At 39.6% G+C, this 72,089-nt stretch overlaps 1 protein-coding gene across 1 annotated transcript; it reads right to left on the bottom strand.

Annotated features, from left to right (window-relative positions):
• Positions 1–642: 642 nt before the first annotated feature.
• Positions 643–45,783, bottom strand: LOC126236850 (28S ribosomal protein S22, mitochondrial). The gene is made up of 7 exons (XM_049946460.1): positions 45,551–45,783; positions 45,247–45,404; positions 44,280–44,444; positions 26,950–27,093; positions 16,261–16,490; positions 5,105–5,213; positions 643–1,387 (listed from the first exon to the last, which is right to left on the bottom strand). The coding sequence occupies exons 1-7, from the start codon at positions 45,678–45,680 to the stop codon at positions 1,256–1,258; spliced, it is 1,068 nt and encodes a 355-aa protein (XP_049802417.1). The 5' UTR covers positions 45,681–45,783; the 3' UTR covers positions 643–1,255.
• Positions 45,784–72,089: the final 26,306 nt, after the last annotated feature.

The raw sequence follows: 72,089 nt of genomic DNA on the forward strand, positions 1-72,089 counted from the left end.
AGGAATAATGATGCACATAATTACAACACTAGAAGCAAAAATACCATTCATTACTGCACAATGAGGTTTCCTTTAGCACAAAAACGGGTGCACAATGCTGCAACTAAAGTTTTGATCACTTACCAAACAATATAAAATGTCTGACAGACAGCAAAATAACATTTGGAAACAAACTGAAAAAGTTTCTTTTTGAAAATTCCTTCTATTCTGTAGAAGAATTTCCACTATTGCACTGTTAAAAGGGGGTGGGTGCAGCTTAGTACGTGATCACAATAATACAGACAGAGTAAGGCTCTTCTTGACAACATGAAGTGCTTTGGTTCATAAAACAAGCAATGACTGTGGATTCTGCAACGATGCAGCATTGATTTCTTTTTGGCATCATACCATTGGGTGCCCCATCTTTACATTCTTATTGCCACTGTAAACTGTTCTTGAGTCTCTTTGTATTAATGATATATTTAAGTTGCTGATGTTACTAATTCTGAGGATGATATCAGCTACTTCTCACTGTTAAGCCACGTCAAATTCCTGTAATAGGACACTTGCCACCAGCGTGATGAATGGTGGAAGGCAGTGTCCACAATCATCTACAGATGAAAAGAAATATACAAACATAAATTTAGTAAAGAAGAATAGTAATTGTCTAAGTTACTACACGTTTTATTTCTGCATTGTCTGTTACAACTTATCCTTTTGACCTTAGAAGAACAGATGTTTTTACACATGGCAAACATTACTGCATTCGTTTCATCCATATCTCATCCACGTATTTATTTTAATTACTTTCCTCAGATTATCATTATAGAGTTACAGAAAATGTAACACACTCACAGAGACCACCTTTCACATGTTCCCATACATAACATAAGTTTTTAACAGTACTGCAGCTCACTTTTTCCAATTAACATTATTAATTTAAATAAATTTTTTCATCATAAAATAAAAACATATAACAAATGAATTTACTACTGATAATTGTTGGTGAAACAGATAGAATTTTTAATGTAACAAAGAGCAGCATCCTCAACTGTAAGCCAAATAAACCGAAGAGGGAGAGAGAGTGAGGGAGGGAGGGAGGGAGGGAGGGGGAAGGAATGGTTTATTTCATTTTTGAAATCTTCTGCTTATTATTCTTTCCACACAACAGTACAACATTCTTCAGCCAACAAACAACCAGTGTTTTAGTACAAAATTTCACACACATTTGTGTCCAGATCACAACATTTACACATACTGGAAATGTTGAATTGTTCTAGCTACCAGTGCCATGTGCATGTTGAATTCCTTCTGCCACTAGTTCTTGTTGTTTCTGGAGCTCAAGCAAAGTCTGTATTGCCAATTCCAATTGCCCTCGCCGCCTGCAGTCACTTGATGAGATATATAGCTATCAACAACAATAATTTTAATTAAAGATCACTCGGCATCACTACAAGATACTAATTGGAAGTAAATTAATTCTGTCCTCAGAGAACACTTCTGGTGATTTTTAAACACTTAACCAATATCACTTGACTGCCATACAATAGTCTAGGCTTTGAAATAACTAAAACAAGACTGAAACAAAAATATACTGAAACAAAAATATACTGAAACATTTTTTTTTTGTTTCTAACTTGTGATACAAAATCAGTCATCTCAACCAAATACACTGAAACATCAAAGAAAATTGATACTAAGCACAAATGGCTCTGAGCACTATGGGACTTAACTGCTAAGGTCATCAGTCCCCTAGAACTTAGAACTACTTAAACCTTGCTAACCTAAGGACATTACACACATCCATGCCCGAGGCAGGATTTGAACCTGCGACTGTAGTGGTCGCGCGGTTCCAGACTGAAGTGCCTAGGACCGCTCGGCCAGTCCGGCCTGCTACTAAGCACACCAAATGACATTTTAGTATGTGAAAAGCTGATCATTGTTTATATTGAAAAGAAAGAAACAAAGAAAAATATCTTCCTTTTTTATCCTTTGAGGAAAACACTATCAAGATCAACTGAATAACAGATGTCTTAGATGTGTACTGATGACGGCATCAAGTGCAGAAATACAATATCGTATTTTATGCAAGAAATATACTGGAATGGAAACTTAGTAAGAATGAATGCTGAAAACATTATAGTGAGTGTGTTTTTGTGTGTGGGGGAGGGGGGCAGGCACTTGTGTTCATTTCATGACTGTGTAGAAACTGCCACCTGATAAAAGGAATTTGAGTAATTTGCCATGTACATTAAAAAAAATTTTTTTTTGTGTTACTTATGTAATGCAAAATGGGCTACACACATGGTGTAGTAGAATCACACACAATCATTACTTAAAGTACACTAGATACTGCAACGAATAAACGAATAAGAAGTCTGTAGATTCCTAAGAGCACAACAGCACCCTTAAATAACGCCCCCCCCCCCCCCCCCCACCTCTCCTTTCATCTACAAATGCCTACGGCTCTTTAACTCTTGTTGTTATGGGTGGAACACTACACCAAAAATTTCTCCCCCATTTTCTAAATTTGCATTCAGATAATTTGTGCAGCATGGTAATATGACCATAGAGCTTCATCTAGCCCACCCAAACTTCTTCCAAACAATTTGTATCCTAACAAATATAAAATATGTATTTCTTTCCAACTGCTTCCATTCATAGCAACTTTTTATGTACACTGTGAAATCCAAAAGAAACTGGAAGGCCAGAAAAGTCATACCATCAACTAACTGTGCTGTCATTAGTTGTATGACACATAGGTGTGACTACCAGTAATACATCTATAGGGAAGTGCCAAAGACTCATTCACCAAAGTAGCATAAAGTACTGGTATTTGAAGGTATTATTATTAATATTATTAACATTATTCTTTTGCTCTCAATCTATGTGCAAGAGTCAGAATGAATGGTAACTTATGAACACGTACTATAGTCAGTCAAATCTATCTTCTCACAAAACATACTGCTAAATATTATTCTTGTCTCATTCAGTAATCTTACTTTGTATGTAGAAAATATTATTCCCTCGAGTAATACAGGTCATTGTAACAGCGAATGATGTGTGTGTCCACTGTAAGTATTGTTTAAGTGCAATACAATGAAGGAAAATTCTGTTATTCAAAGAAACAATTCAGTAAAGAAACAACAACTGCTCAAATTGTGTACACTTTTGCCTTGGCAGAATTTTTTAGTCTCTTACTTGAACAGTGGTTGCCCTGTTACTATACTAACTTCTGTTTAACTCCTTATAGTTTGACAATATGAAATGACATCCTAGATGACAATTTAGTAAAAAGTTCTAATTCCTAAAAGTCTCAGAAACAAGGAAAAATAAACGCACATAATACATAAGAGAACCACTTGTATGAACATCAAGAGATCAGATGGAAACCCAGTTCTAATCAAAGAAGGGAAAGCAGAAAGGTGGAAGGAGTATATAGAGGGTCTATACAAGGGCGATGTACTTGAGGACAATATTATGGAAATGGAAGAGGATGTAGATGAAGATGAAATGGGAGATACGATACTGCGTGAGGAGTTTGACGGAGCACTGGAAGACCTGAGCCGAAACGAGGCCCCCGGAGTAGACAACATTCCATTGGAACTACTGACGGCCTTGGGAGAGCCAGTCCTGACAAAACTCTACCATCTGGTGAGCAAGATGTATGAAACAGGCGAAATACCCTCAGACTTCAAGAAGAATATAATAATTCCAATCCCAAAGAAAGCAGGTGTTGACAGATGTGAGAATTACCGAACGATCAGTTTAATAAGCCACAGCTGCAAAATACTAACACGAATTCTTTACACACGAATGGAAAAACTAGTAGAAGCCGACCTTGAGCAAGATCAGTTTGGATTCCGTAGAAATACTGGAACACGTGAGGCAATACTGACCTTACGACTTATCTTGACTGGAATACTCTCTTTCAAATTATAAAGGTGGCAGGGGTAAAATACAGGAAGCGAAAGGCTATTTACAGTTTGTACAGAAACCAGATGGCAGTTATAAGAGTCGAGGGACATGAAAGGGAAGCAGTGGTTGGGAAGGGAGTAAGACAGGGTTGTAGCCTCTCCCCGATGTTATTCAATCTGTATACTGAGCAAGCAGTAAAGGAAACAAAAGAAAAATTCGGAGTAGGTATTAAAATCCATGGAGAAGAAATAAAAATTTTGAGGTTCGCCGATGACATTGTAATTCTGTCAGAGACAGCAAAGGACTTGGAAGAGCAGTTGAACGGAATGGATGGTGTCTTGAAGGGAGGATATAAGATGAACATCAACAAAAGCAAAACGAGGATAATGGAATGTAGTCGAATTAAGTCGGGTGATGTTGAGGGTATTAGATTAGGAAATGAGACACTTAAAGTAGTAAAGGAGTTTTGCTATTTGGGGAGCAAAATAACTGATGATGGTCGAAGTAGAGAGGATATAAAATGTAGACTGGCAATGGCAAGGAAAGCATTTCTGAAGAAGAGAAATTGGTTAACATCGAGTATAGATTTAAGTGTCAGGAAGTCATTTCTGAAAGTATTTGTATGGAGTGTAGCCATGTATGGAAGTGAAACATGGACGGTAAATAGTTTGGACAAGAAGAGAATAGAAGCTTTCGAAATGTGGTGCTACAGAAGAATGCTGAAGATTAGATGGGTAGATCACATAACTAATGAGGAGGTACTGAATAGGATTGGGGAGAAGAGGAGTTTGTGGCACAACTTGACCAGAAGAAGGGATCGGTTGGTAGGACATGTTCTGAGGCATCAAGGGATCACCAATTTAGTATTGGAGGGCAGCGTGGAGGGTAAAAATCGTAGGGGGAGACCAAGAGATGAATACACTAAGCAGATTCAGAAGGATGTAGGTTGCAGTAGGTACTGGGAGATGAAGAAGCTCACACAGGATAGAGTAGCATGGAAAGCTGCATCAAACCAGTCTCAGGACTGAAGACCACAACAACAACAACAACATAATACATCAAAAACATTTAAGAAGATCACAATAACAATTTATTACACAGTGCACAAAGGATAAAAATCTGTTATCCACATTATCTCCTGAGGAGTTATCCATTCTTTGCAAACAGTTTATAGAATACTGAATGTTTTCAATAAAATAAGACTTACCCTTATCAAGCCAAGGTCATCTCCTTCATATTCAGCAGCAGCTATTGCAGACTCTGAACTTGGATTCAGTTTATGAAACAGATTAATCAAAGCTGTGGCTTCATCTAACCTGTTAAAAAAGAATGCCAATGTCAATGAAAATGAACAAATTGTATGCAAAACGAAATAGAAAACCAATCATGTAAGTAAGGTTGCAGAATTCTATTAATAATTTAACCTGCACTGAAGTCTATATTGGAAATGCCAAAGTCTTATTTCGAATTTTTTATTTAAATTAATAGACACACATTACTTTTACCACAGAGAAAATAACGTACTGATACCTGAAGGTATTATTATTAAATTTATGTTTACGAATAATTCAAAATTCTGTGGCTTTTCTAATCAATGCATTACATTTATTTACCTCTTCTTGGTCTGTACACTGCTTTTTCTATCAGATTATTTCTGTCACTGGTCTAGTTATTTGATGCCATATTTTCTTTATTTTATGAGGTATCAATCATTGATGCAGACATATTTCAAAATGTACAGTAGTTCAGAAACATCTTACTTTCAATTCTTACCAGTTACATTAATGTGAATACTGCCTATGTTCAACATCAACATGTAATAACCACTTACAGACAGCAGGTAGCAGCACTAGCAGTGGAAAGTACATAAAGCATGTCGGAGGGAGGCGGAAACAGTACAGTCATTGTTGTAATGCTGAAACCGAGTGATTTACCTGACTTCCAAAAGGGAGTCATCATTGGCTTTTGAGTGAAGGGTGAAGCATTTCCAAAACAACAAAGTTTATAAACTGTTTGCATACGGCTGTGGTTAAAGTATACCATGAATGGCAAAACAGTGCTATCTAAAACCGGCTCTGAAGCATCTGTGATGCACTGTGAGCCATAGATGAGGGAGTGAATGACAGCTGTGCAGATGCATATGGGCGACTAGATGTCCAATTGTTGAGCACGTCACCACCCAAATGAACCAAGAGGCTACCAACAATTTCTCTTCAATAACTGTTCAGCAAACATTGTTGCCTGTGGGCCTCTGCAGCAGGTGCATGGTTCATGCACCCATGCTGACTGCTGTTCACTGGCAATGCTGAAGGCTGGAATTTACATGCCAATACCACACTGAATGTCCACAGAATGGTGGCATGTAGCCTTTACAGACGAATCATTTTTATGCTCTATTGGACAGATGGCCATTGGATCTTAGGAAGGGAGAGAGAGTTACGGTCTGTGGAATGTTTTCATGGCATACTCTGGGAGATCTCATCATTCTGGAGGGCGCAATGGATCAACATACCGTATTTACTCGAATCAACGCCGCACTCGAATCTAAGCCGCACCTGAAAAATGAGACTCGAAATCAAGGAAAAAAAAAAAATTCCCGAATCTAAGCCGCACCTGAAATTTAAGACTCGAAATTCAAGGGGAGAGAAAAATTTTAGACCACCCCTCCAAATAGAAACAAAGTTGGTCTATTGTAACATGAGACACAATTGAGGTCGAATGGATGAAGATACAGCTACAGTAGTTTGGTTCGAATCGTAAGCTTAACAGTTAAGCTTTACAAAGTAGCCATTGCTATGTGTCAGGCGCTCCGTCCGTATTTATGTGGGTACCCTTCCTTTTTCACGTGCTTCGTCTGGTTTGAATCAATTGTTTATTTTGCTTTGATCTGATAAGTGCTGTTCTATTTGTTATTGGTGTTTACGTCACTCTAAGCTGAAAATGCATTATTGTACTGTGTCATGCATTGTTTGTCGCATTCTGATAATGAGTGTTTACAACCTGTCGCCGCTCGCGGCATGGCTTGCTTTTGTGCACGCTACTGCGGCTTACGATAAAAAAAAAAAAAAAAAAAAAAAAAAAAAGAGAGGAATTGTCTCATAACTGAAACAACAGCAAGAGACTGCTATTTGTTGTTACTTACACTGCTGCTTTATTTGATAATGATCAGCAAGAACCAAATAATAGACTGTGTATGATAGAATTTGTTCCAAACGACAGTTTAGTGAAAATTTTTCTCCATTTGAAAATCTTTGCAGACGCCTCTTTAGTACATTACATTCCACACAGAAATTAGAGTCATTTTAGATTTGTGCTTCATTTCTGACTGTATCACTATTCAGCATAAGAATAATATGAATATAAACATGACATTATATGTATATTCTTCCGCCTTTGCTGTTGTCTCACTCTAGTTTCGTAGTTTATTAGGCAGACAGGATTTAAATCAGATAGCAGCAAACACGAAAGAATACATGGCATAATGTTTACATTCTTCAAACTTTTCTTTTAATTTATTTACTGACGCATAGGTTTTGGTGCCAGTATTTATCTTTGTGCCTGCGAAGCATGCCTGTGTAGTGCTACATATATTAGACGGCAGAAGTTAGTTGTGGCGGCACCTACCAACATTTTTCAGAACTTCGGCTTACTTTGCACTCGATTCTAAGCTGCACACGGTTTTTTGGATTACAAAAACTGGAAAAAAAAGTGCGGCTTAGATTCGAGTAAATACGGTAGGTATGCATCTATCCTTGGGGACCATGTCGACTCCTACATGCAGTTTGTCTTTCCTCAACATGATGGCATCTAGTAGCAGGACAATGCAGTGAGTCACACAGCTCACAGTGTATGTGCATGGTTTGAAGAGCACCAGGATGAATTTACCGTACTCTCCTGGCCACCAAACCTCTCAGTTTTAAACCCAATCGAGAATCTGTGGGACAACCGCAATCAGGCTGTTCGCGCCTTGGATCCTCAACTGAGAAACCTAGAGCAGCTAGCCATGTCACTGGAGTTGGCATGGCACCGCATCATTGTTGGTACCTTCCAGAACATCATTAACTCTCTTCCTGCTTGTCTTATAGTGGTCTGCACTGCAAAAGGTAATTATTCAGTCTTTTGACAGGTGGTCACAGTAATGTGACTGGACAGTGTATAATGTTCCAAACTTTAAATGGCTTGATTTATGAGATATAATTAATTTTTATCTATTAAACTGTGCATGTTTTGTGCAATAATCTTAACTGACAATTCTTAGGCTTATTTCAAGTAAAAGTTCAGGTAACAGTCATCACAAGACAAGTAAACTCAGATGCATCAAAGCACTAGGAACAATGGTGCCCAAGTCCTTTGATGTCCTGACAATAAAAAGCCTTTCTATTTTACTCCGAGTTCTCAACTTTAACTGAGCAAGAGACGGGAGGAAGGAAGATCGGGGTTTAATGTCCTGTTAATATTGAGGTCATTAGAAATGGATGAGCAAGACACTACAACAACACTGCCACATAGCAGTGAAAAGTTCTACCAATAGCACAATTATGGATAATATAATAGCAACAAATAAGTCCCAATGTTTACCACTATTTATATGTCTCATCCAGCTATCTGGGCCCTGTTACGCTAGTGTACCATTGCCAGAGATGAGACCAGGGCTTCATGTCATAGGGAAAGCTCTGCTACTTTTGCACTCACACCTTGCTACACAAAGATTGGCTTAACAGACAATAATGTTGACTACTACTTCTTCCTCTTGAGAAGCAATAATTTATAGGTTAAAAGGGATATTAAGTAACAACAAGTGAATTACCGTATAGGTATCAGAAATATGGGGACAAAAGTAATGGCCAAATACAAGGCACATTTCATACTGATTTACATATTTTTATATATAAATACACACACTAAGAACCTTTATGCCTCAGCAGATACATGCACTTTTTCAATATAATCTCCATTGAACTGTACACACTTGCACCACCACCACGGCAACTTCTATAGACCCTCCTAGAGCCACATTTTTGTTGAAATCTATCATATCCACTGCAGAACAGCTGCTTGCTGTTCCTGGAATTCTGCAAAATGATGATCACACAGAGGTTTCTTCACAGCCTGAACAGGTGATAATCAGAAGAGGCCAAGTCAGAATAATATGGTCAGTGTGGCAGTACCTGGAACCTAATGTCACCTGATGGAAGCCATGGTTGTCCTACTTATACGGGAGTGAGTGGTGTTGTGTTACAAGAGCACTCATTTTGTCCATTTAATTGGCAGTTTCTTTTGAATTGCACAGTGCAACCTCTGAGTCTCCTTATATGCTGTGCTATTAATGGTGGTCCCTGGTTCCACTTGGTCAATGAAGAGGATGCCATCCTTGTCCCAAAAGACTGTGGCAATTTGTTTTCCTATTACAGGTGTGTACAGAACTATTTCTGTGGGAGCTGCCTGTATGCTTCCACTGCATTGATTGGACTTTGGTTTCCGACTCTTGGTAACAGAGCCACATCTCATGGCCAGTCACAAGTTTGGACATGAAACCCACTGGGTCATGGCTGTGGCGTTGAAGGAGGTCACAGTACATGTCCTTGCGCTGTTGTGTTTGTGCTACATTCTGGGATTTGGGAACTAACCTAACAGACACCATCCCAAGCTTAAGGTGTTCATGCACTATGTGCTGTAGGGTGCTTCTGGAAAGTCTTGTGGCCACCTCCATCTCTGTGAATGTGATGCATATATTCTCCCAAATACGCTTTTCCACTCTCGAAATGTCAACTGGTATTACCTGTAATTTTCCTTTCAGAACTTGTTCTTTTCTCCATTGATGTGCATCCAATTTTCCAGCCATCAAATCAGTTGTACATGATTTTTCATGACAGTGCACATTCTTTACACATTGCCACCAACTGCATGTGAATATCCACAGTGTTTACACTGCCTTTCTACAGAAACCATGGTATACAGCACTGTCCTTGATGGTTGGAGTCCATATTGTCCACTATGACAGCAATTGGAAAAATGGGCTGCACTGTGCAAGGATTACACTTATAGTGATTGTCCTGTCACATACAGGTATGAGTAGGCCTTGCAACTGCATGATGCGTTAGATGGCACACAATGAGAAATGAAAATAAATAAAGTGTAAATCAATATGGAACACTCCTCATAGAATTAACATCAGGGTATATGCTGCACTACAGAGAAACTGACCAGTGAGGAAATTAAGGTCAGCACTTCACTGCAAACAGGAAAATTATTTTAAAAAAATTGTTGTGCACATTAAATGGATCTCATCCAAAATAGCAAGACTTGTTTTACAACCAAAGAAAAAATGTAGAAAACAATATTGTTCACCCCCTAAACAATACTGTTCACCCCCTAAACAATACTGTTCACCCCCTATCCACCAACATTCTCACAAACTGAGGAGGAGGTGGTAGAAGACATATGACTGTGAGGGACATGACTGTGAAAATGAAATGAAGAATAGAATGAGATTTTCACTCTGCAGTGGAGTGTGCACTGATAAGCAACTTCCTGGCAGATTAATACTGTGTGTCAGATCGAGACTCGAACTCGGGACCATTGTCTTTCAACTGAGCTACCCAAGTACGACTCACAACCCGTTCCCAAAGCTTCAATTCTATCAGTATCTCATCTCCTAACTTCCAAACTTCACAGAAGCTCTTCTGCGAACCTTGCAGAACTGTCAATCCTGGAAGAAAGAATAATGCAGAGACATGCTTAGCCACAGGTGGGGGACGTTCCAAAATGAGATTTTTCGCTCTGCAATGGAGTGTGGGCTGATATAAAACCTCTTGGTAGATTAAAACTGTGTGCTGGACCAACAGTCTAACTCAGGACCTTTGCCTTTCGTGTGCAAGTGCTCTACCGACCAGAAGTTTCGAAGGTAGGAGACGAGGTTCCGGCAGAATTGAAGCTGCAGGAATGGGTTGTGAGTCGTGCTTGGGTAGCTCAGTCAGTACAGCACTTGCCCGCGAAAGGCAAAGGTCCTTAGTTTGAGTCTTGGTCCAGCACACAGTTTCAATCTGTCAGGAAGTTTCAAAATGAAGACTAGTTAACGATACTTCATTAGCAAGTTTTGGGTATGACATCAGTAGTGACAGATGATTTGTTAGTAGAATTTACTGAGAGAACAAGTTTGTCGTAAATATACTCATCCAGAATCATCTTAATTTTCAAGGCCTCTACCATATATCTTAAGAGTTGGCATTTTAATTATTGGATTTGGCAATGTTAGTGGTAGAATGTGGCTGGATGCCCTCTCCCTCACCACCCTCCTCCAGATAGAATTTGTGAACCCCCAACTGTTTGCTTCTAGTGTTATTTGTTACGAAATTATGCACATCTTTTCTAAATGTGTTACTGAGGTGCAATATCAGTATTCAGCTAGTTATATGTGGGAAAGCGCCTAAAAACCACATCCAGACTGACTGGCAGACTGGTTCTCATAGTTAATCCACCAGTGCACCTTCCTCAATCCTGGAAGTGGAATGCTAATGAGCATGGAATCTGGACGGATCAATAGAGTCCTTCAGAATAAAACTTGAAAAATGAGTTACCAAGGACTAAATGGAGCTAAAAATGAAGTGAATATTTATTTTGTATTAAAAGCAAAATTCAATGAGAAAATCACAACATTATGGAGACAAAACAGCTAGTACTGGTGATAGACACAAAAGTAGAAACAATTTCTGTACTTGGTACTTGGAATTTTGTGTCCTCGTGGTAGCTGCTGGCCAGCCAACTGGTTTCCTTGTTTCAAGCTGCATTTTTATTAAAGAATGAAGATATTGTAGAGGCTGGGGGTAATTTTGAACCACTTGGAAATTTTCAAAAGGAAAAAGGGAAATTATTAAAAAAACAGATAAGAGTGTAATGCACTCCGTTAAGAGTGATAAATGCATTTCAGGTATACATTGCATTTCATTAGTCACAATGACAAACAGTGAAGTAACTCAACAATTTTACAAAGCTTTGGACATTACCTTCCATGTTGGCGCAGCTCAAGAGATAACTCAGAAACACAGGCAATTCATAATGTCCAATGTGAAATTTCGGACAAAGTGTGTAAAGTAATTCAAGATATGGAAAAAGGAATGGAAACTAGAGGTGATGGTGTTTTAATGAAAAAGATAATACATCTGAAGGCAACATGATACAAAATTACATTGGAAAACTATTTGGAGATATCTAAAATGCTTCTCTTTTGAAGATGGCATTATACTACTACCTCTAGGTGAAACGTAAAAACTAAATAGAGTAAGTTTGAATTCAGGCTCAAAGACTAAAATAATGTATAATCAACATTTCAAAAATTGTAGAAATTAACATGAAGTTGTAAAAACAGTTGATATGTTTTTGTATTAAAGAGAGTCGAAGGCATAAACTAAATAAAATAAATATACAGAAGACTAACAATAATGGATTAAGGTGCTTTTGGTGAACTGTAAGGGGCAATTAAAGTGTTTCTGTTTGAAGGTGTTGCTACAGCATGATGAAATATAGTATGACTCTGATGCGGGTATGTAAGCAGCAACATGTGGGCAAAGGATCAGTGTGGCATTTGTGTCTTTCCAATGAGCGTGTAGTAAATGCAGAAACGTGAACTATGGTGATGATATTACCAAATGCAACCAAACAGGACCAACATGCTGCTATTCTTTTCTCAGCTGCCAAAGAATAAACACCAGTAGACATCCATCACACAATGAAAAATGTGTATGGGACAGCAAGTCGCTAGAAAACCATCATCGGGGAATGGTGTGCCAAGTTCTGTGGTGGTCACAATTCGACACAAGATGCCAGTCCATTTGGGATGCCAGCCTAATCCATTACACTGACTCCAGAGGTAGACGTTCAAGCACATACCCTACAGTCCTGATCTCTCCCTATGTGGTTATTATGCCTTCGATCCCTTAAAAAAGGTCTTGAATGGTCAATGATTCCTGTCAGGCAAGCATGTGAAGCAGGCAGTTATGGACTTTTTTATGCAGCAAGATACAGTGTTTTACCAAACAGGTATCTTCACCCTGATGCATTGATGGGATAATTGCCTTAATGCTCATGGTGATTTTGCCTTATTAGCATACCAAATATGGACAGTATGGCCTATGAATGTAAACTTTTCAATCAATTCTTATACTCTGAAGAGCCAAAGAAACTGGTACACTCACCTAATATCATGTAGGGGCCATGCAAGCACACAGAAGTGCCATAACACAAAGTGGCATGGACTCAAGTAATGTCTGTAGTAGTGCTGGAGAGAACTGACACTGTGACTCCTGTAGGGCTGTCCATAAATCAATAAGAGTATGAGTGGGTGGAACAACAAGGCATCCCAGATATGCTCAATAATGTTCACGTCTGGGGAAGTGTTTAAACTCAAAACAGTGTTCCTGAAGCCACTCTGTAGCAATTCTGGATGTGTGGGGTGTCACATTGTCCTGCTGGAATTGTCAAAGTCCATCGGAATGCACAATGGACATGAATGGATGCAGGTGATCAGACAGGATGCTTACTTACATGTCACCTGTCAGAGTCATACTCCAACTGCACACGCTCCATCAGCCTGAACAGTCCTCTGCTGACATGCAGGGCCCATCAATTCACGAGGTTGTCTCCATACTCATACAAGTCCATCTCCTGGATACAATCTGAATCGAGACTCGTCTGACCAGGCAACATGTTTCCAGTCATCAACAGTCCAAAGTCGTGTTGACAGGCCCAGGCGAGGCATAGAGCTTTGTGTTGAACAGTCATCAAGGGTATACGAGAGGGCCTTCAGCTCTGAAAGCCCGTATTGAAGATGTTTCGTTCAATGGTTCACATGCTAACACTTGTTGATGGCCCAGCATTGAAGTCTGCAACAATTTGCGGAAGGGATGATCTTCTGACATGGTGAACGATTCTCTTCAGTTGTTTTTAGTCCCGTTCTTGCAGGATCTTCTTCCGGCCACAGCAATGTCGAAGATTTGACAGGATTCCTTATTATTCATGGTACACTCGTGAAATGGTCGTCCGAGAAAATGCCCACTTCATCGCTACCTTGGAGGTGCTGTGTCTCATTGCTCGTGCGCTGACTGTAACTCCACGTTCAAACTCACTTAAATCTTGATAACATGCCATTGTAGCAGCAGTAACCGATCTAACAACTGTGCCCGACACTTGTTATGTTATATAGGATTTGTCGACTATAGTGCTGTATTCTGCCTGTTTACATATCTCTGTAATTGAATATGTATGCCTACACCAGTTTCTTTGGCACTTCAGTCTATATATTGAGTGTTAAAAAAAATGATTCTAATTTTTCTGAAATGAAACTATTGCAATAAATGTGTAATAGCAGGTACAAATTAAGACAGTGACAAATGTATATTTAACATAAACTTAACAGATAATTTTACTCAGTGAATGATGGTGAGATGTTAGTTTGGAATTGTTAGGGGAGGTGGAAAAACAAAATAGTAAATCAGGATACAGACTGGATTGTAAGACTTAATTATGATGAAAATGAAATGAAGCAGGGTGGGACGTACAGCAAGACAAATGGATAGCAGCTGGACTGTGGTGAGTTCTTTGTGGTATTTAAGGAAATAAGAAACAAATGAGACAACAAGATAGTGAAAGGAGAGTAGATACAGTGGGCATTCGTTAAGTTTTGAGACTTGTCTCACAACAAAAAATTTACTAAACATTTTTGTTCAGCGAACTAAAAGTCTTCAAAATACTTATGACCCTTGGGCATCAACACACCACTGCCAGTGTTTCTTCCATTGTTCACAGGCTCCCTGGAACCCTTCACATGGAAGGCTGTCAAAGGACTTCATCAAAGCTGCCTGGACCGCTGGAATTGTGTCGAAATGCTTCCCTTTCAGGTCTCTCTTGATTCGGGGAACAAAAAGAAGTTTCTGGGAGGTATGTCAGCCCTGTAGGGAGGCTGCAGCAGTGTTGCCACATTGAACTTGGCCAACACTTCACTGGCGGAGAGCGACGTGTAAGAGGGCACACTGTCATGGTGATGAACCCAATCGTGTTTGATCTCTGGGCAGACATGGTGGACTTGGTCCTTCAAATGGCGGAGTACTTCATCATCATGTGACAGTGACAGTCCGTCCTCCAGGAACAAACACACTTTCACCAAATTTTCATCAGTTTGGCATATCAAGGTCTCCCAATGCAGGGATGGTCTTCAATCCTCGCAGCTATCTATCGCATGCAAACTATTTAATGTAACATGGCTTCTTCCTTATAGGCCTCCTGAACCATATCAAAAGCCCCTCTAACAGTTTTGTTCAGTTCCTCACAGAACTTTATCGAATAACGCTGCTCCAAATAAAGATGCATTTTCAACTTTACGAGTTTTAGATGGAGGCACTGACATGCACTCATGCCACTATCGATCTGCTCGTTCCACCATCTCGGAGGTAACTGTTGCTAGTGTGGTTTCACTACTTCACCCTATTGGTGGAACATGTCTGCATGCCCTCCCCTACTCAGGAAAAAATCGGTCTTGAAACTTTGTGAACACACTCTGTGTAGCATTCAGAAACATGCAGGAAGAATATAGATGCATATAGCCCCGTAGAGGAATCAGTTTTCCACTGTAGGTATCAAATGGCAGACAACAAACTGAAACTTATCTGGTAGACAGAAGCAAATAAATTTAAAAAAAAAAAAAAGGGACAGACAGACAGACGACCGAAGCATTTCTTTTTTTCTAGTTAAATACAGTTTATGGTTTCTCAAAATTTAATTTTGATGAACACACCCTTAGTAAGTGTTGAAACCTAGGTCAATGTACCAAACAGTTATCTGCAAATGGTTGGCTGTACAATTCCTATGTTTGAAAATTATATATGGTTGCCAAGAAATGGCCATGTTTAACACTTTTAAGTATAGTGATCTACACTACATTTTCCTTCATCTTTGTCAGGTTTCCATCCCTTAATCAGGATACTGATTTATGTCTTCACCCTCCAACTTTCCTCCAATTATTTAATCTTTTCTGTCCCAAAAGAAGAAGCTGTGGTTCTGCCAGAAATATAGCTTTTTTTAAATTTATCCTTATACACTTCTTTTTGGTTAAATTCACTGTTGAGCCTCCTAAAGTCAGTAATTTGGAGACATACAAGAAACAAACTGTAGTATTTTAAGTTTTACACAATCTCTCGGAAGCTGTGAATTTTATAAATTCAATACCTGAAGCCATAATTTTACCATAATCTTTAATTACATTATCACAATTTTTTTCTGCCTGTACTGTACTTCATAGCTATTATTTTTTATTGTCACTTTTCAGTTTCCTTACCTGAAGTGTGTTGAACAAACTAATTATTATGTGCTTACCTGCCATCAGACACAATGTCTAAGAGAAGAGAATCAATATTTCTGTGCCACGCAAGGTAGAAGGCTAATGGGCCAAAATGACGAGTTGATCTTAACTTTGAGAAATGACGTGATTTCTCCACATGGTCAAATGTTTGATCTCGAACTCTACAAAAATCTGGAGAGTCTGGATCAAACTGCACACATGCTCGATCCAGTATGAATTCATACTCTCCAGTATCGAGCAATGGCTGTAATAATATGAAGTAGAAATGTCAGTTAAACATACATACACAGTGATAATTTGTTGACTAAAATAACAAAAGAAGCAGAGATCTGTAAAAGGCAATGAGTAACTTATATTACATGCTTTGCAGTGTTTCATACTAACATTTTATTCTCATCTCTTACCCATACTGCTTACTGATTTTATGGAATAGTGACCTCAAGTTTTCAAGAATGAAGAAACGACACAGAAGCAAGTAACGTCAGTCCACAAAAGGTAGAGCCTAATATTCCAGGAAACTCCAATAATCCACTACCTGAGTAAGTTTCACATCTTTCTCCCACACAAATGGGCTAAATGTCATGGGTTTCTGGATCTCTCACCTGTCTTATTATTTTAATAACTTCTACCTCTGTTGATCTTTTGTGGATAAGGGACAGCAGCTGGTCAAACACTTACCAAGGAAAATTGCCAAATGGCCTATGTTTTGAGAAGTTACTTTATTTAGGCACTGAGTTTCGGCATCTCAATAATGCTATCTCCATGCCACTATGCATTCCATGTACAGACAATCAGATAAATTGATACTTGCATAACTGGAGCCATCACTATCTGTATTCCGTGAATTCGTTTTTGGAGTCTTTACTTCGAAGGCTTGACAACAACTGACTGTTGTTAAGTCTTCGAAGTAAACACTCTAAAAACAAATTCACAGAATCCAGATATTGATGACTCCAATTATGCAAATATGAATATAGGAAGCAGGATAAATGGAATCGACAGAAGCATTTGTTAAATGCAAACAAGGATGCATTAACTGTCAAAGGTCATTCCCAATAAAATGGTACACTGCGTGCAGAGACAGAATGTTCCTTGCTTAGAACAGCGAATAATAAGGAGCATAAATTCTTGATGGACATGAGTGCATGTGCGTTTGTTGTTAGTATGACATAATGGGATGACTGTGTGAATGATTTCATGAATAGGAGGATTAGGATGTTAGAAGATACTACTGGCATTGTGCAAATGGCTATGAGTTGGTTTGATGCAGTTAAGAAAAGTAGTGTAGAAGTAGCAGCTCCCTTGTGAAAATGTGGAGTGTGAAGTAGTTGTAGTGCTGAACAAAGCAAGTGTGACTAGTACTGTTGTTGTTGTTTTTCGGGGAGAATACAAGACAGCGAGGTCATCGGTCTCATCGGATTAGGGAACGAAGAGGAAGGAAGTCGGCTGTGCCCTTTCAAAGGAACCATCCCAGCATTTGCCTGGAGCGATTTAGGAAAATCATGGAAAACCTAAATCAGGATGGCCAGACACGAGATTGAGCTGTCATCCTCCCGAATGCGAGTCCAGTGTGCTAGCCACTGCGCCATCTCGCTCGGTGACTAGTACTGTGTTTTGAGGCTGTGGAATCTGGGCCAGATGCACAGGGAAACACGTGCTGGTGATTATTGTGCCATGCAGAGTGGAACTGCAGTGATTTTACTGTAGATAGTATGAAGAACGTACAAGTAGCTGTTGATGATGCTAGTTGTGTTGTGCATGTCATGGATAATGGGGTAGTGCAACTCTTGTGTGTCCAAAGGATGCACATTCCTCACTAATTCTCATGGAGTCACTTTCTCCAAACAGGGGAAGGAAGAGAAGAGGGAAAGACATTTATAAGGCTAGTGAGTGGACCGCCAAGACTGAATCCTTTTAAGAATGTGTGCCAGAGTATCAGAGTGGATTTGAGGACTTGCAAGGGTATAGGTAATGGGGGTAAGAGAAAAGTCATGAAATTTTTCTCAAAAGTATAGTCAGATTCAGGGAATCATTTTTTCACCCGAAGGAGACAGCTGCAAGTGAGACATCATTGGAAGGGTCTATCATCATTAAAGTAGAACCATTTAAGCTGCATATGGCATCACTACAATTCAATGCAAATGGTAAAGTGCCAAAAAGCAGCAGGAAGTCAACTTTGAAAAGGACATCTATAATGAAGTATTGCGTTGCAGGCTGAAGTCACTGTAAGATAAGGGAGGTACTTGGAGCTACTGACCAGTACATTGTATGTGGTAGAGCTGCAAGTAGTTTGTGTGCAAATGTAGTTTTAAGGATGTGTGTTTTGAGGAAACACAAGGGAAACTTTTGTTTCAAATGCAAAGACCCAGTTTATGTACCAAAACAGTGGGTTAAGACACTACCTGACAGGCAAAGAAAGAAGCTGCTGGGTATGACTATGAGGAAAGTAAGGGACAGTGGCATCCTAATAAATGGTGCAGTTTGTGATGTACTTTGAACAACTTTCCCCCTCCTAGCCACGATTATATGTGCAACAATGATCCAATTGACACACCCTTTCCTGTTCTGGCCAAATAAGCCACTGGAGATACTACTGGTCCAGAACCTTACCTTTTGAGCAATACCTTAAACCTATACTCATTAGATAAATTTATATCATCATAGAAGGGGTGGACTTCCACAGAACAGACGTTGCAACACACCTAGCACTACCAAGAGAAGCAGCATAACATTATGAATATAAGCATTTTAGCTACCAGTACTGTAGCAATTCTCATTGCCATTTGTGTAATTTGTGTTTTTTGCAAGTGAAAGACTGAATCACACACAGAATTACCTGTTGCATGGTTTAGTAATGTGACTGGAAATAACAGAGAGGAACAAGTCGAGTCATATTAAATTAGGAGACAAGTCATTAGTAAATAAAGGGTAAAGAGTCATCTGGGAATTAATGTAAAATATTAAGTAAATACATGTAAAGGACCATGCTTTGTGGAATTCATTTTAATTAAAGGGAAAAAATATCCAGTAACGGATGAAGTAATTATGAAGATGGATATTAGTTTGTCAGAGGGAGGATCTGAGTGCAAAAATTCAGGACGAATTTTATAAAGACTGGGAGAATATTGCACAGCAGAACAGTATTAGCATGAGGAATAAAATTTTCAAGCTGTCTCGAATGACATGTAAGCATAGTGCACCTGCACAGTTCGAAATGGTTGAGCAACAAGTATAAACACTCGGGGGTAGGGGAGGGGGGGGGGGTTGCAGGAACATGAACAAGCAACGACTACATTGCCACAGACCATGCGAAAGAGCATCATACACACCTGATTCAGTACATCATTTCAAAGGAGGCTTAACAATATTCTATTAACAGGCAGTGTGGAGTACAGTACTTTATCATGTAAGCACCTCTCCTCGCATATTCCTGTCCCGTTCTATTTTTCATCATTAAAACATTATTTTATTAATATCACGCATAATTCCCTTTCCTGGTCCATTCTTACTGGAGTGGCCTTCAAATGACTTGACAATGGGCAAAAATGGACACAGCAGTACTTGGTACAAAAATATTTCCATTGTCACAACATACTATAAATTTGAAAAATGGAGCTGCAGACATTGCAGTTTGTTACAAGTCATCATTCTGTCAAAATATTCAAACTACATGGTAAAATTTAAATTAAATGTGTTTTCTTACATCGATGTAAACGGAGTGAGAGTTGCAGGAAGGCATTTCTCCATTGATCCTAATGCAATATGGTACTGGTGGACAAAAAGATAAACTCATGGCTAGAAAGGCAAGCTCCAAATCTTTCTGTGGGCCTTAAACAGAGAAACATCCTGAATTAATAATGGTGTACTTGCTTACATCAATGAACTTCAGAATGATGGTTCTGCTGTCTCTTATGAAATGATTCAGAACAAAGCTCGCGAGACAGCTGCCACACCCAACATTGACAGAAAGGATTTTAAAGCAAGCACTGGTTGGGTGATTCATTTTATGAGATGGCAAAATTTCAGTCTATGAAGGAGGCTACACGGATTAGTTAATTGAGTTCCATGACTACATAATACAAGTGCAGTAGCAATATGACTGTTTGCTCTCCCAGGCTGGAAATGCTGTGTTTTTGGATATGCCACATACTACCACCCTTGCTTGAACTGGCTTAAAAAGTTTCCTTGTGAAGACGACTGGAGCAGAGAAACTAAGTTGCACAGTGATATTGTGCATTATAGTAGATGGCAATAAACTTCCACTGTGTGCTATCTTTAAAAGGAAGACAATACCAGAGGATATTACCACACATGGCATTCACTCATGAGTTCAGGAAAAGGGCTGGATAACAGTAGATTTGAGGGGGTTGGTTTGAGAAAGTCTGGGGAAAACGACCAGGGGAATATTACACAAGAAGTCCCTTCTTGTCCTAGATAGCTTCAGGGGTCACCTTGTGGAAGCTCTAAAGGAGAAAATGAAAGTAATTATTAAGTCCCATCCTGTCATCATACCTGGAGGTTTAATGTCCATCTTCAACCTTTAGCTGTCAGTGTCAACAAACCTTTCAAAGAACATCTTTGACACCTGTATTCAGAATGGATGGTTGTGGGATCTCATCAGCTGACTCCAGAAGACAAGATATGGAAGCCATCAACACCGACGATGTGCAAGTGGAGGTGCATGGAGAAAGTAATGTTGATATTGTTAAGAAGAGTTTTTAAAAAACAGGAATTTCTTGTACCACTGACAGTCCCGAGGATGACATGTTGTAGAATAATGAAAATGAAAAAGATGATGTGTTATCTGAGCCTGAAAATAGTGATGAAAGTGAGGTCACAGAATAGTCAGAGAAAAGAAACAACGAAACAATGCATTGCTACTATTCATTGTGGCCATTATGAAACAAGTTCTTTTGAGCCAACAGAAAATAAATACTGGTAGGTACCATTTTTTTCACAAATTACTGTACATATAACCTTTACCTACCAGTAAATTGTTTCCCTCCCTTTCTGAATTTCTAAAAGCACCACTCTACTACTCACGTAATTCCCCCTCTCATGTTTTCAAGAAAAGAAGGGAGAATTACACGTTACAATGTGGTAACTACATCTAAAGACTACACAATAACACCTTTCGAGCTCCAAACCTTGCATAAAAGATTGCTCTGAAACTAAACATTTGTCAATCAGAGAATGATGATATGCTCAAAAAGCTGGAGCACATTTGGTCACACATGTGAGAGGATCGCGTCATGAACCACTATATTACCCTCTCCTTTCTTCCACTCTGAGCCAGAGTTTGGTCATTCCATGCGTATCACAGATACTGTAGAAACCAGCTCCATTAGTTGCAGGATGACATAGTGACATACAATGAAGTGCTGCCAAATGCTGCCACTTTTGAGTCTAATTCTGTGAGTCCACAGCCGTCCGGCTGTGGGGGGCAACTTCATCTCTGCAAGCTGTCACCCCTGCCACACACAATGTGACTGAAGATGAAGGCTAAGCAGATCTTCTGCAGATGAAGAATGCATCTGTCTGACTGCAAGCTGTTCGACTTGGGAGTGGGGCACCTAGTGCCGCCAGCCCTGGGCAGTGCGAGTACCACCTTATCGGCTGTATGTTGGGACCACCTCTTGAGCTGTTCTCTGTGCTGCTGTTGGGACTTCTGCCTTCTTACCATCACACCAACCACTAATACCTTGGAGCCAGGCCTAAGCGCAGCTATACTTAACGAGAGCGCTGAGGCTTCAATGGACAACACAGACAAGCTGGGCTGTCAAGATGCACCGACTGCAATTCTGTCCAATATGGGGCCATGGAAATGACCATAAGCAACACTGGGTGCTTTGACCGCAGATTTCATGGCAGGTGCTGACGCGCCACTCAGCACATTGCTGCATTGTGGACATAGCAAGGCTGCTACCAGACCGCGACGAGGAGGGGACTGAATCACTCTAAAACTCTCATCAACAAATGAATTTTAAATGAATGCTGCCTCACTGACACACTGGATGTGACACATATCCTCATCACTGCCTCGCCGCTCAACCGTCCTCTCCCCTCGCAGGGAGTCACATCCAGTGCAACCCCTATAGTATCCTTACAATGAACTGATGTCTGCCACCTGCATTATCCATGACTGAACCAATGTGATCTTTCTATTTCAAATCTCTACTAATTGTTACACCCAGGTATTTGTATGAAATGACTCATTAAAATTGTGATTCACTGCAACAAAGTTACGAGACAGAATTGACAGCCAGTCTTTATCTTCATGTGCTTACAAACAAATAAAAGTACTCTAAACTATCCCAGAATTTGGAATTATTACTTCCTTTCTTGTGGAGGAAAGGAGGATAGGTTTGGGGGAGTCAAAAGGAAACACAGATCTCTCAGACTTAAGTATGAGGGGAAACCACAGGGGAGACAAAGATATTTTCCACTTTATTATAGTACAAGAGAAAGGTATTTAGCAAGAAATGTTACAATAAGGAAAAAAATCATACGGCATATTGAGGAAAAAGCTAAGATCCAGTACTTCAGAAAGACAGTCTTAATTTCCCCTTTGGAACCATCATGGACAAAACCTGTTGTGCACTCTAGATGTTGAGAAAATTGTAAAGCATTTCAAAGGATGATCTCCAGACAAGTCTCAAGGCAAGGGAACTAATCAACTAAGCTGAGGATTATTTACGACACCATCAGTCTGGTGTGCATACTCCTCATTGTAAGCATAGACTGTAGAGCAGTGCTTTGGCCAGACACAATGTTGCAGGTTACAGGTCAGATATGTGCATCATGGGTACAAAAAGACTGTGATGGTAAGCAAAGTGGTGGTTGCTGGGACTACGTTATACAGAAACACATAAAATTAGAGCAAATGGCGGCCTTTATCTTGGTTGACTAGGACACTGAAAGGATTCTACTTGTTGTTGTGGTCTTTAGTCCTGAGACTGGTTTGATGCAGCTCTCCATGCTACCCTATCCTGTGCAAGTTTCTTCATCACCCAGTACCTACTGCAACCTACATCCTTCTGAATCTGCTTAGTGTGTTCATCTCTTGGTCTCCCTCTACGATTTTTACCCTCCACGCTGCCCTCCAATGCTAAATTTGTGATCCCTTGATGCCTCAGAACATGTCCTACCAACCGGTCCCTTCTTCTTGTCAAGTTGTGCCACAAACTCATCTTCTCCCCAATCCTATTCAATACCTCCTCATTAGTTATGTGATCTACCCATCTAATCTTCAGCATTCTTCTGTAGCACCACATTTCAAAAGCTTCTATTCTCTTCCTGTCCAAACCATTTATCGTCCATGTTTCACTTCCATACATGGCTACATTCCATACAAATACTTTCAGAAATGACTTCCTGACACTTAAATCTATACTCAATGTTAACCAATTTCTCTTCTTCAGAAATGCTTTCCTTGCCATTGCCAGTCTACATTTTATATCCTCTCTACTTCGACCATCATCAGTTATTTTGCTCCCCAAATAGCAAAACTCCTTTACTACTTTAAGTGTCTCATTTCCTAATCTAATTCCCTCAGCATCACCCGACTTAATTCGACTACATTCCATTATCCTCGTTTTGCTTTTGTTGATGTTCATCTTATATCCTCCTTTCAAGACAATGTCCATTCCGTTCAACTGCTCTTCCAAGTCCTTTGCTGTCTCTGACAGAATTACAATGTCATCGGCGAACCTCAAAGTTTTTATTTCTTCTCCATGGATTTTAATATCTACTCCGAATTTTTCTTTTGTTTCCTTTACTGCTTGCTCAATATACAGATTGAATAACATTGGGGAGAGGCTACAACCCTGTCTCACTCCCTTCCCAACCACTGCTTCCCTTTCATGTCCCTCGACTCTTATAACTGCCATCTGGTTTCTGTACAAACTGTAAATAGCCTTTCGCTTCCTGTATTTTACCCCTGCCACCTTTAGAATTTGGAAGAGAGTGTTCCAGTCAACATTGTCAAAAGCTTTCTCTAAGTCTACAAATGCTAGAAACTTAGGTTTACCTTTCCTTAATCTTTCTTCTAAGATAAGTCGTAAGGTCAGTATTGCCTCATGTGTTCCAATATTTCTACAGAATCCAAACTGATCTTCCCCGATGTCGGCTTCTACCAGTTTTTCCATTCGTCTGTAAAGAATTCGTGTTAGTATTTTGCAGCTGTGACTTATTAAACTGATAGTTCGGTAATTTTCACATCTGTCAACACCTGCTTTCTTTGGGATTGGAATTATTATATTCTTCTTGAAGTCTGAGGGTACTTCGCCAGTCTCATACATCTTCCTCACCAGATGGTAGAGTTTTGTCAGGACTGGCTCTCCGCAGGCCGTCAGTAGTTCTAATGGAATGTTGTCTACTCCCAGGGCCTCGTTTTGGCTCAGGTCTTTCAGTGCTCCGTCAAACTCCTCACGCAGTATCGTATCTCCCATTTAGTCTTCATCTACATTCTCTTCCATTTCTATAATATTGTCCTGAAGTACATTGCCCTTGTATAGACCCTCTATATACTCCTTCCATCTTTCTGCTTTCCCTTCTTTGGTTAGAACTGGGTTTCCATCCGAGCTCTTGATATTCATACAAGTGGTTCTCTTTTCTCCAAAGGTCTCTTTAATTTTCCTGTATGCAGTATCTATCTTACCCCTAGCGAGATAAGCCTCTACATCCTTAAATTTGTCCTCTAGCCATCCGTGCTTAGCCATTTTGCACTTCCTGTCAATCTCATTTTTGAGATGTTTGTATTCCTTTTTGCCTGCTTCATTTGCTGCATTTTTGTATTTTCTCCTTTCATCACTTAAATTCAATATTTCTTCTGTTACCCAAGGATTTCTACTAGCCCTCGTCTTTTTACCTACTTGATCCTCTGCTGCCTTCACTACTTCATCCCTCAAAGCTACCCATTCTTCTTCTACTGTACTTCTTTCCCCCACTGCTGTCAATTGTTCCCTTATGCTCTCCCTGAAACTCTGTATAACCTCTGGTTTAGTCAGTTTATCCAGGTCCCATCTCCTTAAATTCCCACCTTTTTGCAGTTTCTTCAATTTTAATCTGCAGTTCATAACCAACAGATTGTGGTCAGAGTCCACATCTGCCCCTGGAAATGTCTTACAATTTAAAACCTGGTTCCTAAATCTCTGTCTTACCATTATATAATCTATCTGATACCTTTTAGTATCTCTGGGATTCTTCCATGTATTCAACCTTCTTTTATGATTCTTGCACCAAGTGTTAGCTATGATTAAGTTATGCTTATGCTCTCCCTGAAACTCTGTATAACCTCTGGTTTAGTCAGTTTATCCAGGTCCCATCTCCTTAAATTCCCACCTTTTTCCTTCTCTACCTTTTCCTACACTCTAATTCCAGTCACCCATGACTATTAAATTTTCGTCTCCCTTCACTATCTGAATAATTTCTTTTATGATTCTACTTGAGGCTCTATATTAGTGACAATACTACAAGTACATTATGTTAAGAGGCATACAGGCAGAGGGGGGGGGGGGGTAGGGTAGGGGGCCATAAGCTGGTGCCTTACTGATACTGCTTGGATTCTCACACAGCACCTCTCAATTGTATACGTACTGTCATTGGCACACAGGAAAGGGTATACTGTTCTACATCAGAATAAAATGAGGGCTTAATGTTACTTCAGTATTTGACTCGAAAAAGAGCAGGAAAAATCATCAAAACAGTTTGTGACAACTCACTTGATTTGAAAATTCAGATATTACTACAGAAAGTTTTGAGAGCTTTTCCATTAGAGGATGTAAGTGCTTGACCATTCGGTGCATTCATAAAAGCCTAGCAAATGATACTGAGATAAAAAAGCCACTGATCATGCACAATTTAAGTCACTATTACTGGTGTCCCACGTCAGAAGCAAGCATCATCAGCTAATCAATGCCCTGGTGCCAAAACATTATGGATTAAAAGCACAGTTTGGTACAATGTTTAAACATATGAAAAATTGGTAATTTTGAACTTAAATGTGGATAGTTTGTGGCTGTTTCATCAGAATACTAATTGTGATGGTCACTGTGTCCCTGGCACGTGATGTCTGCATTTGCTAGCAAACGATGGAAATTCTTTTTTTTTACTAAAGGGGCAGAAGTTTAACTCAGTGCCAGTCAGAATGCTGTTATGCATAAAATGTAGAAGACTATTTTTAGAGGCTTCCACTAGCTTCTGAAAGTGGAAATCAAAGCGTTAATATATGGGATGCACATTTCCTGCTAATCTTTTCTTGGAAAAGATGATTTCACATTTAATCAATAGGTTGGGCAAAGTGAGCACCAAATACTATCCAAGACAAACATTTCTACTCAGTATAACTATTACAAAACTGGATATGATTTTCAGGTCCTAAAATGTTCTTTGGATCAAAGGAGATTCCATTTGCCCTCATTTCTTGGAATGCCATCTCTCAAATACTAAACTTTAAAGAAATGGCCATCAAATATGTAGTCCAATAGATTTCTTGCAAGTATCAGTGTAATATTCTACCAACATGAATTATATTATCCCTTGAAATATTTTGGAGATGTACAGTATACTACGATGCAACTAGTTATGACATAAAACTTTTTTTATATAACATTTCACTAACTTTCCTACAAAAAACATTGTTTTGATTGGTCTCAACAGATAAATGTCAAGTAATCTACAATAGGAATAACTTGAAAACATACCTTAAGGTGTTCTTCTTCAAACATATGAGGTGTCCTTAATTTGCGACCAGGAAGAGGAAAGTAGATTTGATTGCAACGGAAACGTTCATCTCTGTCCGCATGTCGTAAAGTACCATCTGGGTCTCGAGCAACAATCAATCTGTCCTATGGGACAAGCACAAAGCATATGACAATGCACACACACACAAAAAAAAAAAAAAAAAAAAAAAAAAAAAAAAAAAAAAAAAAAAAGAGGCAGAAAATTCAGTCAGAGCTACTGACAAACAACTGACAGATTGAATCAGCATTATTAGCTCCCTGCTACAAAAGCATTACTTTTGCTTTTGAGTTCTTTCTAAGCAAATTTTTTTTCTGGTGGATGTCTAGGCAGTACAGGGCAAAGAAGGAAATTAAAATTCCTTAACCAAAAATTTGTCAGATGAGCCAAAGTTCTTAGCAAATTGGTTCCACAGAAATTGGGGAAATAAAGCCATGGTAAATTTTGTCTCATTATTTCTGAAGTGAGCTGCTTTTCCTGAATCACTGGTAAAACAAGGAAGAAGATAAAAAATCATTTCATTTCACTATTGGCCTGGAAATTGCATTTACACTGTAAAAAGCAAAGGACTTATAAGAGGACTCTTATACAGAATAGTAAACACATCAACTACTTCACCTATTTATCACCCCAACACACACACACACACACACACACACACACACACACACACACACACACACACAGTTAGCTGAAATGAAAAGACAGAACATCTCCGAAAGAGCAGAAATATTTAATAATGTGATCTTATTTTTCACATTCTATGTTTCTTAATATCCACTGCTGTCACACATGATCCATGCTAAGCCACGTACATCTATATTCTGTTAACCATCTTATGATGTGATGGAGGGCATGTTGCGCACCATAGTCACTTTGCTCACTTTCCTGTTTGTCGCAAATGGTCACCTGGAAGAACAATTGTTGGTAGGCCTCCGTGTGAGCTCAAATCTCTCCAATTTCCCCTTCTTGGACTCTTCATGTGATGAATGTATGAGAAATATATATATTGGTTGACTATTTTAGCTAAGTATGCTCTCTTAATTTTAACCAAGATGCACAATACCTCTCTTGTACCACAGGTCACTGGACCTGGATGAGCATGTCCATGACAATTTAGTGCTTAGTAAACAAATTCTCTATTAACTCTATCAGTTCTATATGATAAGCAGGGGTGGCACTAGGATTTTCGAACTCCAGATAAACGTTCAGCATTCTTAGCTCCTTCCTCTATTTACTTATTTTAAACTTTGATTTTTTGGATGAAGTAAAAACAAATTAATGTCAGAGCATCAAAGAATGCCTTTCTGAAGAAACTTTTTTCAATGCTTGAAGTTTACATAAATTCCATACTTAATAAAAGTATACCTTCTTTCTACCTTTTTTTTTAGATGTAAACTCTTTCATTATCCCAGTATAATGTGGGAGCTAACTTTCACACTACTGTGATCATAGCTATTCCAAAAAGCCACTCTTGCCACATTCTAGTTCTAAAGCAATTCTTAACTCTTGTAAGAATGGCCATTCTGCTTGGGTAACACTAACAGGCAAAGTGTAGAAAATCCACAAGGCTACCATTATGATCAAAATATGTTATTAAAAATGCACTTATGAAAAGCACTGAGGAGCCACAGAGGACGAAGTGGCTCAGATATGAGTTAGCTGCGTGACAATTTTTTGACTGCAAATTTCTTTTTTCAAATCTTATTTATCACCAACTACGCTCTACAAAGATGCCATATTTTCTACGTGCTTTGATAGTGTAGAATTGTCTAGGCTTAGCAGTTCCATAAAAAATCAACTGTGTCCATTTACGGCAGCAGGCCTGGAGGTAAAATTTCCTATGATAATACTGAAAACCTTTAGTTTCAAATTGTTCTCCATGGTCAGGTTTAAATGTTGTTCTGGTTTTTCACTACAAGATATATATAATTTTAGGGTGCAAAACCGCTATAGCAATGGCAGCGAAACTCCAGAAGGAGGTCAACTAAAAATGGAAGTAAATCTTTGAAAACTGCTATTGAAGGGGAGTTGTTTTCCCCGAAAAGAACTTCAAATGACTGATGTCATCTCAATGACACTGATAAACTCATGGATGCAATTGGCTGAGTGCATGTCATCTGCTAAAAGCGAAGATATATCAAGCGACAGCTGTAAACAGGTGTGTAGCGGATTAAAATAGGGGCACTGAGGTAAAAGGTGTCTCACCGTCCATGGTTGAGAGTAGTGGGGACAAAGCAGGGGAGGATAACCACTTAAAAGATGTCGATGATTAAAGAGACAGTGCCCAATCTGGAGTCTAGTTAAAATTACCTTTTCCCGGTGACAAGGCCAGGAGGAAGAAGTCCAAGCACAGGGAAGAGGTTTTAGTACATATATAGTATACTGTATCCGCTTATGGCGACAAGATGTACTGGACAGCCTGGAGAACAGCGTAAAGCTCCACAGTAAAAACTGAACACTGATCAGGAAGCCGAAATACGAGGGCGGTTCAGAAAGTAACCTCCGATTGGTCACAGTGCGGGTTGTGGGGGGAGTAGCGACGCCATCTGTGCGTTCACGCACTCAACAGGTCAGTCGGCATCAAGCCGTGGTCGAGTGAACGTCGTACCTGCGCTAGTTTAGTTTTTGTGGCAGTTTGAAATGTGTGCTGCAATAGAAAACCCCGCCAAATGTGAAGTGCGTGCTGTCATAAGGTTTTTTACAGCCAAAGGATATTCTGCAGCAGCTATTCATTGTGAGCTTTGTGCCGTGTACGGACCAAGAGTTATGACTGAAGGAGTTGTCCGTGAATGGGTACGTTTATTTAAAAGTGGACGAGAAAACATTCATGATGAAGAGAGGAGTGGTAGACCATCATTGGTGACTGACGAACTCGTTCAGACAGTTGATGCAAAAGTTCGTGAAAATCGACGTTTCTCAATGTCTGAGTTGTCTACTGGTTTTCCACAGATTTCTAAGACTCTCTTGTACGAGATAGTGACAGCAAGATTGGGTTACCGTAAGTTCTGTGCACGATGGGTGCCCAGAATTCTTACCGACCACCACAAAACTCAAAGAATGGCCTCTGCATTAGAATTTCTGTCACGTTATGAGGACGAAGGAGAACCATTGTTAAACAGAATCGTGACCGGTGACGAAACCTGGATTAAGTACGTGAACCCTGAGACAAAAGAACAATCAAAGATGTGGGCACATTCAAATTCGCCTACCAAACCAAGAAAAGCCTCGCAAGATTTTTCTGCCAGAAAACTGATGGCAACGGTGTTTTGGGATGCCAAAGGGGTGTTGTTGGTTGAATTCATGGAACGTGGTACGACCATTAATCAAGATGTGTACTGTGAAACAATAAAAAAGTTATGACGGGCTATACAGAACAAACGCCGTGGTATGCTGACTTCCGGTATCGTTTTTTTGCACGATAACGCCCGTCCTCACTCTGCTCGCAGAACAACGGCCCTTCTTGAGTCCTTCAAGTGGGACGTTATCAACCATCCACCTTACAGCCCAGACCTGGCGCCAAGTGATTATCACCTCTTCATGCATTTGAAGAAATGGCTCGGGTCACAGCGGTTTGATGACGACGAAGAGCTCAAAGATGCGGTCACAGGCTGGCTCCAGGCACAAGCGGGTGATTTTTATGCAGAAGGAATTTCAAAGCTTGTGAAGAGATACGATAAGTGCCTCAATCGCTATGGAGACTATGTAGAAAAATAGTGCAAAGATGTAGTTGTAAGATGTATATATTAAAATATTTTTATTTAACTTGGTGTATTTTTTTAAATCAACCGGAGGTTACTTTCTGAACGGCCCTCGTATAATAGGGTTGTTGCCAACAATACAGGCACTTCCAACACCAGAGGTGGTCTTTGAGCCGTAAGTGTAAATAAATGTGGCAGCTTCCATTTGTGCGCATAGAGCAGCAAATGCCCAACAATAAACTATGGGAGGGGGGAGGGGGGGGGTTACTATCCTTGGGAAGGTGGCACGCATTATTTGCAAATCTCAAACAACATATTCTTCTTCCTCCAATTTTTACTCCCTTGTCATCTAGTGGGCATTCATCATTCATATTTTATTGTAATTGCAGAATGAAAAGTTTAGGAATCGTAGCAGCCTTTCCTCATGCCTTTTCCTAGTCCTGCACAATTAGTATTTTCTACTCTGACTTTCACTGATATTTTTTTATTGAAATAAACTGAGGTTATAAGCTGTCTGTTTTTCCAATCCACTGTTTTTTTTCCCTTCATTATAGTTGCAAATTTATCCCAAGTCACATTATCTAGTGCCATTTCCTGCTCTGCAAAACACAAATGTACATTCTTTCCTTTTCAATAAACCACTCTCCCAAAATTTGCAAGAGTCCAAACGCATCTTTTGAAACTCTATGCCATCTAAAACAAACTCTATGCCACCCAAGCCAAATTCCCCTCTATCTCCTTTTACAGTATTTTATTATTAACAATATGCAATCAAATAAACACACCAGTTGCACATTTTGTTTTTCTCCAAATGTGGTCAAAACTGACTGTGGCATTTAAAATAAAAATGTAAGTATGACTTCTGAGTTTATTCGAGTGTATATCAACACTACAGCTGCAGAGCTTGCACCCACTTTGCCCCCAAAGATGGACAAAAAATAAATTTTATTAATGATTCTTAACATGACTTTGCTGCATGTGAAATAAAGTTAACTTCCCTGTACCACTGCATTTCCTGGTTCCTTGTTTCTTTGATACTGGACTCATTACCATAACCAGAAAGTCCTCTGGCCACTAACCACTATCATATACTTTGTTACATAACCTCAATATTTCTCTTACTCTTTCTTGACTTAAAACATTTCAGTATTTTACCTGGTATTGTATCTGTATACCTACAGCTTACCCATTTTCATTGCATCTACTGCACTCTCCACTTCTTCTATTACATTTGGTGATCTTTTCTTCTCCTCATTGTCGTCATTATTATCGTCATTATAATATACCGTGTTTTACATTTCAAGTAATAGAGTTGTTGGCTTGTACTCTGTGTTAGAGCTGTTTTACATACTCTTTACATCTCTGGGGAATGCCTTCGTGATCTTTGTACACTATGTTCTTGTTTTCACTGAAAATTTCTATAATAGCACATCCTTGTCTGTTTCGGCACCATGTTGTATTCTTTACTCCACTGTGCAGTAAATCGTATTATCCCTTCTTTAATTTTCAACTGCACTGCAATCATCTTTTAGCCAATATTTTCTTTTTTTATAACCTGATATGTTTATCTTTTCTCTATGCACGTCATTATTCATCAAGTGGTTCATCTTTTCTTTTTTGCATCTTCATTGTTCTGGCTTTTGAATTTTCTTCTCTCCTCTGTCTTCGGTGTGATGCCTGGTTTTTTCCTCTTTTCTAGTTTACGTATCCTATACTTCTCTGCCCTGCTTTTATGATTCCTTCTTTCAGCACAGTCCAACAATCACTGAAATTTTTTGATGGTTCTTTGTCTTGTAATGAGTTACTAAGCTAAAGTGATAGCATATCCTTAACTCTTTATTTTCTTGACCTTATCTTCTCCAGGTCCCACTTCTTCACCATGACAGTATTCTTCAGTTTTTTCTTACCTCTGCTGTAAGGAAATTGTGGTCACTGTTTAATATCTGCACCTGGTAGAGTCCCACTTCTACTTTCTTCCACCTGTCTAAAATTCATTTGATTTCTATATTTACCTCATGGTGAATCCCAGTCTTGATCCTCCTCCTGTGATTTTTGAACAATGTATCTATCTCTACTAGCTGTCTTTCCCTGCAAAAGTCAACAAGCCATTAGACTCTGTCATTCCCCCTTCTGAAACCATGACTGCCAACTATGGTTCCTTCCTTCCCTTCTCCCACCGTGACATTCCAGTTGCCCATTGCTATTATGCACTGTCCTTGATTATTTCCCATTATTTTAGTTATTATGTTTCCTCTATGAGCTGATGATCATTGCTCTGAAGATGGCCTGTATACCAGGATAATAAATATGCCTTTTAGTACTCCTTTCAGCCTCACATCAATAATCCTGTCTCACGTTTTCCATGTACTTAGCCATTTTCTTTTGTCATAATCACTACTACTCCATACTTCCTCTTATTTATACTTTTCCATCTCTCTTTTAAGGTTTTCCAGTATGTAGCAGTGTTCTGACATTCCAGATAATGATTCTTGTTTTGGTATTGAATCTCCAGTCACACTGTACAATACAAAAAAGTCGGAATTCCAAGAACAAGGCGAGGGCAACTTGGAGTATTACTAGGTTGTGTTGTTGTTGTTGTCTTCAGTCCAGAGACTGGTTTGATGCAGCTCTCCATGTTACTCTATCCTGTGCAAGCTTCTCCATCTCCCAGTACCAACTGCAACCTACATCCTTCTGAATATGCTTAGTGTGTTCATCTCTTGGTCTCCCTCTATGATTTTTACCCTCCACGCTGCCCTCCAATGCTAAATTTGTGATCCCTTGATGCCTCAGAACATGTCCTACCAACCGGCCCCTTCTTCTTGTCAAGTTGTGCCACAAACTCCTCTTCTCCCCAATCCTATTCAATACCTCCTCATTAGTTATGTGATCTACCCATCTAATCTTCAGCATTCTTCTGTAGCATCACATTTCAAAAGCTTCTATTCTCTTCCTGTCCAAACCATTTATCGTCCATGTTTCACTTCCATACATGGCTACATTCCATACAAATACTTTCAGAAATGACTTCCTGACACTTAAATCTATACTCGATGTTAACCAATTTCTCTTCTTCAGAAACGCTTTCTTTGCCATTGCCAGACTAGATTTTATATCTTCTCTACTTCGACCATCATAAGTTATTTTGCTCCTCAAATAGCAAAACTCCTTTACTACTTTAAGTGTCTCATTTCCTAATCTAATTCCCTCAGCACCGCCTGATTTACTTTGACTACATTCCACTATTCTTGTTTTGCTTTTGTTGATGTTCATCTTATATTCCTTTTAAGACACTGCCCATTCCATTCAACTGTCCTTCCAGGTCCTTTGCTGTCTCTGACAGAATTACAATGTCATCAGCAAACCTTAAAGTTTTTATTTCTTCTCCATGGATTTTAATTCCTACTCCAAATTCCAGATCAGTCAATCATCCAGGCTGTTGCCCCTGCAACTACTGAAAAGGCTGCTGCTCCTCTTCAGGAACCATGCGTTTGTCTGGCCTCTCAACAGATTCCCCTCCATTGTGGTCGCACCTACAGTATGGCTACCTGTATCGCTGAGGCACGCAAGCCTCCCCACCAACAGCAAGGTTGTTCATTGGCCGGGGGGTGGGGTGGGGTGGGGTGGGGTGGGGGGTGGGGGGAGGAGGGAGGGAGGCATGAGACAAATATAATCACTACCATTAATGATATTGAACTCCCAGAGGGCAGTAACATCAAGACATGATACAAAATTAAAGTCATTGGCTACCGTATTCAATGAATTCTTTCTGAAAGTAGCTGAAAACACAGACAAAAACTCGTCAATCCAAAGCAGATGCAATAACTTACTTAGACCGGCAGAGCATACTTAATCACCAGACATCAGATTCACCATTTCATATGTTAGAGACATCACAAAAATCATTAGGCCACTAACATGTAGTAGCTCTACTGACTATGATGGTATCCCAGCCAAAGTACTAAATTCTTATGCCGACTTGGTAGTGCCAGCCTTGAGTTATCTTTGTAACCAGCCAATGAGCCAAAACGAAAGACTGATATATGCAGTAGTAATATCAATACACAACAGTGTAGATAAGCGACTCACGTCTATGACCAATCTCACTCCATCCTGTGCCTTCAAAGTTATTTGAGTAAGTAGCTTACAACAGAATAATGAACAACCTTTCTGAGAATAAATTTTCAACAACAGCTCGGTTTGACTTTTATAAAGGCTTCTTTACTGATAAAATATATATGATCTCTCAGAGTCAATTCTAGTAGAGCTAAACACCAAAAATATCCTGTTGGCATTTTCTGTGATCTTGCCAAGGCCTTTCACTATGTAGATCATAAAATTCTGTTAAGCAAACTAAAAAGGCATGGCATTAAGCACCCTCCCCTTGCATGGAATGGGTCATATCTTGAAAATAGAAAATGGATGGTCACATTAGCAAATGGCAAACAGGAATAGGACACAATAGTGATTTACTGGGGGCACTGGAATACTCTTAAAAACTGTAATGTTTGCTAATGATACAAGTATACCCACAAAAGGTCTGAAAACATTCATACCGGACACAGCCAGTAGACTAATGGAACAGGCTTACAATGGTTCACAGCCAACAATCTTGCAAATACTCATATTATCAATTACAAACATATAAAACTAACTTACAGTCACCAGAAGTGCAGTTAAATGGACATACACTGGATGAGGCTCTGTGTGTGTTCTTGGATATCCAGATGGTTAATAAACTAAAGTAGCACCAGCATGTGGATATGTTAACTGAAAAGCCAAGTTCTGCCTGATTTCCATGAGAAGTGTCCCTCACTGGTACTTCCAGCTAACATAAAATGATAATTATTCCATAGAAGCATGCAGTAAGAATACTGTATACAACTGATAACTTAAAATCTTGCAGAAACATAAAAGTTTTCTGGGTATGATACTGCGTCTTAATGTATAAAACTACTGCTGCTGGAGACAAACCAACATTTTGGCCATGGTTGCAGCAGCCTTCTTCTGGGTTTACTGGTGTGTTCTAGCTATGTAGTGTCAATTATATTTTGTTGTCACTGTTCACTGAGCATGAAATTACATCATGATTTTTTTTTTTAAATCGTTTCATTGGTCGCTTAAGGAAGAAGGAGAGGGAACTTTATTTACTGACTGAATAGGCAAACACCTTTGATAGGTTGGAGTACAGCCTGTCCTCTATAATGGTGCAGGACCCAGGACGTGCTAGGCTCCACTAACGTCATGGTGGATGCATTACACACTGCACGCGCGTACAAGGTAGAATGCGAATGTGGAGAGGCACACATTGGCGAGACTGGCAGGCCAATAGCAACGCACATTTGGAAAAATGAGCGCCATATTCATCTAGGGCAATACAACAAATCTGCAGTGGCAGAACATCAGCAAGACAACAGAAAGAAATCAAAATTCTGCGAAGCCTATGTGTTGGCTAAGCAGCTGGTTATGACGAAAGGCAAAAATCAGAGAGGCCATCGAAATACTTAAACACCCTAATAACAAGAATAGAGAGAATGGACTCAGCCTTGCCCCATCTTGGCTGCCAGCAATCAGAGCCCAAGAGACCTCACTGTCAACATGAGGCACAAGCACTACTGGTGAGTAACTGCCGCCGCACGGCCGACGTCCAGCATTTGGTAAACAGCAGCCAACTTCTCATTCGACAGTGACCACCATCATGGCACATAACACATGAGCCAATAGACAACAGAGGTTTCGTTCTCCCTCCATCGCAATAAACTATTAAAATAAAGTTCCCTCTCCTTCTTCCTTAAGCGACCAATGTAACAAACTATCTTTTTTAAAATTATCACATAGAGGCATGCATAGTGAACAGTAGCAACAAAATATAAGGGACACTGCATAGCTACAACGCACCAGTAGACCCAGAAGAAGGCCGTTCCAACCATGGCCAAAACATTGGTAATTCTACAGTAGCAGTAGTTTTATACATTATGACGCGGTATCATACCCAGAAAACTTTTATGTCAGCTGACTCTGGCTGCGGGAGCCTAAGCAATTATACCTTGCAGAAGCCTTTCACAGGACCTAAGGATCCTCACACTTATATGCCAGTACATGTACTCCTTAATAAAACAAACAAACACACACACACACACACACACACACACACACACACACACACACCACTCCTCTCTGGGATTGAGAATGGATTTTTATATTCTGGTCGAGTCTGTAAGAGGTTGCCAGAAGACATCAGAGAGGACCACCAAATATTGAAACACAAAGTAAAAGAATACGACCACCTATAATACGCCTGAATATGTGGACTCAAGAATGTAAACTATCCCTACCTGTAATATTTGTATCTGATGGATCCTAATAATGTCAGTATACAGTCAGTTAAAGGCAGTCTGCGTAAAGTTAAAATGCTTTGGTTTGAAGTACCAGACAATAACAGCAGCTGAGTAGTATACGAGGGGTAGCAGTGGCTTTTTTCAAAGTATCTGTTTAATTCCTAAGACACACACACACACACACACACACACACACACACACACACAAAGTAATCAAGAAGTAATTATCATTATCAGTCTGATTAGATTGATTATAGTCATAACATCTTGTTACTCATAATATACTTTACTAAAGTAGCTGACACTCATTGCCTGGGTCTGCTAAAGTACAACTTAACGCATTCTAAATCCCTGAAGGCACTTCTACACATACACTCCACAAACCACTATGAATTGCATAGCAGAGGGTATGTCCCATTGTACCAGTTATTAGGGTTTTCTCCTGTTATGTTGACAGATGAATTGTGGGAAGAATGATTTTACACGCCTCTATACTAGTTGTAATTAGTTTAATCTTGCTTTCACAATCCCTAAGGGAATGATAGATAGTGTGTTGTAATATATTCCTAGATTCATCAGTTGAAGATAGTTCTCGAAACTTTCTTAGCAGGTTTTCATGGGACAGTTTCCATCTATTTTTGAAGAGTTTGCCAGTTACTGCTAAAACATCATGCATGAGTTTATAAGAGTCAAAAGCTAACTGCACTGTACTTAACAGAGGTGGGATTGGGGATGGTGAAAAACGTACAGGTCAGAAAATGAAAGGCATACAAAACTAAAATGGAGTGAAGAAAGGAGTAGTTACTGTGAAAAAATGCTGAGATGGATGGAATTACAGTAAATGAAGGTCAGGTGGGCGGTGAGAACCAAGGACATGTTCTAGCGCTTGTTCCCACCTGCAGAGTTTGGAGAAACTAGTGTCTGGGGAAAGAATCCAGATAGCGCGTGTGGTGAAACAGGCACTATGTCGCCACTGTCGTGTTGTAGAGCATGACCTGCAAGAGGATATTGTGTGCTGCCGATACACACCCTCTGCCTATGTCCATTCATCCTAACTAATAACTGTGTGGCAGTCTTGCTGATGTAACAGGTCAAACACTAGAATGAGATTTTCACTCTGCAGCGGAGTGTGCGCTGATATGAAACTTCCTGGCAGATTAAAACTGTCTGCCCGACCGAGACTCGAACTCGGGACCTTTGCCTTTCACGGGCAAGTGCTCTACCATCTGAGCTACCGAAGCACGACTCACACCCGGTACTCACAGCTTTACTTCTGCCAGTACCTCGTCTCCTACCTTCCAAACTTTACAGAAGCTCTCCTGCGAACCTTGCAGAACTAGCACTCCTGAAAGAAAGGATATTGCGGAGACATGGCTTAGCCACGGCTTGGGGGACGTTTCCAGAATGAGATTTTCACTCTGCAGCGGAGTATGCGCTGATATGAAACTTCCTGGCAGATTAAAACTGTGAGTACCGGGCGTGAGTCGTGCTTCGGTAGCTCAGATGGTAGAGCACTTGCCCGCGAAAGGCAAAGGTCCCGAGTTCGAGTCTCGGTCGGGCACACAGTTTTAATCTGCCAGGAAGTTTCATATCAGCGCACACTCCGCTGCAGAGTGAAAATCTCATTCTGGAAACATCCCCCAGGCTGTGGCTAAGCCATATCTCCGCAATATCCTTTCTTTCAGGAGTGCTAGTTCTGCAAGGTTTGCAGGAGAGCTTCTGTAAAGTTTGGAAGGTGGGAGACGAGGTACTGGCAGAAGTAAAGCTGTGAGTACCGGGCGTGAGTCGTGCTTCGGTAGCTCAGATGGTAGAGCACTTGCCCACGAAAGGCAAAGGTTCCGAGTTCGAGTCTCGGTCGGGCACACAGTTTTAATCTGCCAGGAAGTTTCAGGTCAAACACTGTTTACATAACAGCTGGCATATGACGTGTGATTTCACAAGTGGCTCTACCCTTGATAGTATATGTTTTGTCAGCTACAGGGCTGGTATAGGTGTTGGTAGGAGGTCCTTTTCCTTCACTCCTCTTCTGGAAGAAGGAGCCACTGGCTCCGAAAGCTTGCATACTTAAGCCTTTGTGTGTGTTCTCCTGCTGCCGCTTGGTGAGTATTATTTTATCTATCTAGTCTCATTATATTGTTAAAAATTAATTATTTTCATTGTTAAAAAGTGTAACTTTCAATGGACATTCAAACTTTCATTTTAAATGTCTTACTTACTTTAGCAGTAGCACTTGAGTGTTGATTTCCTTTTCTTTTCATGCAGTTATTGTCTTCAACTGAACTACAGCTAGTTCTCTGACTCTATTATTGACTCTTTGGTGGGTTTATTATGGGATATGTTAGTATTTTTATAATTTGGAAAAGTAATACAATATGACTTTATTTTATTCAGTGGCCCATTTTGGTAGTATTATCATCGTCTGTACAAATGAGTGTCCATGTACATTGATATATCAAGATTCAAGATGAGACAGTAATTTACATATTGCACATTGTATTTTTCATTCACAGTAATATTTTTCACATATGAAATTATAGTTCAAAACTAGTAGCTACCAAATCACACAACTTGCTGCCTGTAATCCATATTTTCTAGTGTGAATGCATTATTTGTTTGAAAACCAGACAAAATGCCATAATCAGACATAATTCCATATCACAAACAGAATGACCTCCTCAATGAAAACCAGCAGGATTCTGGATACCAAGCACACAAAACCCAACTCAAGACTTTTCTCTCATAATATCCTGAAAGCAATTTATCAAGCCAATTAGATGCAGTATTTTTTGACATCCAAAAAGCATAAAATGTGGGTGTTTTATTAATGATATCTCTGCTAATGGTGATAGAGATCCTGAGTAGGGACATCAGAAGAAAGGTTTGAATTGAGTTGCAGCTAAGAAAATAAATGCCCACTTAACAATGATTTGCTCTGCCCATGTTAATGTTGCAAGGTGGTTAGGGGACTGCTTTATTTCATTTCTAATTGTCGCCTACTACGTATGTAATCTAGTGTGAACCCATTTACATTCTCTATTGTTAGGCCCAGATACTAATTAATACCTTTTATCAAAATGTGCAACCAATACATGGTGGCTGGTTTTGCTTTGATAATGTAGAGATGATTCACTCTCTTTTAGTAATCGACTTTAGAAACAGTTATGAAATTAAAATATTTTTTTCTTTCAGAGATAATTTGGAGGAGGAGCACAAGGAGAGGCAGCACATGTTTAGGGGCAGATTAAACAGAAGATTTTTCATGAGTAGAGTGGCTATTTAATATCAATAAGGTATATTGGCCACTCCACAGCACACTACAATTATTCCACTAAGTAAATATTAATTAAAACAGATCCCTTAACATACATATGGTAGTGAATAGTATTCTTTCATCTGTGTATCAGCACAAACACGTGTGTGTGTGTGTGGGGGGGGGGGGGCGCTTAGGGTGCAGATTCTGGTGGTCTCCTGAAACTGAATAATTCTGCATCATAATTGGTTGGCCAGTTGATCAGAGGGAGGGGACCAAATAATGTCATCTGTCTCATCAGATTAGGGAAGGATGGGGAGGAAGTTGGTTGTGTTCTTTCAAAGGAACCACCCCAGCATTTGCCTGACACGATTTAAGGAAACCATAGATACCCTAAATCAGGATGGCCGGATGTGGGTTTGAACTGACGTCCTCCCAAATGTGAGTCCAGTGTGCTAACCACTGTGCCACTGTGCTCGGTGCATCATAATTCAATTAATCATACAGACAGGAAAACCCACAGGAATTTCTAGCCCACTAGGAGAATGTACCCTGTACAGGGGAGACTAGAACCAGGGAGAACACAGAATGTTACACCCATCCCCATAACCTACAAGTTGAAACCAGAACTGCCAGTGGGACTCAGTTCACCTGTTGAGAAAACTGCTGAGTTCCGTATCAAGGAGAAGCAAACACAGAAGTGTAGGAGTGCTTTAAAAACAGTTCAAACATATAGTGAATAATGGTACCCCTTAGGGAAATTGCAGCAAGGGATCAGAATGAATACCATTTCCACTCAGTTTGCATATGTAGCATACATATTCAACATGTTGAAAAGCTATTCTGGCTTCTGTTGAGAAAACAGGGTGTAATCAACTCCAGATTGTGGTGCACACTGGGAAGGACAATGCCTGTTATCTGGGGTTCGAGGTCATACTTGGATAATTCCAGCAACTGGCAAAAAAGGTTGTGCATGATAGCCTTGCTTGATGAATTTCAAGGAAGTTCATACTCTGCAAAATTTCCCCACTCTGGTTCTGAGTCAATTGAAAGGTTTGAACCTGAGACTCTGAAGATTGCACGGCAGGCTTGGCTGTCTCTTCCTAGACTTGTGCCATAGAGTTGAGAATTATAGGGTACTCCTAAATGGGTCAGGTGTACCCTACACATCACCTACACATCAGAGTCTGCTGCCCAGGTAGCTGACTGTGTGTGGGACACATAAGGGACTTTGAGATTAGGTGACTCTTCATCTACTCCAGATAATGATAGCTGTAGGAGACCCAGAAGTAGCAGTGTAAGATCCAAAGAAATTGTTAAAATTGAACTCTGCTCAAGGGTCGAGTAGAGCCCTATTAGATTCTATACTCAATTTACTGTTGAGTTAGCCCTTGACTATAATCTATCACAGATCCCTTGAAGAATGAACTATGTCTAGTTCTTGGAATAAAGTACAGCTCAAACCCATTTATAACAAGGGTAGCAGAAGCAATCCAGAGAACTACCATCTGGTATCTTATCATCTATTTCTTGTAGGACCTTAGAATGTCCTCTGAGCTCAAACATAATGAGCTACCTTGAACAGAATGGCCTCCTCCATGCCACCCATAGAGCAAATGAAACCCAACTTACACATTTGTCACACAACAAACTGAAAGCCATGGGTCAAAGTGATCTGACAGATGCATTTGATTCACTATCGCATCTACGCTTATTATCAAAAGTACACAATCGTATCGCGTAACAAGTGAAATTTGTGATTGGAATGATGATTTTTTGGTAGGGAGGACACAGTAAGTTATCTTTGATAGAGAGTCATCAGTAGGTGTAGAAGTAGCTTCAGGCATGCCCAACAGAAGTATGATAAGACACCAGCTAGTCATGCCGTTTTGATTCTTGGTAGTGAGACATATTTTTAAAACCTATTACAAAACTGAATGCTCAACATGTAATGGAGATGCAGGGTGTACATAAAGTCCGGGAACACTTTCAATTATTTATTTGCACAAGAACCGAACATTGTACAGATATCATACATACGTCATTTTGAAGAGAAAGCCTGAAAGTTTACGTACACCATCACAGCATAGTTTGGTAATTTGCTGATTGTCAGCTCTAGTCGCCAACATGGCAGCCGTGCTGCAGAAGGGGACAGCTATTCCATGAAATTTCCTCCCCGATAACCAGATCTCACTCCATGTGCCTTTTTCCTGTGGGGACACATTAAAGATCTGGTGTATGTACCACCTCTACCACATGATGTAGTTTAGCTCCGGGAGAGAACACGCGAAAGCAACTGCCACAGTCGACGATGCCAAGCTGGGAAGGGTATGCAAGAATTCGATTACCGTATTGACATCTGCCAGGTCACTCATGGTTCGCATATCAAATGTTTGTAAAAAGAACTTTCAGAGTTTCTCTTCAAAATGCAATATGCATGACATCTGTACAATTTTTAGTTCTTGTGCAAGAAATAACTGAAAGTGTTCCCAGACTTTATGTACATCCTACACACAATCTGTTAGTCACTAGGAGAGATGCTGATGCTGCTGTTGTCGTCTTCGGTCCAGAGACTGGTTTGACGCAGCTCTCAATGCTACTCTATCCTGTGCAAGCTTCTTCATTTATCAGTACCTACTGCAACGAACATTCTTCTGAATCTGCTTAGTGTATTCATCTCTTGGTCTCCCTCTACAATTTTCGTCCTCCACGCTGCCCTCCAATACTAAATTGGTGATCCCTTTATGCCTCAGAACATGTCCTTCCAACCGATCCCTTCTTCTAGTAAGTTGTGCCACAAATTCCTCTTCTCCCCAGTTACATTCAGTACCTGCTCATTAGTTACGTGATCTACCCATCTAATCTTCAGCATTCTTCTGTAGCACCACATTTTGAAAGCTTCTACTGTCTTCTTGTCCAAACTATTTATCATCCATGTTTCACTTCCATACATGGCTACAGTCCATACAAATACTTTCAGAAATGACTTCCTGACACTTAAACATATGTTCTGTGTTAACAAATTTCTCTTCTTCAGAAATGCTTTCCTTACCATTGCCAGTCTGCGTTTTATATCCTCTCTACTTCGACCACCATTAGTTATTTTGCTTCCCAAATAGCAAAACTCATTTACTACTTTAAGTGTCTCATTTCTAATCTAATTCCCTCAGCATCACCAGAGTTAACTTGACTACATTCAATTATCCTCGTTTTGCTTTTGTTGATGTTCATCTCATATCCTCCTTTCAAGACAAGGGGTAAAATACAGGGAGCAAAAGGCTATTTACAATTTGTACAGAAACCAAATGGCAGTTATGAGTCGAAGGGCATGAAAGGGAAGCAGTGGTTAGGAAGGGAGTGAGACAGGGTTGTAGCCTATCCCCAATGTTATTCAATCTGTATATTGAACAAGCACTAAAGAAAGAAAAGAAAAATTTGGAGTAGGAATTAAAATCCATGGAGAAGAAATAAAAACTTTGAGGTTCACCGATGACATTGTAATTCTGTCAGAGACGGCAAAGGAGAGATGATAAATCAAAAAAATTAATCTGGGGACAGAGAGGAGTGTGAAAGATTATTCTGACTAATATAAATGAAGTGCAGGTGGAAAGAGGTGGATAGCAGCAGCATGGATGCACATCAGTCATGCACAGAGAAGGCTAATGGATATCTTAAGCCAGCAGTGGATGTACAATGACCGACAGTTGTTTAGGAAATGAAATCGTTAATATACAACAAGCTGGATTAAGTTAAAAGCAGACTAGAGGAATAATGAGAACAAATCTTAGTTTCGAGCAGTCAGATAATGAAGAGTTTAATATTTTCAGTATGACATTAAATAATATTATTGTGATAAGTTACTAGTAAATGTATACATAATTTTGCACATTTACCACTAGTTTACGTTTAGCATAATCTTATTTACAATGAATGTTACCAAGCATGAATTTCTAATTATAGATAAATATCAGAAGTGCTATAAGCTATTTTGTTCCATTACTTGCCTCATTGCAAACACCAAATGTGATATCTGTAAACAGGAATTTTGAATCACAATAGCCTTGTAATTCTGGATCCTTACAAATCTCTCGATGGACGTCTGGAGTTGGTAAAAGGAAAGGTGGCATCTGCAATCGTTCTTCAGCCCGCTGCCATGCTTCCTCTACTGCCTGTTATCGAACAATGGGGTGACAATTTACATTTAAACTTAATAAAGATTCACAGAAAAGTTACGTAGAGACCCCCACTCCTCACGAAATCTTAGTTGTGGTAACACACTGAGTAGTAGTGCAGCTCAAGGTCTAGATTAGCTTGGAACATGACAATTTGGTTATGAGACGGCGAAGCCAACAAATGTAAAAGCAGAAAATCTGATTGTGGTAATAAATTGCAGGGTAGAAAGGCTACTGTTTAAGTTTGCGTCTTACTTAAAAATGTAAGGTGGGTTCAATACATAACTTTTACCAATAGCCTATTTGTTGTCACACACAAGAAACTATTTTTAAAATACTTTCTGCAATGTATACATAGAATAACATATTTGGTGCTACATGTTAATAGCCTATCTTATTTCCCTAATTTAGATATACATTAAAACTGAATTGCCATTATGCTATTTGACCCATAATCTACAACGTAGTCTCCAACATAAATTGGCAAATAATATGGGATAAATTGGGGGAATATAAAAACATGTTGGGCATACACATTAATTGTTTATAATTATACAAAAGAAAGGGAGACAAACAAAAAAACTGACTCTCAAGGTATTTTCGTTCTGCTTCAAAAACCTATGAAATGGTGCATATACATAAGCACTGCTGTCGCTGGTTGGAAAGTTGTTTCACAGATGCCAATCTTGAGTTGTCTAGATTCTGACGAATAAGGCATCTTACTGATTTATATCATTAGAACACATAGTGTAATTAAAGCCAAAGCCTGTTACGCCGAAACAATGTACATTTGACTTACCTTGTTTACTTCTTCCGTTGACATAAATTTGTATTCTGGTTCTTTTAAATCCTTTCCTTCTTTTCTCGCTCTGAAAACTTTATGTAAATCAACCCTTGTCAATTTCTTAAGCAAATTTTGCACATCTTTGTTAAAGAAGAACGGTGCTGGATCTCTATCTGCAAAGAAATTAAAAAGCATTAATTTTCTCTTATGGAGCACTGCGAATTACTACAATAATTACCTTCAGTCAAATAACGACCTCGCTGCTATTAATCGTAGAAATGAGCCATGGAACAAGAAACCAATTAACATAGTTACTCACCAGCATCAGTTCTCGCCTCCGCGGAGAAACGTCTGGCAATGCTCAATCTACAAAAATGCGATTCCCGTAAGTTTGCTTGCAATAGCCTGTACGTAAATGATTTAAACAACAATCTACAGCTGCCGGCCATGGTTTGTTTTTGTTTACGCCTCCATGGTCTTTCAAAGCAGCCAGATTATACCGATGAACCACTTCGTATGTAAAGATATACCGAAGCTTCACAAGGACGATCGCGACTCTGGTGTCTGACAGCACGACATTAGCGCAATAGCACCAGCAATGGCGAGAAAGCAGCTGTAAGATTAACGTCCGTTTTTAATCACTTTTCTAGTTAATTATCGAAATATTTATTAAATTTTTGCGTTTCAAGCGCTAGTAAATTTTCAAACGACGTGAATGATCATGAAATAAATTTAAAAACCGATGAATCTCACTGATTAAATAGCATAAGCTAAAACTTATTCGTGAAGAAACACTTTAGTCTATGTGTGCAATTTCATCTTTCTCGCTGAAAGCGTTAGAAGATAAACACGCATTACATGCATGAAAAGCATGTATTTATTTTGTCTGTTCTTATTATGATAGACACTTACCTTGACATGTAACAACTTTGTATGGAGACTAATGATTCGCTCGGTCTTACACTCCACTCAGCTTTCTAATGCACGGATATTTTGTTAACGTCATTACTTTTACTTCAACAGCGAATGTGTTAAATATTTTTGACGTTTGTGGCTCAGATGCAGCTACAAGCGTGTAATTGGTTTCCTTCTATGTTAGGAAACAGTTTTATTGCTTTTGACAAGTTTCTTCTGCTGACCATTTTCGCGGCAGCTGTATACAAATTACACCAGCTCAAAAGAAAATCTCTTTTTGCATGGTGCACATTCTCTACATACAAAGAAAATTTTTCTTTTTTTAGTAAATGCACGACACGTCTTTCTGCAAAAGGTTAGGTCTTCTGTTGTTTACCAGCAGGTTTTCGTTCTTAAATATATGTATGTTACACGAAAATGATGAATGGATTGTTATGTAATATGGCGGTTCACACCTCCCAGGGTCCTTAGAAGACCTAAAAAAAAAAAAAAAAAGCGAATGTGGTGTCTTGTTGATACAGCTGTTAAGTGCGCTACAAAAATCGTCCTACCAGGCAATCTAAACACTACGATTCGCTTTCGCAAGATTACACCAAGCTCAGCAGTTCAACTTTCTGGCTGCTCGGCACACTGATACTACTGTGGATAACAAGACAGAGGTAGAGTTTCTTTATTTATTTATTGAATTCTTTTGCATGGAACCTCCAACTGATGACTTTTGCAAACGACTTAGCAATTCTTTACACACACACACACACACACACACACACACACACACACACACACACACACATATATATATATATATATATATATATATATATATATATATATATATATATATATATATATATATATATATGCACTTATTAAGATAATAGGCTTTACAAATTTTGTACAAACAGAGAGGACACACATTATATGCATAAGTAATATATACATGGTACCAATATCAGTTTACTTATAAAAGACAAAGGAATCGGATATTAGATCATAATTACTACAAATGTCCAGTGTTTGCCGGCCCAGGTGGCCGAGCGGTTCTAGGCGCTACAGTCTGGAATCGTGCAACCGCTACGGTTGCAGGTTCCAATCCTGCCTCGGGCATGGATGTGTGTGATGTCCGTAGGTTAGTTAGGTTTAAGTAGTTCTAAGTTCTAGGGGACTGATGACCTCAGAAGTTAAGTCCCATAGTGCTCAGAGCCATTTGAACCATTTTTGTCCAGTGTTTATACAACAAAACATACAGAGATTCCTATTTAGTTTAATATTAATATTCACTCAAAGAGTACAAACACTGATCTGTGAAGATTTTCTCAGTTTCACTTTGAATAAGTTCCCTTTGTGATGCATTATAGAGCTCAGCAGTTTATTATACCATACCTAGCCATTAATGCATGAACTATTGTCTGTTGTATTTAGCTTAGTTCTTTGTCTGCAGTAGCAGCCTGTCTCTTTATCATATTATAGATATGAATATCAGAGAACTCGGTTGATTTTTTTATGTGTCACAAAAAATGTAATTCATTTGTAAAGATACAAGATGTTGAGGTATTTATGATGTACAACGATTTCCCTGAAGGAATCTTTGTATCCTATTCCTTGGATAATCCTGATTGTGCTTTTCTGCAGGGCCAATATTCTGTTTATATGTATGTTAGCAGTGCTGCGCACGTCTCTATCCCATAATTGATAATTGTCCCATAATAAATTATTTTTGTTGTCTGATCAGAAACTACTTTTGATAGCTGACTAAGTAGATTTAGTGTACTACCGATTTTATTGCATGTGAAATTGATAAATTAACTATCGTAGATTTTCATCTAGGTAAATACTAAGAAATTTACTGTCTTCTGTATCCACTGCTCAAATCCACCTATATTACTGACACAGCTTTAGTTGTTCACCCAACATGAATTCCAGTCTATTGTTCGACTGCTCACTCGCCATCTATCAATGTTGCAAAGAAATTGTAGTGGCAGCTACTATGCTCTCATAACCTCAAAGTGTAGTCATTTATTCAGAAATAGGGGAAATTCTATTATGGTCTTTGTTTGTAACTTATATCGCTAAAAAAAATTAAACACAATGTGAGACACAGGAAGACCATTCAAAATGATCTATACATTGGCTGCTTAAGCGAAGGTAGCTTTACCACATAAATTTACTTTATGAGTTGCAGGGTGAACACGACTATTGGCGGATTTATTTGAGGATGGAGTTGGAATTTTATAATTAACTTTTCACAATCATAACTTCTCGTATAATTTGGAAAACTACTTGTATGAGGATATCAATTTCTCCACATGAGCAGCTGATGATGATGATGATAACACTCCTGTCAACAGGAGCTACAGGATCTAGAATTTACTACTACAGTTTTGAAAGAAGCATTGAGTGAAATTATATTCCAACAAATTAACTTTTGTTGTTGAATTATGTACCACACAGAGAGACATGCATATCCTTCAGCTTGGTGTCTTAGGGTGGATGGAAGCTCCTTGGAGTCCTACTTACTTCACAATCATTCTTCTGTCTAAATACATTTAATATTGCTGTGTTTGTAGCTTTAAGTTAATTGTGAATAACAATCTTGCCACCGAGGTAAAATGACTTACTGTTTACTGAATATGTATGCTAAAATCACTAATTATCTGTACAAGTTTCTTGCATTTTTCAGCAGTTTAATTGCGCTGAGAACCGAAAATTTGGTGACATAAAGATTGTGGGCATTGGCATGCAGTCATATGCATATTTGCATGCTTTCTTGTTGAAACTGCAGTCTGAAGTTCGATTATTCTTGCTGTAGGCTGTGACATATTACATGGCACTGTGCTGTACTCTAATAGGGTCACCCATCATCCAATGTATCACTCTCCCATAGCAATCTATGCACTTGGTTTCATCATAATGGGAAAAATAATGGTAACAATGCACAGAGTCAGCTTCAATGAGGAGTTTGTTCAAATTATATCTTAACTGCAAATTAAGCATGATCATTCACTCTCCCACTGCAGCCTTTTCTGATTTATCTTACTTCAGAGCATATGGTATTCTGGGGCGCAATGCAGTCTAGCATTTAGTCTTTATGTTTATATGATTTACAGGATAAAAAATCACAATACCCAACATGTGAGAAACTATTTATGCTGTCCTAAAGAATGATTTCATGAAGGCAAGAAAGTACTGCACCTTAATCCTGACAAGTTAAGAATAATAACAGTTCTAGACATGTTTCAGATACAGAGTATTCTTAGAATACATATACGTGGCCAATGAACTATATTTTAGTTTGTTTCGGAGTCAAGATTTTTCAGTTTCCTGCCTGAAGTGTACTAGCAACTTTTGTGGCAGAATATAAAACCCCATTCTGAGCTCTAGACAGGAAGTCATAATATATCTGGAAAGTTTTACTTCTGGCATTGTGATAGTGAATTCTACAGTTACCACTAAATCAATCTTGTTATGAATCACAAATTATAGCCTGTTAGGAAGTAAAACAAGTGTAATAATTGCTATGTCTCTGAAGGCACTGCTTCAAGATCTTACATTAATAGCTTAATACAATACTCTGTCTGCACTCATCTTTAGAACAACAGGGCGACATTTTATTTGCTATTCTGTCACGTAAGATTATGACATACAAAAGTACTTAGTGAAAGTGTTCTAGTAACCCCCGGCCCCAGATTGAATAGATTTCACTACTTTACTTAGATCTTTGCAGTAAACAGTCTTTAACTAATTTTTATAAATAATGTGCCGTTTCTCTGTTTGCTGTAGGGTCAACCAATCGTAATTTCTCTGTTAAAGTATAACAAGTAGCTGCCTTCTTATCTATTTCACTGTATTCGCTGCTTTTAATTTAACACAAACATGTATGACTCCTATACATTTCTATGAATTTGGAGATGAACTTCCCAGAAAACTGATGTGCATCTACTATTTTAAAATTCACTATGCACACACAGACAAACAGCATCCGACCAAGCGCCAGATTTGTGGCGATCTCCTGTCCACACTCTCCAACTAGTCTGCGCCAGTGTTATTGGCCCACAGATTTGAGTAATTTTACTCAAACTACAACTACAACTTCCAGTTTTGTGCACATCTTATATCTGCACAAATCTACTGCTCTCACAAGACGATCTATCTATGCATATGTGACATGTACAGACATTTGTGCAGACAGATTGTTGCATGTGGGTAGTTCTGTTGTGCATTGATTTAGTAGATATGCACAGATATGAGATGTGTGCAATACTTGAAGGTGGAGTTGGAGGTTTGAGCAAAACTGTTTAAATCTGTGTGATCAAATCACATCTGTGTGGACAAATTGGGGCATATGGATAAGAGATTGCTGCAAATATATGGCTTGAAACTTGCTTGAGTCAGATATTTGTTCAGTCTAGCGTTTATCATCTTTATGTACACTGTGAATTCTAAAATGGTTTACACATGTCATAGCTTTAGGGAGTTTATTGTTGATCGCTGAATTTATGGAAACAGACAGCAGCATAATGTGTTTGTGGAAAGTTAAGACCAAGAAATACAGCGTTTTGTTAAGAAGGCAGGTGCTTTTAATTCCTTAATGGAAAGAATAAGAGCGGTTGCCCTAAGGCAAACAGAGAATTAGAATCCTTTCATACTTACTGTAACTAAAATGGCCAGTTATGCCTGTTTTGTGCTTAGAAATCTCTTTCGTTATGTTGACCAGCGTAAGGGACTGATAACATACTTCCATTCAGTACTGTCATGTGCCATGGCTTTTGTGTTAGTGTAACTAAAATAAAAAGGTATTTATTCTACAGAAGCGTGCAGTCAGAATAATGTGTTAAGTTCATAATCAAACATCTTACAGCAATGTCTTCAAGGACAGAAGTATTGTCATACTTGAGGCATGTCAACAGATTTTTTTCCATATTGGAATACGTGGTTGATAACAAGAGTGAATTAAAGGTAAATGGTACAGTTAACTACATCAAAATTAAGAATAAAACTTTCCAAAAAGGCTAAGAAATCCTGTCTAGATTTCAGAACAGAGTTTTAAATTTTGGAGGAAACTTTTATAAGAAGCTATGGATAGACGTAAGACAGGGAATTCAAAATCCCCAGATACTTGAAGCACTCCTATAACCTATTAGAAAATACTGACATGTCTAAAATGTAAGAACTGTCTATAACTTGTCACAATTGTGATCTTAAGTAATTGAGATACTTTAGTTAACTTCATGAAATCCTCCTTAAGGACAGTGTGTCTAGCTTGACATGTGTTTGGTATTATTTCGCTTCTTTTTTTCTGGAAACCAGTGTCGAAAATTCTAAAACTTTGTTACTACTTGATGTTGCCAGTAATTACAGTGCCACCATTGGTCGTTCATTTGAAAATACTCTCCTCACATAAGTATTTTGCCATGTTATATGAGGAGTTAGTGCACTAATATATGTTTATGTGTCTCCATGTCCGTTCACATGTAAATCACGAAGTAAATTAATATGTTGTCGTCACTTGAGGAGCCATAGTCTTGACCATTTAGGTCATTCTTTCCACCTCTTACACTTTGTTAGCATATCTTAAAAGCCTAATGTAAACACAGATCACAGAAATGTCATGAACTAAAATACCCTATGTTTGAAAATTCTTTTCTAGACTGGCTGTTGGTGTGTCAGCAGTAGATTGAAACCACAGTATTCAAAAGTGTAGCATACTAGCTACTTGGAGAACTGTTGTCACAGAGTGTAACAAAAATGAAGAGGAGTGATGTGACTGTATGTGTTAACTGTTTTTGAGACTGTGCTATATGGATGCGCCAAACTGGAGACAGTTTGTTGCATGCATAGATATTTGTGCAGAGAGACCATTACGTGTGGATTGGCGACAACTTTATTAATCTATTATAGTAATAAGTGTACCACTTTTAAATTTTTTTGTGTTTAACTACTTTAAAACGAAAGTTGCATCGTATTTACATATCATTATCAGGCAAGATGAGTCAATTAAAAGATGGTGCACACCACCATTGAATTATTTGGTCTTTTCTGCTATTTGTTGGAGAGTAAATATCTAGTTTACAATTGACTTTCCTGGTTTTGAAGCGGCATTGATAGCTTCCAATAATGTCTTCTGCTGTAGGTAAAAGTCTACTAAACAGGATATAATATTTAAGGGTGTTATGCCTCTGTTGTTGCTGCATTCAAATAGATCTACTTTTTATGCACCAGATACACTATCCCTACACTATCCCATTCTTCTGACAACTCTGCCTTTTCCTAGATGAGGCACACATCTCGTAGATCCTATGATTTAACTCAACTCCTCCAGCTTTCAATAGTTCAAATGTTATATTGTCAGTCCCTGGTGCTTTATTATTCTTCAATCTGGCAACTGCTTTATTCACTTCTGCTTGGGAAGGGGCAGGTACTATGGCATCATCTTCTGGAGTGACTGGCATATCTTCGATAGGCGATTCTGAAGCATCCAACAGTTCACTGAAATACTCTACCCAACGCTCCAATACCTCTTGATCATCGGTTGGTAGTGTCCCATTTTTAATTTTACACAGTTTGATGTGTGGCTTAAATACTGTTCCTTCACCATTAATTTTCTGATAAAATTTTCTAACATCATTTGCTTTTCCAGTTGTCTCCAGTTCTTCAAACTGCTTTATTTCCCATTCCCTTTTCCTTCTCCGATGCACTTTCTTCTCTTCTTTCCTTTTATCTTGATAATTTCTTACTGCTAGATTAGTATATGCCAATGGCCTTGCCGCAGTGGTAACTCCAGTTCCCAACAGATCACTGAAGTAAAGTGCTGCCAGGCTGGACTAGCACTTGGATGGGTGACCATCATGTCTGCTGAGCACTGTTGGCAAGTGGGGTGCACTCAGCCCTTAGGAGGCAAACTGAGGAGCTACTTGATCGAGAAGTAGTGGCTCCGGTCTTAGAAAATGACATCTGACTGGGAGAGCAGTGTGCTGACCACATGCCCCTCGATATCCACCTTCACAGCCTGTCGGGAGGAGTTCTGTTTAGTTTAGTTTACACAAGTATATGATTTCTCAAGCATTTTCCTGTATGCCAGATTTTTCTCCTGATTTATTCTCTTACATTATTCGTCAAACCAGGAATTCCTTGGTGGTTTTCCTTCTTTTCCTAGCACTTCTTCAGTTGCCTTAATGACTGCACCCCTGCAAGCAGTCCATTCTTAACCTAGATTATCACTTGCACTGGGGTGCATAATGCAAGATTCTCAGCAACCTCCTCAGATTATGTTTTGGAGATGTCTTCATTTTTTAGCTTCGATACCATATACTTACCTTGAGGTGTTTCTTTGACTTTTCTCGCATTGGATATTGGAGCTCTTAGTTTCGCAATTAGGAGGTTGTGGTCTGAATCTACATTAACTCACCTGTAAGTATGTACATCTAGTAAGTTTCAGGAATGCCTACTGTCAATAATTACATGATAAACTTGGTTGAAGGTACGCTGATGAGGGCTACACGATATTGCTGTATGAATCCTTTTGTGTGGGAACATAGTGCTACCTACAGCCTTGTCATGTAACAGTGCAAACTGAATGACTGTGGCCATTGTCATTTGTGTATTCATGGAGGCTGTGCGTTTCTACTGCTGTGGGGTAACGGTCTTCTTTACCAATCTGTGCATTGAGGTTTCCAATAATTATTTTAGTGTCATACACAGGGCATTCAGTGTTGGTGTGCACCATCTTTTCATTGAATTTAAATCTGTATATTGCACAATAAACGAAGCCAGACTTCATGAGGTAATGTGGGAATTTCGAGTGACTGGAAAATTGGTGCGTTTAATAGAGGTCACCCTAAAGTACCCCCAGTGCACTGTGTGAGTGCAGTCCAGGCTATCACTTCAGTGTCCCACTCGAACTGGGCTAAGGCAAGGAGATGGCTTTCCTGCCTACTTTTCAAACTAGCACTTGAAAAAGTGGTATGCGAATGGGGTATTCAGACAAGAGGTACTATCTACTGTACAGTTGCTGGGATATGCAGATGACTTGGATTTAACGAGCAGAACACTTAGAGATCTTCAGAGTGTATTTTTAGGTCTAAGACTGAGTGCAGAGAAGATGGGCTTGAGAATTAATAAAGGAAAGACGAAGTAAATGTATAATGGAACTAACCAACCCTTACAGCCCACAATAACCCTTGATGGATTGACATTTGAATGAGTGTAATGTTTCACCTATCTGGGCTCAAAGATAGAAACAAATGGCACCACCTTTACTGAAATTATGACTCGCGTAAGTGCTACTAACCGATGCTACTGTGGAATGTTGCGACATTTTAAATCGAAGCTTCTATCACGAGGGACTAAGCGCCGACTTAACGAAACGCTGATACGCCCAGTACTTACTTATATTTACTTATGTCTCAGGAACACGGACAATTACAAAACAGGATGAAAACAAACTGAGATTACATGAAAGAAGTATACTGAGGAGGATTTTTGGACCTGTGTATGAAAGTGGGGCCTGGAGAAGGCGAAGTATGACGAAGTTTATGACTGCTATAAGGAGAACCATGTGATCAAGTTCAGAAAGATGGGTTGGACATGTGATGTGACTCGATGAGACAGATCACGCAAGGAGAGCCTGCTGCAGTGGACCTGGAGGAAGAAGAGAAAGAGTACGACCTAGATTGAAATGGAGCTACGAGACTGGAGAGGACGCTGCCTGAGTCAGTTGCCATATCTGGAGGTCCAAGGCAAAGTCCAGAGAGGAATGGCAGAAAATTATTGAGGAAGCCAAGTCCCACTCCAAGATGTAGGGCCAATGGAAGAAGAATAAGAATAAGAAGAAGAACAAAAAGGCAAAATGAGTGGAGCACGATTCCATTTCCTTTCTTCCTCTGAGAGACGATCCAATATCTATAATCGATAATCTCTTCTTGTCCTACATTTTGTTGAGTATGTAGTTGTCTGACTTAGTTGTAAGCTTAGTCAAACCACGTTCAGGATATTTTGTACTAAAATTTCACCCTGTTTCCCTTCTTTTTCGAATTTATGCATATACCTCTCACATATCAGTTTGAAAATCCATCGTTTGAGAAGTTTTTTTCCTTGACAAGTTATTGAAGATGCGAATTATTAGTGTGTGTACAAAACACTGTGTTACCTCACAGGGTTGGCGTTAACAACAGTCTAGTGAGGTAATCTATATAAAATAGAGTGTTTCGTGAATTCTTGAGTGATTTTATCGCAGCAGACTCTCAGTTACGTGAAGAACAATTTATTTTACTTAAATTATAATGTTTATCTTCTGTCAGCCACAGTTATAAACTCGATATTTGGTGAGACCAAAAGTTATTTGTCACTGTGTGCGCGAAACTTTTTCTAATAAACGTTGCACCATAAATTTTTGCAGAGGTTGGAGAAATTATGATGGAAACCCTTTTATACCCATACGAGACTATGTTCTCATTGGGCTCAGTGGATACTCAACCTGGAGTATGGTGAAAAATGTTCATACCATTGGTTGTAAAGAAACTGTTCCAATTCTGGGTTATGACAGCTATTTTTTCAATGCAAGCCACAGGCCATTGATAATACTGAAATCTGACAGTTGAGGAGGCCACAAAAGAGCTAATTTTTATCGCCATCTTAACAAAATGTCTCATATGATCACAGTGCAGTGGTACTGTAGAAAACAGAATAATCAGTGAACAGGCAACACCAAGTTTGAAGGTAGTGTTACAGCTGATTGGAAGAATGTGTATAATGTGACAGATGCCAGTTTTAAATTTAATGAATTTATTTATAGATGAGTTTCTATCAATCTTTATTAGCTGTTTTCCCAAGGAAACAACAATGTTTGGTACAATAAGATTTCGAAAAAGCACAGGATTACAAAAGAAATCAAAGCATCATTTGCAAGAAACAGAACATTGTCTGAAATGGTTTGGACAAAGAATAAAGTGGGACTGATTTCATCTTACAAGATATAGTGCGCTGCATTGAGGAAGGTTACCAAAACATCCAAAAATCTCTGTAAAATGTCTTACATCGCAAATCAATAATTGAGGAAATAAAAATTAAATCTGTCTGGGCAATGGTTAAAAGACAAACCAGGGAAACAGTTAAGGATCGCCAGGACGTGGTTATTAAAGAAAACTACTGAATAATGAGTGAAGGCAGCCAGGTAGACAATGCATTTAATAATCACTTCCTTGAAGTAGTTCAGAAGAACTGTATGGACAGCTCAAGAGATAACAATAGAATGTAAGCAAGAATCATTGTCTATACACACAGGCAAATTACAATACTCCATATTCTATCAAACAAATTAAGAATGTAACTAACTCTCTAAAACCATAAACTCTCACAGAGGTGATACTACCTCATGCTAAAATATTCTTCTTCTTCGCATATATGCAACGTTTTCTGTCATATATGCAATACATCAATATCACAGAGGATATTTCTTGACAGACTAAAACATGGTATTGTCAGATCATTTTACAAGAAAGCTAATAAGAAAGATATTAATAAGTACCATCTGAGCTCACTATGTACCTGGTTCTTGAAAGTACTGGAGAAAATTATGTATGGAAGGACCATAACACACCTCTTCGAAGGTGTATAGTATGTCAGCCTCAGTTTCAATTTCAAAAGGGTCTCTCTACAGAACATCCTATTTGCAAATTCACAAACAAGATTATGCAAAATTTGAACAACAAACTAGAATTTTCTGTGGCTTGTCGAAAGCATTTGATTGTGCAATTCACAGTATTCTCCAGAGAAACACAAATATCATGGTACCTGCCGAAACATTCTCCTGTCAGACCACAAAAAAGGCGAATATGCTTCTCTTTAAAAGACTGACAGAAAACTGGGGAACAAGATGCCTCACTCCTCATACCATCTTCCTCATCAAAAATTTTGAAATGCAAACATATTCGTGCTGTTTTAAAACAGAAAATTGTAAATCCTTTTACGCAGTTTCTCTTTATACTTAAGCCTGCATACTCAGCACATCCTTCTCACTGTCACTGTATGCATCTCTCTTCCATTGTCTCCTTTTTCTTCCATTGTCACTTTGGTACCATGCGCCGTGGAATTTGAATCCGCGCCAGACGTCATGGACGTCGAAGACCCCTAGAGGTCTCTGCACCATCGTGCCATAAGCTGTGGCAGCATGCGCCTCCTGGCCCGCTTTTAGTGTGAGGGCGCCACAGTGGAACACGTGGTTCCAGCGGCCAATGGTTAAAAAAAAATGGTTCAAATGGCTCTGAGCACTATGGGACTCAACTGCTGTGGTCATAAGTCCCCTAGAACTTAGAACTACTTAAACCTAACTAACCTAAGGACAGCACACAACACCCAGCCATCACGAGGCAGAGAAAGTCCCTGACCCCGCTGGGAATCGAACCCGGGAACTCGGGCGTGGGAAACGAGAACGCTACCGCACGACCACGAGATGCGGGCGGCGGCCAATGGCGGCGCCCCCGATAGAGTACTTAAGCGCCTGCCTCTCGCTCAGCCAGCTCAACTCTGATTCCCACCCCCCTCCTTTCCTCTGTCCTTTCCCTGGGCTCCCTCTTCCCCCCTTCCATCCTGTTTTCTCCCCACCAAACCTCTCCCTACCTCCCTTCTCCCCCCGAGTCCTTTTGTATTCCCCTCCTCTGCCTTCCCCAATCCCTGTCGCATCTGCCCAGCACCCCCACCCCTCTTATGGGTCCTCATCCTCCATCGGCTCCTTTCCCGCCTTCCCCCCTTCGCTTTTCCTCTCCTTCCCCCTTTTTTGATTTTCCCATCATCTGTCCAGTTTCCCCCCACCTGCTCTCGGCTGTGGTATGTCACATTTGCCAACTTTGTAGTGCAGTGTTCCAGTGACTATTCAGTGTTGTTCGTCTTTCTCGTGTTGTGAACAGAAACCATGCTGTCGCTAGGTGTGATTTTTATGTCTTTTGCGAACAAAAACCAGTCTGTCGCCGTGCTTCTTAATTATCTGTTTATTGTTTTACCTGTCTGCTTTGTATGTATTTTATTAGCAACATCATCCTTCTGTTCTATGTTTTAAGTTCCACGACTTTTTATCGCCATGTTACTCTTTAAGTCTCCGATTTTATCGCCTGTTTTTGTTATTTATTCTCTTTATCTTTTTAACAAAGTCTGTAGGCTGAAGAGCGGCATACTAAGCTGCTGCCAGCCCGCCCCCTTTGGGGTGAATCGAAATTCAATAAAAACTCGCGCACGTCTGTTGACACATTGCGTCCTGTTAGACAGCTTACTTACTTGTTCTGTGTATGAGTGGACGTGTTTGTTAGGTTTCCTTGTGACTCCGTTGTTCGATTTGTTGTTGTTCGTTCTGTCCTTTGTTGGTCGTGTCCATCCTCTCTCGTTGTATTGTTGTTCGCGGGCCTCTCCACGGGTCCCAGTGCACTTTCCTTCATTTCAACCCCACGACTGTCCCAGTCGCAGTTACAACAGTCACTTTCTCTTGTCTGTCTCTCCCACTCTCATTGTCTTCATCCCTTCCTCTCACTCTTGTCTATCACTCCCTCTTACTCTGCCAGTTTCACTGTCTCTCTGTTCCAATACAATTCTCTTTCTACCATTCTTTTTTCCTTCCATTGCCACTGTCTCTTTCTTTCTCACTTACGGTCTGCTGTCTTTCCCTTCAGCCACCAATGTCTCCTCACAGCACGTGCCTTTGTGGATAGTTTGCTCGGGATTTTGAACCCTAACTGGGAAACGTTAATAGATGGGTGTAGGGGATGGGGAAATTTTTCTATCTTCATCCATCTCTCTTTCTTTTCCACCATCACTGGCTCTCTGCTACTCCCTTTCAGCACAAAAAAGTGCGAATTTGTTTGCTACCAAAATCTTTGGTTAGGAAGGCGAAGTGAGGATTGAGGCTGCTAATTCCCCAATTTTCCGTCAGAGTCTTGTGAAGAGGAGCATATTCGGCTTTTTTTTTTTTTTGCTGTTGTCAGAGCATGTTTCAGCTGGTTCCCTTCTTTTTCTGTTACACCAGAATGTGCTGCTTCTGTAAAAAGAATTCTGTAGATCAGTAAAGTTTTGACAGTTTATTTATATACTTCGACACATTTACATACGTTGACACATACATTATACACAACAAATAACTATGCGTAATATAAGGTCAATACAACTCCATCTTCCATCCATCAACAGTTCGCTTTACAGTACTTTACACAACAAAGCATAACATTTGAGGCTACACCTACAGTGTACTAAAATTTGCGGTGTTTGATTTGCAGGTGCAAATAATGTCGTATAATAAAATAATTTTTTGTAAGGTGCTTACGTTGCCAGGTGGCACCAGTGAAGACAGCCTGTGTAGCCGTGAAGTGCCCACTGTATAGAGACAACGTGTCGTAAAGTTTTCCTGGTGAATAACTGGCGACTGCAAACATAATTTGATGACCTCAACACCCTTGCGCTGACCCCAGAACCCTTACCATGTGTTCACCACATCAGTTAAAACAACATTTATGTTCCCTGAGAATATTAACTTAAGAACATGTAAAATTTTCGACGACTTGCCACGAATGGAAACTATAGAAATGGCCATCCCCAAAACTATTTCTTTTGGTAGCCAAAAATAAAGGTTTTTTGAGGTTCTCACAGGAACCACCCATGAACAAGGGTGTTTTTATAAGCTGCCTAATGCCCACCCTAGACCACACGTAATGCAAAGGAACCAACGAATTTGACCAATGTTCCTGGACTGGAGGAAGTGTGTAACGTTTAAATTTTGTCCCATACTGTAGGATAACTAAAGCATACCCATTCTTGCAATAGGCATACAAATGGTCGCTGTATTCGAGATGGCGCAAGAAGATCCCTGACAACTCGCAGCACTGTCACTAGCTTTCAACTTCGAAGCGCTAACGACTGCAGGCGAAAACACTAGCTGTCTACAGAACTGTGACAACACAGAGGCGTTTCCATAAACACACTTACAATATACGTTACTTCAGACGTCACCTGCTGAGGTAGCCACGTAAAGCTGCTGGACTCAACCGACTGCAACTGAAAGGGATCAACTTAACGCCGCCTCAACTACAGTCCAAGTATTATACAAAACACTTGACACCTTATCTCTGTGATCAATAGAAACCGAAATATGACCTCCGCAGCTTTTTGGAACATATTGGTATCATGCTCTTTCGCCCAAGGACCAATTGAAAATTGCATTCAGAACCTCAGGGAGTGTAAACAATGAAAAATGAATGGGGAATAACCAATAGAAGTGTACGACAGGGATCAATATTCAGTCCACTCTTGTTCTTGTTGCATATCCTGCTTGACAAAAGAGGCGAAGCACCCAGGAGGGGAGGAGGAAACGAACTGAAGTTTATTGGCTGAGAGGCTAGATGATCCAATGAAATCTTCTTAGTTTACAAGCCGCCTCACTTGCACGTCACACCTCGTAAACAGAGAGTATTTTATTGGAACATGCTACCGCGAAATACTCGGAGGACACACACTGTACGATGTTACTTCAGTGATTACAAAATCGAGTTAAATTTGCAATGAACGTGGTAGTATGAGCCCACTTGTCAGTACGACGTTGTATCCATTCTAGCGTCGATAGACGCACTAATTCAGTTGGGGAGAGCGTCATAAAGCCGTTACTTCCTCTCCTTTGCCAAGGTGGCCCACAACTGTTGTGAGTGACCTTGATATTCTGGATACTGGCACCTGAACGAAGTTGACGTCCAAGCTGGCTCCACACATGTTATATCAGGGGCAGACTGGGAATCTTTCTGCCTATGGTAGTACCTCAACATTACACGAACAGTTCACAGAGACACGTGCCATGTGTGTACAAGCACTGTCTGTTGAAAAATGACATCACAATACTGTTGCATCAGGGGTAACACAAGAAGATTCAGGATGTTTGTGTAGTAGAGTTACACCATCGAAGTTTCTTTCAATCACTGCCAGCTGTGACCTGAAGTCATACCCCATTGCTCTGCACATTATGATAGCAGGAGTAACACAGTTGAGCCTCTAAAAAACATTGGACGAATTAGAACTCTCTCCAGGTCACCTCCATACTCACAATGATGTCACCTGGAGTAAACCAAAACAGAAATTCATCAATGAATACAGTGTGACGCCATTCATCAGTAGTGCATGGTTCACAGTGAAGGCACCACTCCAACTGCAGCCATTAGTATTGTGATGTCAATGGCATGGAACAGTAATTCCTTAGTAAGGCTGCTATTAGTCTCTGATCCATTTTGTGGGAGTACACAGAACGTTGCATCGAGAACATTACTTGTTCGCAGACAGTAGTCGCAGATCTGAAGAGGTTACAGTGTACTTGGTACCCAGTATGGTGGTCCTCTGTTGTGGTGGTTAGACGAGTAGGCCTGCCCTCCAACTCCTAAGCAGTCCAGCATCGGGCTACTGGTCACATCCAACTGCCCCACAAATCTGAGTATTGCATGACTCGACCAGCTGGCCAATTGGAGACCCACAATGAGCCCCCTTTCAATCTCTGTTAAGTGCTGCTAACGCTCCCTCACATGTGTTTACAGCATCTACATGTCCTTCACAGTGATCACTCACCATCTGACACTGGACATGCCTCTTTTATATACCCCACCAAACCTGGTTATAATACTTTTGAATGATCAGCGACATAGTTTTAGTTATGTCATGTTACATAGATCATTTTCCCAATTATTTTATCGATATGATGTGGAACAAGTCAGATTACAAGATATATATACACACATGAATAGTGCTAATATTAAGATTATTTTTCCATCTAGTGTTGTAGGTAGGAACATCACTGTTCTTCGCGAATTGAGATGGATTATTTGTAACGAATTTCATTAGCGAATATATGTACTCTGATGGTACAATTAAAATGCCTAACTCCTTGAAAAGGTGCCTACATGACGTCCTTGGGTGAACACTAATTATTCTCAATGATCTCTTTTGTGCAATCAATACTTTATGTCTAAGTGGTGAGTTACCCCAGAAAATGACATCACAATACTGTTGCATGAGGAGTAACACAGGAAGATTCAGGATGTCTGTGTAGTAGAGTTACACCATCAGTGTTTCTTTCAATCACTACCAGATATGACCTGAAGTCATACCCCATGGCTCTGCACATTATGATGCCAGGAGTAACACAGCTGAGCCTCTAAAAACATTGGAAGAATGGGACCTCTCTCCAGGTCACCTCCATTCTAACAATGGTGTCATCTGGATTAAACAAGAACAGCAATTCATCAATGAATACAGTGTGACGCCTTTCATCAGTAGTCCATGCTTCACAGTGAAGGCGCCACTCCAAATGCAGCCGTTTGTATTGTGATGTCAATGGCATGGGACAGTAATTCCCTAGTCAGGCTGCTATTAGTCTCTGATCCATTGTGTGGGAGTACACAGAATGTTGAATGGAGAACATTACATGTTCACAGAAAGTAGGCCTGTTCATGTTGTCATCAATGTGAACATCCAAAAATTTGGAGAAATCTACCCTGTTAACTGAGCCCTGTTCATATGCTACATCAATTGCTGTTATGACTCTATTCAGCGTACATAAGTGGATATAGTGAGTTTTTTAAAAATTGAGGGAGAGACCATTTTCTGAAAACCACTTAATAATTCTTTGAAAGACATCCTTAACAATATCTTCAGCTGCTTTTTCTGGAATGGGATTTATTATAACACTCGTGTAATCTGCAAAAAGTACTAGTTCCGCTTGCTGAACATTAAGTGAGAGGGCATTCACACGAATAAGAAACATCAGAGGACCTAAAATTGAACCCTGTGGGACTCTCTTTGTGATAACTCCCCATTCACTAGAATTTACCACCTTGCCAACATTGTTTGTGGTATTCAGCACAACTTTTTGCTATCTGTTCATTAAGTATGATTCAAACCAGCTCTGTGTATAGCCTTCAATTCCATAGAACCTGAGTTTTTCTAAGAGTGTGACATGTTTCACACAGTCAAATGCCTTGGAGAGATCACAAAACATACCAACTGGCGATAATTTGTTATTTAGGGCTTGTACTACTTGATGGGTAAATGTGTAGTTAGCATTCTTAGTCGAGTAACCCTTCCAGAATCCGAACTGTGACATGCTGAGTAATTTATTTTCACTTAAATGTGAGACTACTCTTGAATACATAACTTTTTCGAATATTTTAGAAAACAATGAGATTGGTCTATATTTATTTAAGTCATTCTTGTTCCCTTTCTTATGAAGATGTTTGACAACTGCTTATTTCAATCTGTCTAGAAAAATTCCCTGTGCCAGCGAAGCATTACGTATATCGCTAACGACTCCACTTATTAAATTAGAACAATGCTTTAAAATTCTGTTAGAGACTCCATCAACACCACATGAGCTCTTGTTTTTCATTATATTTATAATTACCTTAATTTCAGTGGGGGATGTTGGTGCTATTTCTAAAGGCCTAAAGTCCTGGGGAATGACATTTTAAACATATTTTTTTGCTTCTTCAACTGAATCCTTTAACCCTATTTTTGCTGCTACATTCAGAAAGTGATTGTTAAAAATACTTTCAACTTGTGAATTATCATTTACCTTTATTGCTTTGGTATGGTGTGCACTGTCAGGCTGCCCCATCTCCTGTTTGACAATAGTCCATATAGTTTTAATCTTATTATCCGCATTATTAATTTCTGTCAGAACAAATAAGTTTCTCGATTTCTTAATGACTTTCCTTAAAATATTACAGTATTTTTTTGTAGTAAGCAAGTAATGTCGGATCCTGACTTATTCTGGCCTGTCCATATATTTCCCTCTTTCTCTTACACAATATCTTAATTCCTTAGTAATCCATGACTTACTTCACTTTGTAATGGCTTTTTTGGATTACGTTTCAGGAAAGCAACTCTCAAATATTGAGACAAATTTACAGTGTAATAAATTGAATTTGGCATCAGCATCATTTTCTGTGTATACTTCATCCCATTCTACCTCTTCTAGGTTGCACTTAAAGCTCCGTATCCTGTTCGAATTAATAAGCTTCCCTGCCTTGTATGAACCTGCCTGAATCCTGTAAGGTGCTATATGTGTTATTTCCATTAACTGTGCATCATGATCAGACAGCCCATCAACAACTGGGTACACATTAATTGTCTCTGCCTGAGCACTGTTTATGAAAATGTTATCGATAAGCGACCTACTATCCTGCTGCACATGAGTTGGAAAATTTACAACAGATACTAGATTGAAACAACCAAAAAAAAGATTCTAGCTCTTTTTCCTATCTGTATCTTTTAAAAAATCTGCATTAAAATCACCAAAAACCACTAACTGCTTCTTTTTGTCTGACAGGTAGCTCAATAATGCCTCAAGATATTTCATGAATAGTTGAATGTTACCTTGAGGGGATCTGTAGATTGTAACAATTACTATAGAAGTATATTGCAGTAGCAACTCACATGCACATGCTTCAAGGATCTGATCTACACAAAAACTATGTGTTTAAATATTTTTGAATTTGTGTCCAGTTTTTATATAAGTAGCAACTCCTCCTTTTTCCATGTGGACTCTACATGAATAAGATACTAATCTGTAATCACTTAAATTTAACTTCTCCAACCCTGCAGTTACATGGTGTTCAGAGAGACACAAAACATCTATACCTTCAGAATTTACCCCATTTTCTAGGCATACAAAAAGCTCATCTATCTTATTTTTCAGTCCTCTAATGTTCTGATGAAACACACAAATTTTATTTCTTTGCATACTGCTACAGACATTATGACACTGTTTTGTTTTAATATCTTTCAATACTCCCTGACTGTAACCTGACTCTAACCTAAAAAATGTGTCCCTCTGACTCCAGTAATCACAGGTAGTTTGTCTTGTGTGCATGTGGCCGCCCTTACATTTTCTGCAAGAAAATCAACTAATTTATCCTTCCCCCTCTTATTCAGGTGCAGGCCATGACTAGTGTAACCCCACCTCCCAATTGCATCAACAGGCAAAGTACAGATATGAGATTTAATTTCTGCCAACAGTAACCCCCCCCCCCTCCCCCCTGCTCTCTGTTAACATGGTTGACAGGCGTATTAACCCAGGGCTGGTCATGGCGCTGCAAAACATCCACAAACCCCACACGAGTGTGAGCTGTTGCTGCACCTATTACACCCAGGTCACACCTATAGTCTGAATTGCTAGCCAGGCTGTTTCCTGCTCCTCCTCTGCTATAAGAACATGGTCCTCGGCATTAAAATCTTTGCACAAGGCCCCTAGGTTTTCTGTAGCCTGGCTAAGCTTATCACTAGGTTTCACAATGCTTGTGACCTGGTACTCGACTCCAAGCATATCCAGTAGCAACTAGCCTACACCTCTCCCGTGACTGCCACCTAACAGCAGGTCTCTTTTCTTTCTGCTTTATTTTACTCCCGACCTAGCATTACACTTGTTACCATGGGTCTGCTGCACACTACTTTGCTCAAAAACTGTTTGAGGCTCTTCTATTTCAGGTAACAAATCAAAGTGATTGCTCACTGGAATCTGAAAAGTGATTTCTGAGGTTTTCTCCTTCTGACTACGACTTGTTACCTGTTCCCAGCTCCCACTGTCTCTTTCCCCCTTCAACGTGTCTAATTCAAAGTACACTATTACTAGTTCAGCCTGAAGGGCACAAATATTTTTTCCCTGTTCCACGATTTTCTTGTCATGGCTACATAATCTACAACTCCATTGGCGAGCCTCATCTGGCACTATAACAGCTTCCCCGTTAAAATCTCCCCAGTGAAACACCAACCCACAATCCTGACATTTTACTCCTGTGCTCACTAATCTACGACAACATCCACATTTGTCACACATGACGACAGATTAAGCAATACAAATTACACTACAAACTAACAACACAAATACAAACAATACATATTACACTATAAACAATTCCCCTACACCAATTAAAAATTAGCAGAAAGTAACTTAGCTTGTGGTGAGATAAGCAGAGAACTTCTGGATGTTAGGCGAATGTAGCAGCAGTGATACTGTATGTCGTTATCCTAAATACTTCATCTTTGCACATATGTTTGTATAATATCATTGCTGTCATGTTGATATAGCTAAGTCAAGCGATCGGTCTTGTAGTTCCTCATATTCATGACTCATTGGCGAAAATTTCTGGTGCTGAAACCTGGGAAGGGGGCTTGTGGGCCACTATTGGATGAAACACTGTCGCCTTCTTGTCACTAATGGAAGACGGAGCTCCTGCAGCACCACAAAAATATGAAGCGCAATTACATGCTGTAGAGCAGGCATTATAAGGAAAATTATTACATGGCCAACTACTCTCATGGCTTAGAAGACAATTATTACAGGCCGCAATGCTTACTGTTGACATTAGAGAACCATTGGGAAGTGCCTTGTTTAATCCAAAAGAATCACATAATTGAGCGCATTTAGTTCAAAACTTTGCTTGTCATTTGTTCGCACGCCATAGGCATTAATATCTCTGACTGTCAGCGAGTTACTTTGTTATGATCTTCACGCAGCCAATCTTTGCTCAGTAGAAGCAGCGTCTTGTTTCGCAACGCGCATAGTGAAGTATTTGAAAACTAATAACAACAACGGCTGTCAAAGAGTTATGTGGTTTGAAAAGAAAACGATCTCAGCACAGAAGTCTTATCACGCGCATAGTATCTGTGATTGAAGATGGATGTTAAATATCGCAAGGAGTGCCTGGAGGAAGAACTGTCGTTTCTCACACAGCATGACGATACTTAACACAAACATCTCCTGGATGATAAGTATAACATGGGTTTAGTTCTTTGCGAGGAGTATCTTGGAAAAGGTGAAACACGCAATTTTTGTGGCTCAAAAGGATATCGAGAAAGAATAACCTGCTTCTACCGCGACATTGCGTTCGGATAGTCCAGTCTCGTCTGTGGTTCAGATTCATATGACTACTAAGCTGCCGCATTTTAAGCTTGAACCCTTCTCTGCAGACAGTGAGAGGTGGCCCACGTTTCGGGAACATTTTTAAAGACGTATCGATAGTAATCCTTTCGTGTCAACTTTCGAAAAACACATGTCCTTAAGAGCAAATCTCGAAGGCGAGCCCAGACAAATGGTCGATGGCACTTCATTAATTACTTCGACTTACGAAGACATTAAGCACATTCTTCAGCAAGGTATGGTGACTTTAACCGCATAATACAAGCTCACTAGGACCACTTAGAAGAACTGCGACCCATTCGAGTTGAATGTCCTAAAACTATTAATAAAACATTCATACAATGCAACATATGTGTTCAAGCTCTGAAATCTTTGGGTGAGGCTGCAAATTGCCTACGGCAAGGTTCTCACGCAAAATATTTTCAGGCTTTCCCCAGAGACATTTGTCGGGGCTCAATAATCTACGTCAAGAAGGACAAATTATCTGAAGGGAACGTACTACGTTTAATGCAATTTTTAGTTGAAGAGGTCGATGGTACGATCACTGTGGAAAAGACACATCAGAACATGCCGTTCCAAGCATATTACCTCCTGCTGCAGCCACTCTTCACGTTAATCCCAAGCAAGGTTATTCGAAGCACAACATAACACGTACTGTGAAGCCTTATTGCGTTTTTTTTTTTTTGCTGAACATAGCGAACGCTGGACACAAGACTACTAGATAGGAAATTCCAGAGCTCTTCAAGATATTCAGCTGAGAAATCGGTGTATTCTTTATCTCAATCAAGGCCAACTGTCAGAGACTGTTTGAAGAAAGAAAGAGCCGCCTACTCTTACTGCAAAGGCGGTCAACAGCGATCAGTTTGTGAAGATTAGACTCAGTCCCGCCAACTATGTGATTGCCTCAGCGTCCACTTTAATAGTTCAGTCGGCAATATCGTCACGGGACGCTCAAGGTTCATGGACCCTTAGACGGCATGCGTGTTTGTAATAGTGCCCACAGGTGAGAGCACTCACACACTGTATTTTAACTGTAGGCTGCCAGTCCACATTCGTTTGTCGAAATTAGGTAGATAATCTAAATCCAAGGTTATCGAAACTCGGCTTTTGTCAGTAGATGCACTGGAATCTTCTTCGACACCTATATCTCGCAGATTTGAGCGTTTCAAGATAAGTAGGACATGCAAGGACGTACATGTTAGGCTCAATGTCTTCGAGAAACTTTCTTCATTCAGGCTCCACAGCTGATCACAGATAAAACTAGATTCAGCTCCTACTTGAAACCGTTACGAACCACTGCTTACGCTCTTCGTTTCAAAAGGAAACTCCGTGAGGAAACAGACACCTGCGAATAATTCACTGTAGGAGAGATATCAGAGGATCGTTTCCACTGGAAACGATCCTCTGTGCAACAAGAATGCTTCTCCTCGGAAATCATCGCTTTAGGCAAAAGTCTTCCACTTTCTAGCACAGCAAAGATAAACCGCCTCCACCTATATTTAGATGGTGGTCTATTACGTTTAGGAAGCCATCTGCAACACACCGTGACTTCTAACGAAAAACGGCATACCCTTATTCTAGAAGTAAACCATCACTTAATCGAGCTTCTTATCGTGTACAAACATCTCGACCTACACCATCTTGGATTAAGTGTGGTTCTTTAATAATTAAGAGAGTCCTTCTGGATACTACACGCCCGCTGTGTGATCAAAATGTAGTTGTCTTCCTTGTAAAATTGCACATACCGCTGCTGACCGACAGACAGAAGCGTCACTACCAACCGAGAGAGTGAAACCTCACAAACCATTTGAAGTTTCTGGAATTGATTGCACTGAGCACCTACGTTCAAAAACAACCATTGCTATACATAATTGTTCCATTCCTTTAATCACCTGTGCCCATCTGGAACTAACCACCAACTCAACAACGGATCGACTGTTATTAGCCCTTTAAAGGTTTATAGGTCGGCGTGATACAGTGATAACGACCAAATGTTCCAAGCAGCTAACCGAGAGATGACAGAAATATCTCTGTTGACAAGACACGCCAGTTCGTCGCACAATAGGCTATCACACGGAAATTTATAGCACCATGATATACTTGGTGGGGAGGAAGGTGGGAATGCTAGGTTGGCTCGACTAAACGATGACTCTGGAAGTTCTAATTTGTTGCAGCATGGATGAGGAAGGGCTACAAACAATATTTGTGAACATAGAAGCCGCCCTTAATTCAAGAGGACGAAGTGCTTGCTCCAGCTCACTTCCTCGTTGGAGGGAGAGTTACTACCCCGCCCCACAGGCCATGAGCCACCAAAACAACAGATTTGATAATGTAATTTAAGCTTCAGCAGAATATAAACGACGACTTTTGGAAGCGGTGGGGCAAAGGGTACTTATTCCCCCTTCAGACTTTCCATCAAGTCAAGAACCCTGGCAAACCACTGAAGATCCAGTCTGAAGATACTGTACTTCTACAAGAGGATGTCCTTCTCCGCCATATGTGGAAGAGGGCAAGAGTAAAAGAACTGTGAACAGGTCGAGAGGGACTACCTTGAACTGTCAGTCCAGTTGTCCAGTCCAGCTGGTCGTCCCACAGGATGTCGACCAAGTGAGGAGGACGTGGAAGAACAGCAACACCATACATCGTTGTCAAAAAAATGGCTCCGAGCACTATGGGACTTAACGTCTATGGTCATCAGTCCCCTAGAACTTAGAACTACTTAAACCTAACTAACCTAAGGACATCACACAACACACAGTCATCACGAGGCAGAGAAAATCCCTGACCCCGCCGGGAATCGAACCCGGGAACCCGGGCGTGGGAAGCGAGAACGCTACCGCACGATACATCGTTGTCCTGAGTACTTTATCTTTGCACTTATCTTTATGTAATACTGCTGCTGTCATGTAATATAGCTAAGTCAATAAACACTTTGGTTCAATTGATCAGTCTTGTGCTGCCTTGTATTCATGACTTGTCAACAACAGTACTAAACACAGTCAACACTAATGTCCTCCAGTGGCACTCTATCCGCTCAGGGTGTGTTCGAAGTCACACTGAAACTGTATCTTCTGGCTGGTCACTTTTTTCTGTCACACAGTGTACAAATGGTCTTCCCATATACCAAAAAATAGAAACAATTCTCTTTGCTGATGATGCAGGTTTTATAATCAAGCGTTATGGAGTAATTTTATAACCTGAAAATGTAAATAATACTTTCATGAAAATTAGTAAGTGGTTCTCCGCAAATGCACTGTCATTGAATTTACTTGATGGGTGAAAAACAATACATAAATCTAAGTACTGCACACAACCTAACGTACCATTACATATAATTCCTGATGGTAAATCAATAAATGAAACCGAGTATTATAAATTATTAGTTGTTTATTTTTATTAGAACCTTGTAACACCATAGCTCTAATGCTCTACTGATTTATTTTGCTTTTGTTTCATTTAATATTACATCGTTAAGCTTCTGTAAATATTGTTTGATTGAACGATAACACAAAATTGTTTACTCCTTTCCTTGTTAAAACTTTGATGTCATGATTTGATTCTGTGCTGTATAGTGTATCTGTCATTTAAATTCTTTGTCCCATTTGGAGGGAACAAAACTTACTGTATATAATTGTAATTTTGTGTGAATAATTTTTTTGTAGAGATGTCAATATGTGTAAATGTTTTGTTTTATTTAATGCATTTGGTTGCTGTTATGTAAACTGCTGATCCTCACTTAGGGTTCTTAGTTAGTTTGTATGTAAAAGGTGTAGTGGTTCCCCTTGGGAACGGAACTGTGTAGCGCGCGCAAATTGTGGTTGGCCTAGGACGAAAAGGTGGAACTGATAGTCAGTCGGGGACGAGCCACCAGTCGGGGACAAGCTAGCAGTCGGGGACGAGCCACCAGTCGGGGACGAGCTACGAGTCGGGGACGAGCTACTAAACTGTGCACTGCCATGTAAAAGATGCATATTGTACTGGTTCCGAGAGAAGCTTTTCTGCTACTTTCCAATGCCTCGGATGGATGGATAAATAGTTGGAACGATTCTGGATTTGGTATTCATCATCGCCACCAAGAAGGGCCAGAGTCCAGCAATTCTGTCTGCGAATCTACCTACCAACATGCAGTTGCCACCACGTTGCGCAATCACTGTAACGTAATACTATAATGATGTACAGTGAAGGATCAGCTTAATGGATGTGCTAATGTGCTCAAATATAAGGTAATTTATATCTGAATTTATGTACCTACCTTGATTTTTCTCCTCATCATAACACCTCTCAGTTTCCTCTCCGTTTGAACTAAAGTGATTACCGAGTGTCCCTACTGAAATAACAATAAATCCCAGTGTTTTGCTAATCGATGCCTTTTGAACATAGTAAAAAGAAAGTTAAAGTTAATGTAGCTTGCTCAAAATAATTTTCCTAGTAAAACTGCTTATTAATGTGCTGATGCCTACTTCAAAATCAAAAGTTCTTAAGATTGAGGCTTATAAAGTTTTGCTTGGTGAATGATCACATTACTGCCTGTTGTAAATCGCAGAAGGTGAGTCAGTATCTTACATATATGTTAATTCTGTGTCTCACTGTAGTAAAAGTGGAAAACTGCAGTTGTGAAACGTTATATATTCAAGTTTACTAAGTGTTTGTCTCTCTTGTGTATTATAAGTGCATATTAACAGTATAACAGGATCCACAGTTTGTCTAGTGTGTTAATGTTCGGTAACAAGTAATGGAAAGGCCACTAATTATGAAAACCATAATTTCTTTATTCAAATGATAGTGAGAAGCAACCTGTTAGTGGATTCCAATTAACTTTCATTTTTAATAGTAAAGTATTTAACTGAAAGTGGCTTAACCTATATCCAATTAAGTATTCTGCAGTGAATAGTAATAATAACGTTATAAAGACCATTCAGTTTGTATAAACCTGAAAGTAATAGTGTGTTTCGGTATCTGTTATAATTTTGCAAATAGTTTGTGCTGCTCCAGTTGTTAGCTTCAATCTTAACGTAAACAT

The sequence above is a fragment of the Schistocerca nitens genome, chromosome 2, assembly GCF_023898315.1.
Source record: "Schistocerca nitens isolate TAMUIC-IGC-003100 chromosome 2, iqSchNite1.1, whole genome shotgun sequence".
Taxonomy (NCBI): Eukaryota; Metazoa; Arthropoda; class Insecta; order Orthoptera; family Acrididae; genus Schistocerca; species Schistocerca nitens.

Excerpts from the sequence above, each read along its gene's own strand:
- LOC126236850 (XM_049946460.1), bottom strand. The coding sequence starts at position 45,680 with ATGGCCGGCAGCTGTAGATTGTTGTTTAAATCATTTACGTACAGGCTA. Across the intron at positions 45,405-45,550 it reads GGAGGCGAGAACTGATGCTG|ATAGAGATCCAGCACCGTTC; the intron begins GTGAGTAACTAT and ends ATTTCTTTGCAG. Across the intron at positions 5,214-16,260 it reads GACATTGTGTCTGATGGCAG|GTTAGATGAAGCCACAGCTT; the intron begins GTAAGCACATAA and ends CTTTTTTAACAG.